The sequence below is a fragment of the Tiliqua scincoides genome, chromosome 6, assembly GCF_035046505.1.
Source record: "Tiliqua scincoides isolate rTilSci1 chromosome 6, rTilSci1.hap2, whole genome shotgun sequence".
Taxonomy (NCBI): Eukaryota; Metazoa; Chordata; class Lepidosauria; order Squamata; family Scincidae; genus Tiliqua; species Tiliqua scincoides.
The window spans coordinates 25,802,773-25,874,861 of NC_089826.1; the positions used below are offsets into that span (position 1 = coordinate 25,802,773).

The window sequence follows — 72,089 nt, forward strand, 5'->3', positions numbered from 1 at the left end:
ACCAACAGAGCATTACACACCCCATCAGTAACCAGTTTGGGACCCAAACACGCTCTGCCCAGCAGCCCAATCCTGTATAGGACAGGGCTGTCAGTCATGTTGTCTGATGTATTAACATGCTGAGAACAGTCAAGATAGACAGCAGGAGGTTACCCATGATTGATCCATAGTTCTGTTATTTTAGCAGGCATGGGAATTCAAGTCAGGTGACTCAAGTCTGAGTTGCAAAAATTAGCATTTTTCGCTGACTTGTTAACACTCGAGTAGTGCGTGTGGAAGACTTGGAAAAACACTCGAGTCAAGGGCCCCTTGACTCAGCACTTGTCCCCATGCACGCAGACTTGAATCTGTCTGTCTGGGGGTGCTTGCTTACTGTTCTCACTGCGTGGAAAACCTCATGGGGCCATCATTCATACTGGGTGAACAGCAGGGAAGTTCCAGTCAGGAGTCAGGGACGGGTTAATGTTTGCTTTTGCATCCAAGTAGGAAGGGGGGAGGCAGGAGCAGGCTTTCTTTTCCTTTGAAGATCATTGGATGAAGGATGGGAGGTTTGATATTTTCTTTGGCTGAGGTAGGGCAGGAAGAGGAGCACAAGGGGCTTCTTGCCTTATGATTGGCTGGAAAAGCACAGGGAAGGGAGGAAGCAGCGAAGCCGGGAGGAGGCGGTTTGTAGCAATCACACTTGCCACCCACATGGCTAGTTTTGGAGTCGAGTCGCAGGGGAGCGGAGACTCGTGAGTCGACTTGAGTCAAGCCACCCTGGTTTTGCCCATCCCTGAATTTTAGCTTCACGTAATCTGGCTTTTGTATGAAGTTAATATAGTATTTGAGAAACACTGCCCTGTCTCTGAACACATTTTCAATGGTTTCAGATCTCCATAACTCACATTACAAGGCTCTAGGACAGGTCTATCCACTGTGATCAAACTAAGCCTTCCCAAGTCAAGAGCAAAACAGCTCAGCAATGTCTTCCTCCCTTCCACAGGCATAATCAGAACAGAACTATGATAGATTACCTGGCAACACTGTGACTGCTCCTCAGTCCAAGGACAGGAATTTTCGAGAAGAAAAAAGAAGTGGGGTCCTATAAGCCAAGAGCATACTAGATTGACTGGTGAGTCATTTATACATTGGAAGGGTATAAGAAACAACAGTCTCAGATCTATTGTCTCAAAAAGGATTGAGCAAGTGCAAGAAGAAACTTGAATATTTTTCACACATTTAGAGACACACGGTTTTTAATCCCGCCTCTCTTTGTTCTTTTTGCATGATGTCTGAGAGTTTCATATAGAAAAGTCTCCAAAAGTATTGTAAAGCTGGGGCACACCACGGAAAATAACACTGCAGATGATTGATTATGAAAATGGGAGACACCACATGATCGCAGGCCAAAATAAGGGAGCAGACGACATAGCTCAGTTTCCATTTCAAACAAATAGACAGTGGAACAATCAGGAAACTGCCAAGGTAAATTAATTCAGCATGGATGGAACACCAACAGAATGAGGCAGATTCAGAGATGGTCACTGCGATATGTTACCATGTCAGTGATGAAAGATGCTGTTCTCCTGCTTCGTGTTTCCATGAGCCTGGCCAGATTTTGCTACTCTAAATTTACAGCAATTCTAGCAAGTTCAGTAGAGGAAGTCTGGTTCTTCTATACCTGAAATCAGAATTGGGCCCAGTGCAAATAACAGATCAATCTATACAAAGCCCTCAAAATATTCTTTCTTCCGAGGATTTGACACATGATTGAGGGTTCCTGATAGTGTCCTCACCTTCATTATAAGAATAAATGAAAAAGAAAAAAAAAATCCTTCTATTAAGAAAAAGTGACATTCATAAAACTAAGGCATTGTCCGTGAAAATATAACCAGCTTCACGGTCAAAATAGGATGTGGTGTTTAAATTCCTTATCTGTCATCTGCAGTGCTAGAATCATATCACAAAAACCCTTTGTCAAACCTGTCTCCCTGCATATTTGTAAGTATATAAATAAATCCAAAGTATTACAAGTATGATTTATTTGGCATTGGCCATTTTGTGGATTTGGCATGGAGTATACTGTGCATGAGGCTAATTTGATGGCTAATGCCTTACAAAGTTGTGCTTACAAACACAATTTGATAGGCTGTCTAAAATTACAGCACAATTTGATGTGTCTGTGTAGCATTCTTGGAACCCATTTAAATCTTTAGTTTGTTTTTGTCTTCTTAATGAGACTGATTACATACCAGTGGATTGCATCACCCGGTACAGGAGGCTAGCACATAACCTCCATGAGGGACCTCCTCCCATGCAGTGGGCAGGACAATGCCCCAGGCGGTGGGTGTGGTGATTCATCATTGCCCTGCCCTGCTGGGTTTTTTTTTGGCTATAACTTTTGATAGAATAGAGATATTTCAACGCAGTTTATTTCATTGCATTCCTCATGAAATGACACATCGAATGATATATAACATGATGGTATTATTCGAAAATACCAAGATTTAAACAATTTTGGTTAGTAGTGATGTCACCCCCCCATGCGTGTCTCCCGGTGCGACCCGCACCCCCCGCACCCTTCCAGTGACACCACTGCTACATACATATATGATTTGTGCTGTTCCTTTTAATTATGATTTGAATTGCTTTTGTTGATATTAACCCTGCATGAATCATATATAAAAGTTTTTGTTTGATACAATAATCCTATTGACAATATATTATTGTATGGATTCTGTCCTTGAGTAAGCACTTGAAATGTATAGGTCACTTATGTCTATCAGGAGGATGTTCCAATGAGTTCAGTGTAACCTATTCTAGGGAAGCACGTATTGAATTACAGGCTTAATTCTACAATACCTAATTTACAGTACCTGTGGTGTTCAGTGTGGAGGTGAGTGTTTTTCTTGTGCAGCTTGTTATTGTAGTCCACCGTTTTTAACTTTTTCTTGTGTTTGAGGTATCAGTAGTGGCACATTGATAGGGTAGCGCATTGGGGAAGCAGCAGGCTCATCTTGTGAGTTGTCCACTGCCTTGGTCAAAAAGAGTCCTCCCCGCTTCTTTTTTCCTGTCCTCTGCCTGCATGCTACCTTTTGAAAAGGCATTGAGCAGTCTGGCAAAGAGCCAGGGCGTGGCAGTTGTTGCCATTGGAGCAGCCACCCTCAAGGCCCAGAACCACTGGAGTGAGTAGCCAGAGCTGCTACTGGAACCAGCCAAAGCTACAACCAATAAGGGAAGGGGGGGAGAAGGAGAGAAACCATGTGGTGGGAAGAGGCCAGGGGGGGGCTCCACTTCAATGTGGCTTTGTTGCTGCAAGTCCAGTCCAGGTGGCAGGACCACCCACGGCAGTACCTGTAGGCGGACGCATGCTCGAGTCCTCCATGATGAGGCCAGGACTGCCCTACAGGCTGAGGCCTTGCTGCTGCACTGCAATGTGGGGACTGCACCCGGTGCGGCTAAGTTCAGGCTTCCAGGCTCCCACTGGCTCACAAGAGCCAGGAGCATGGCAATGGGTGGGAGGGGGTGCCAAGCTAGTGCCAAGCTTCAGAAGCTAGTGCCAAGCCTCAAATGGGGCTAAGGGGTCGACTTGAGAGGAGGCTCACTAGCTACGCTCCTGGACTGGCCAAGGGAAAGTGCTGAGACTGGGGCCAGCAATCTGGGCACACCCAGCCCTCGCTCAGAGGAAGGGAGGGTGCCCACTGCCCAGGCAGAGAAGGACCTGTGGCTGACATGGCAGGCCTAAACCCCTGGGCTGGGAGCCCCAATCCCAGCCAACCTGGTCATCGCTCTGGGGGCAGGGCGACCCACAGGAGCAAGGGAGAATTGATCGGGGGTACCAGCCTCTGTCTCTCATGGCAAACCCCAGAGTGGGCCCATCTCAACTCCTGAAGCCCAAGGCACCCCACTGCCAGCCACCCCATGGGACAATCTGTTGTGCTGGTGCCCGGCACAGTGGCACTACCTATGGGACCCTCCTAGGGACCACATCCGCTCTGGAGGTGTGGGGGAACCCCCAACCCAGAGGAACCCCCAACTGAACAACTTACCACATCCAGGGCACAATAGGACTTCTGACATTTCAGAGTGACACCCCGTGAACTGGCCTGGACTGCAGAACCCTGAATTTGTGAGGAACCAGAGGCAGAACTTTTGTTAGAAGACTCTGTACATGGAATCTCTGTGAAGTAACAGGGCCTCATGAATGTGAACAGCCTTTGCAAGACAACCTTTGCATTAAACAGCCTTTGCAAGTCAACCCATGTCCCTGGATCTCACTTAGCACCCAGGGCAAGGGCAGGACCTGGGGGACCGCAGCATTTACTTATTTATTGGAGAGATTTCTATCCCGACTTTCCCATGCCAAAGCAAACGCCCAAGGCGGCTTACAAAGCTCCATAGTAGAGTACAAATGAGTTTATTACAATTGCAGCTCATAGAACCCTTTTCTCCCAGATAGAATCCTTCACAGCATGGTCACCACATCCGAGCATGCCTTCCAACAGGAGCGGTTTCAGGTTGGCCAGGCTGTAAACAGCTCCCATCCAAAATTCAACCAGGACCATTCCTGCTTAGCATTATTCCAGCAGCCTTCCACTCAACCACCAGACAACACCTGCTGTCCAACACCCCACAAAAAAAATGGAGCACCTCCAAGATATGACAGGCTTGCAAACTGTGGGATGGGGGAAAGGAAACTCTTGAGGTGGTGCAGATTCAAGTACAGCCATTGGGGCCGCTGAGGCTCTCCCCGGGGTAAGGGCAAAAGTTTCCTCTTGCCCCTGGCTGAGCCACAGAAAGCCCCAAACTTGCGCTGGATACATCACAGGCCCTCTGGCCTGCCTGTCCAATGCAAGTTAGGATTGTGCTGCCCATGAATATGGGAGATACGATCCTGCCTGCTGTCCTTATGCCCAGCCTTCACACATTCATTCAATTGTCTGCACATTACAGACATATGAAAGAACATAAGAAAAGCCCAGCTGGATCAGGCCAAAAGCCCAACTAGTCTAGTATCCTGTTTATTACAGTGGCCCACCAGCTCCTCTCCTTCCATTGTTCCCTGCAACTGGTATTTAGAGTCAGACAGTGCTTAACTTGGAAGTAACACACACCTGACATGACTAGTAGCCACTGATAGGCTTGTCCTCCATGACTTTGTCCAATCCCCTTTTAAAGCCATCTAAGCTAGCGTGCATCAGCACATCTCATGACAATGAATTCCATTGGTTCATTATACACAGGTGGAGAAGTAGACTCCGTGTAGACAAACAAATGCAAAGGCCAGGAGTGGCAATAATGAACCCAAGCCTCATTTCTCCCACGTGTTAATGAACTGCTAAAAAGTTCTCAGTGCCACACATTTAATGCAAAAATGCTTGTCGGCTTCTTTGATATTCTCCCAATGCCCTTACAATTCAACTTTCTGTCAACTTTGTTTGACTATTTGTCAACTTTTAATGTTTCCCTTCATGCTAGTTCTTATGAGGAAAAGAGGAAGGAAGGGACTCAGTCATTTTTTGTTGTTGTTTAATGACTGGAGCACGCTTCTCTAGAAATATCAGTTAGACCTGAACTACACTTTATGTAATGAATAGGACTTTAAGGGTTAACCAGACACTTCAGGGCCAAAACTCCCAGCAGGAAAATAGCATGGAGATAAAAGATTCAATTCATGGCTCCACATGGCTGCTATATACACTCAAAGTAAGACCCAAAGTGCACCCTCATATGGTAAATGTTACACGTAGTTAAGATCCCACTGACTGATTCAAGCAGCACCCAATGTAGTGACTTGGACATGATATTTTCTTGACATTAATTGGCAGCTGGAAAAGCACATGGCCAAACGCAAAGGGTTACACCATTAACTTAAAATTCCCTTTAATTCCTAGTAAATGTCTAATGCTTGTACCAAGATCACTTTTGCTTAATTACTTCATAGTGAACTGACATGGAGATTTAGGTCTGCTTTCATTTAATCGAGTCCCTTCATAAATAACTATTTTAAAGCTTCTTTCATGTTATTCTTCAGACTTCTGAGCTCCCATTCATTTTCCAGCAGCTACACAACAGATGGACTTGACTTTGGCATGAATGATGTCAAGCATCCATCTACCAGTAGCTGAAGCCAATAGTCTCCTTCATTCTTTGGCATGCAAATATTGAGTTTCACACAGAAATGAGGAAAATGCCTTCATCCTCCTTTCTGTATGAAATACAATATATTTGCTTGATAAGCCTAGGCCTTCATATTAATCATAAATCAATTATGTTTATCCTTAACCTCAGAAGTGCTGCATTTCTCTTTCTTTCCTCAGTTTGAAATCCAATAGGATATTCACAGTAATTATGCTGCCTTTCATAAGAATCATAAGCTCATATTGTAATCATTACTACTATAGCCAATTCATTTTTCTGCCTTACAGTATTTGAGGCGGTTGTTTCATTGACTTGCAGTAGAAGGTCTTTTCCCCCTCTCTCTGTTACTGAACCAAATCCTTTTATTACCTGGATTTCCCCTTTTTTATTCCTGGTATGGGTTTTCTTTTTTGTTTCTTTTCACACTAACAATTTCTCATGTTTAAGAAAAGGGACTGGGCCTTGTGATATGGCAAAGTCTTGACCGCTTTCAATATCTGATGGCTACACTGGGATCTAGGCAGCATCTGACATACCAATTTGGCTGTCAAGATCTCACAACAAAAACAAAATTATAATAAATAAAATAAGTATACAACAGCATCTCAAAATGAGCCTCAAGCTGTCAATCATCCCCATCTCAAGGGTCTTTTCTAATGCATGCAGACTAGAATTTACGGGTTACGAGTCATAATTACAGGTTGCCAGTCATAGTAGGTATGTGCAAGTTCTTGGTTTTAGAGGCAGGCTACCTCTGATTGCCAGATGCAGGGGAGGGCACCAGGACACAGGTTTTGTCTGTTGTCTTGTGTGCTCCCTGAGGCATTTGGTGGGCAGTTGTGAGATGCAGGAAGCTAGACTAGATGGGCCTTTGGCTGGATCCATCAGGGCTCTTCTTATGTTCTTATGTTCTAAGAATACTGTAAAAAAAACTTCTGTATCAAGCTAACCAGGGCTAGAACCAGGAATCCACAGGTCAGTGTGCTACTCCACACACCCCTGCGCCATGTAGTGCGACACATGACCTAAAGATTGGAATGTTCCCCAGGCAGTAATGTGTTCTTAGGCTGTGGAGTGACTTGTCCCAGTCAGACTGTCCATTGATTCCCCCTGACCTGGAAGGACAAGAAAAGATTTTAGGTCAAACTGGTTCCTTACCTGAGTAACAACTACATATACTCTTTGTTTGGCTCCTGATCCTTGGCTTCTGACCCTCACTTGTTCATCCTGGCCTCTGAATCCTAACTCTGTGGCTGCCATAGGCTAGCTTTGATAGTAACCCACGTTATGTGCCAAGTAAAAGCATGCTCTTCAACTTAATCATACTAATAAAGCAAATGTGGCATACTCACATCCTAGATATGCTTACCAACAATGCTAGCAATTCCCAAGAGATAAATGTGGTCTATACCTCCGAAAATATCTGCAGTTCTTTGCTACATATTCTGCTACCCTTTGATTATCAATAATGGGGTGTGTACAAAGTATAACAATATTATGTCATAACTTCAAATAATGGATTTTCTGCTGCTTTTCATTATACTCATTTTTTATTTGCAGTTCATATGGTGTATCTTTACTACTTTTCATTTAGTTTTTAAATTGCAGTGCCCTGAAGGATATCCATTTCAAAAGATGGCGTGTATATTTTTATAACCATTTGTGAATTGTATCCTTTGGGGTTCAGCTCTCCACTTTTTCTCTCCATTTGCAGACTTAACTGAAGATAGGAAGGATCATTGCCCCCACTTTACAGATGCTATCCTGTGCAGAGCAACTGAGCAACTGGATTTCCCTCTTTAGACCTGCATTAATTCCTCTCTTTACCTTCTATAGAAAATCCAAACATCAAAGAAGAGCCATTATTAGCAAACCATCTGGAGACGAGACAACGTCTACACCCAATTCACCTCTAAAACAAACACAGCAACAATTTATTTCTACTTCACCTTCCTCCTTCCAAATGCACAACAGTGCCATTTGTATTTTCTTTTGCCAAAATCTTACCAAAGGGATCTTTCTAGGAGCTTCCATTTGATTACTGAGGGTTAGGTTTCAGGTTCTGAAGAATTCCCTTTTTCCATGAATCCTATGAAAGAGTCTCTCTTTCCATGTCTTCTGTCTGGCTCAGACATTTTGGAATCTGAACTATGATCTTACAATCATACCCTGCTGCCTTTCCACATTAAACACTGAACAGCCAGAATGAGTGGAAACAGGTGTATGCAGCCAAAAAAGATGACCACATCTTAGACCATTTGAATAGGATCTCTGAAGCCTGTGTGGAATCAGATCTGGCTGCAACTCATAAGCAAACATTTTTTCACTCTGTTGCAAGCCACAGTGGGGCAAAGAAAAATTAACCGGCAAAAAATGTTGATAAAAGTGCATTTGGAAATGAAATGGTCCTGTCATGTTTCTTCCAAAATAGTTTTGGTTTTATTCCATCATCCTTCACAAAACAGGCATTTAATTCTTCTCAACCCCACATTTAATTAGGGCCACAGCTATAACTTTTGTACTTGCAAGTTCCTCTGTGCCCTCTCACTCTCTATTTTCCTCTCTATTTTCCTCTCAGATTTTAAATGTGCAAAATCTTTCCATTCTGAAATAACAACCATGTTAATGCAAACACATAAATACATTTTCCTGAGACACGTCATGCTGTCACATGACAAATAGAACTGGAATTATAGCAGAAAATTCAGGACTGCTTCATATTAACCAGATATTTCTTGTTTCATTTTGCTCCATTTTGGATCATTTTGTTTTACATCTCATTTTGGTTTTGTATGATATGAATTGTTAACACTCACACTGAAAAGTGAAGACCATTCAAAGTCACATACTCTATAGGAGTTTCTTTGTCATCAGCCACATGGTAGCACTAAAGGCAACAAAGGAGTTGTCCAGATATTTAATGTTCATGGAATGGTGTAATGACAACAATTATACTTGTAAGATATTGAGTAATATAGGACACGGTAAGCACAGATGCCAGAGGGAGGGTGTAAAATGTAAAATTACTTGATCATATTTATTTGTATGGAGAAACAGTGACATCTGCTGGCTAATTCAATGCATTTCAGAGGACATTCTAAATGCACATTTTTCTTAAAAAATGCATTTGGGGCTCATTTTGTTTTCAGTAGTCTCAATCCAGTTAGGGGAATGACTGCTATTTGAAAAATCATGCACGCAGGTGCCAATCTCACAATTGATACACACTACCATCTACTTTGACTTCATTTCCTATTTTCCAAAAATAGTAAATGAATTTGCATTCTTTGTGACACATTCTCATATTACTGGATATTTCCTAATTAAGCTAAAGCGTGTAGTAACACATAAATCTAGTTCAGTGCTCTGTATGTTAATATTCATGGCAATCAAGCCCAGCCTTGACTAAATACAGCTTTAGACATATTCAAATAGGCTTGAAAGTGTCATTGGCATCATCATCATGACTTACAACTTCCTGGACTGTACTGCTTAGGTTTTAACATACTGTAATCATTACAGTGATCATCTATGACATTGACACCAAAGCCCCTGTACTGTCAAACCATAAATAACATATGACACACACACTCAAGTTATCTCAGTTTCTTCAAACACATCATGCCTCAACAACATGAGATCTTTTTCTCGCAGCTAATTCTCAGCTAATCACATGATACATACACTATACATGAGATAAGATGAGATTTCTTACAAATTATTTTTTTAAGGAGCTTTTACTTATTTTCTTTTAAGAGAGTAATTATTTTCTTCTGGCCCAGCAGAGGGAGAAAAATTACCTTTTAGGAGAAACCTTGCAGAAAAAAAACTTGTGGCTAATTCAAAACTGCATAATAGATGAGAGATGTGAGAGATGGAGCTGCTTGTCAGCCTGCGTGGCAGAACTGGAGGCCAGAAGTGAGACCAAACCAGGAAGATCCATTCTGAAATGTTGTTGGTTCTTGAAAGAGAGAACCTCTATGATTGTAAAAATCCCCTTGAGGGATTTAGAAACCCCTGCCTATGTAAACCACCTTGAATAAAGTCAGAGGAGTAATCTGATGACCAGAAAGGCGGTATATAAATACCGAGTTGTTGTTGTTGTTGTTATAATATATGCTAGATCTAGAATAGGGCTTGCCCTCAATTACACAGGGCCCTTTTTTGAACCATGAACCTGGGCACTGTGCTGTCACTGAGCTCCTTGCTCACCAGCACTATCCATTGTGTATCCTGTGAGATTCTAAGGAGCCTAAATAATTCTTTTATTGCTCAGTCATTTTCTCTGTGTCATTGGCCACAGTGCACCATTACCGCTGACACCAAGTATCTGCCTGAACCTAAGTACAGGCAGATCATGCTCTGCGTAACATGTCAGCCTTTGCTTCTTCTCCAGACTAAAGAATTTGTTTCCAGCCCAGATTCATCTCTAGTTCCTTGTCCTTCCTTCTGTGACTGCCCTAATCCTGTGCCTCGTTATTCATGAAGATATAAGTTGGACATAAAACAAAGACCAGGATTTCTGGAAAGATCAGAAAGGTCCATCCCAGCAAACCATTTGGTTGCTGAGAATTTGAGAAATTATACCTATCCCATAAATTTATGCTACTAAAAAAGCATAATTTCCAATAGGCCCCGTTAGCCATTACAAGGCTGAAGGGCAGTATACCATCCCTGTATCCCAGAAAGAATGAGAACTATTGCTTGTTTGTATTTCTGTTCTGTAGGCATAAGTCACTTTGGAACTCAAATCTGGAACTAATATTAACAGGTAACAGTAACAGTCTATACCAAGGATGTCAAAAGTAAGGTCAAACACGAGACGGATGCAGCCCCCAGAATCAATTTATCCAGCCCCTGTTATAATTGGGCTCTCCCAGCATGATAATTGGTCACTCCCATATTTTGCAAATATTATTAAGATTTGCACATTTTCTCTTCTGTTATTTGCAGCTAATGAGTTTCTATGTGAGAACCAAGTGCTTATTTCTGACCACCATCTGCTTAATAATGTCACTTCCTGCTTAATGATGTCACTTTCAGCCCTCAGCAGGCGCTGTGAATGCTATTTGGCCCACTACTTGAAATGAGTGACTGCCCTGGTCTATACACTAGTCTAGTAGTAAATAATAATGTGGTCAAAAAATCCCCATGTTCCAGTCTCCAACCTTCTATTTCCTCATTCAAAGAATTCAGCTATTTGGCTACAGAAAAACAGAGTCCAAGACACACCACTTCTGAGATCAGAAATCTAAAAGAATATTTTAGCCATGGCTAAAATAAAGACCGGTAAGACTGGGAAACTGAGGTCTTAGCCTGAAAAGTGTGAGTTCAGGGGGGAAATCTAACAAGCCTTGAGGTTTTATGAAGGCCTCAGAAAAAAGTCATAAACCAGACTGGCACGTATATCTTTTGCTATACGTCTAAAAATGGTTTTATCGTTCAGTACTGTTTGTCTCCCTTTCACTATTTGAAGCACAGGTACCATATGAACACCACTTCCTCAAGTATGATTTCCACATGCATTGAAAAGGATTTCAAATCATTTTGTATCTTTCCATGATGTCTAACATATCCTAATTACATCCAATGTATCTGTCAGGGAAAAGGACTCTTATGAAAGGTCTGGCTGACCAAGGGGAGTAGTTTCTAGTGGTTAGTGCAAATGTATCCCTTCCTGCTCCCCACTGTCCCTTTTCTGGACCCAGCAACTGAACAGGGAAGAAAATTTGGTGGTTTGTACCCTCTACACCAGGGCCTAGGAGAGGGGGGAAACGGGGGTAATTTGTACCCTGGCCTGGGAGGGCCCAGGAACCAAAGGAGGGGGCCCAGAAATTTCCTGGGATCTGACATTTTCCTATCTACTCAGACTTGTTGCCCGCATGGGATGCTGGGGACACCATCATGACTGGGGATGCTGGGGACACTACTGATGCCATATGGGTAAGTAGACCTGGGCTCCAAAGACTTTTTCAGTTGTCTCTACCCTCCCCTCACCTTCCTTCATCCCTCTCTGCCCCTGTTCTGCTCACCCAGTGTCGTCACTAGGGTTCATGTCACCCAGTGCCGGATGCCAGTGTGTCACCCCCCCATGCAGTGGGCGGGGCAACACCCCAGGTGGTGGGCGTGGTGATGTACCATCACTCTGCCCCCACTGGTTTTTTGGCTGTACCTTTCGATAGAACAAAGATAGAACACATTCTGCATGAATTTACACATTGATTGATATAACATGATGGTATTATTCTTCGAAATTATGATTTTAGTGATTTTGGTCACTAGCAGTGTCATTCACACACACCCCCGGGTGTCAGCTTACTAACACCTTATTGCAGCAGTTCTCAAACTTTTAGCACTGGGACCCACTTTTTAGAATGACAATCTGTCCAAGACCCACCAGAAGTGATGTCATGGTGGAAATGACATCATCTGGCAAATTAAAATAAATCAGTATAAATAATTAAAGTAAAACAAATAATTAAATAAGCAGAAGCCAGCCCTATTCCACCAAGTGAATTTCCTCTATGGCCTGCCTGCAATACCTGCCCCCCCCACAACCAGTTTCAGCCCCACCCAATGCCCAGTTCAATTAAGAACTTCTGTTTAAACCAGATCACTGTCAGGATCCAGCTGGCTTTGCAAGTCTCAAAAAGGTTCACCTTATCAGCTGAAGCTTCTGTTTTGATCCTTTTTAATGCCCCCAGGCTGCCCTCTGGAGCACTTGTTTAGCTCCAGGCGCACAGGATCAGGACCATTCTGGTAGCCTTGCACTCTCCTTCACCTGATCGTCCACACCAGCCAAGGCACGTTTGCTTACTTGTGAGTAAACACGACCGTGAGGCTTAGTTTCACTTTCTGTAGGGCTCAATACATTGATCTGCTTGGAGGGAGGGACTTCCTTATCCGCTGGTTTTGGGGGCTGCATTCATTGGATCAGGACCATTCAGTCGCTGGATTCCTCTCAGCCTGCCCTTTCTGATGGACTAAGGCAAGTTTGCCTACTCGCGAGTAAACACGCGATACAGCTCACTTTCGCTTTCCATAGTGATCCATGCATTTTTTGTTCTCCAGTTTTTTGGCCATAACTTTTGATAGAAAGGAGATATTTCGCTCTGGTTTTTTGTATTGCAATCCGCTCGAAATTCCGTATCCAACGGTATATAATATGATGGGGTTACTCCTAACCACCACGATTTTAGCATGTCAGCCCCCAGTGCACATCACCCCCCCCAGTGTGCGTCACCCGGGGCGGCCTGCACCCCCTAGCAATGCCACTGTGCCACCATTCTCCCCCACTGTTTCACCCCTCCCGCTTTGCAAAGGGGCCCAAAAGAAACTTTGTACCCCCTGATAAAATTCCCCTCAGAGACCCTGCTCTGCGCTATCCCAGGCTAAAGAGACCAAGCAGAGGGGGCCTAACTGGGGAAGACCTCCCTCCTATGATAGCACTGAACTCCAGGGGTTCTTATGAAAAATCAATCCCACAATAGCTATGCAGGGTGAAGAGACATGATTTATTGAAGTACCCATTAACATGAACATGGCAGACCAAGAATCAAAATGTAACAAGTTTATTAAAGTCCAAAAGAAGGGGAATTAAACAAAATGGGGAAAAGAAAGGCGGATATTAAAAATACAAGTAGGCTGATGGAAAATGCAAAGTAAAGTTATCATCAGATCGATACAATAAACAATAACAACCAACAGATGGAGCTGGGATGCTACTCAATCTCTCAGCTGTGGACACCCCCCCACCCACCCCAGGTCCTGCCTTAAACCCATGCAAGTTTGCACACTGGCTGGAGTTACTTAGCAGACAAAGCAAAAAAAAAGTTCCCGAATATGATCTGGCTAGACAGTCCCTAACTTATATTACTCAGATTGCTCAAGTAATGTCCCATCATTGCACTTTCAGGTGAGTAAGTGGGTGCTACCCTTTGAACTCCCAACGAATGGGTCTGTCAGATGATTTGCAGAGATCAACCAACATTTCATGTGGACTGGGAAATATATAACTTTGATTTGATGATGTCATCAAGTTACCTGATTGGAGGAATGGAACCCACCTGGTCGCTCCATCCCAGTGGACAGCTATGGCTGCTCAATAACCAAGCCCATGCCAATCTGGGGGGGCGGGGGGCGGAGGACACTAACCATTTCATTCAGCAAGAGAAACCCAACGAATAAACCATGTGCACTCTCTCTTTCATAATTGAGTTTCACACAGACAAAGACTGCCTACAACGTGATGCCTCAGTTGCTTTGAGCTGCTGAATTTACACAGGGAATTCTTGGAAGTTAAAAGTATCCAAAATTACAGAAAACCAGGCCAAAAAAAAAAAAAAAAAATAGGGGGAGAACAGGGCATTCATTACAGTATCTGAAATTTATCCTGAGAAGAGCATACTGATGTAAGGAGGCATCTTTAGTGATTTAGGTATGCACAACTATCCTTTTGAGTTTTGCATTGTCTGGATCTGAATATTCTTACAGGCTACTCCATGGAAACACCAACTCAGAGCTTCAAACTGCTGCTTGGACTGGAAGAAATGCAATGTGATTGGGGCCTCTAGATGGAGCTATTTGACAGCGGTTTCCTTCAACAACTTGAACCAAATATGGTAGGCCCCAATACTTCATATCAGTATGGTTGGCAACCTTCAGTCTCGAAAGACTATGGTATAAGCCTACAGCACCCAGTATTCCCACGCAGTCTCCCATCTAAGTACTAACCAGGCCTGACCCTGCTTAGCTTCCAAGATCAGATGGGATCAGGCATGTGCAACAGTTGCTTATAACAGTTGCTGCTATATCAGTATAAACAAAAATATTTTCCTGCCAGGAAATACAAAAGTCATCCATGTCCATGGAAAGCAATAAAATAGTCTTTGTGATACAGAAAGACACTGAGAAAACCTAGTGACATCATGAGGAAATTGTTTCTCTTCCCAGGTGAGCTACAAAATAACCCACCAGTACCACTAAAGCCGTCTTATCCAGTCCTGAAACCAGGCAGGAAACCACACTGGAAAAATTCTTTAAATCCTATGCACATTTACTGGTTAGGAATCTCAACTTAACAAAGTAGGATTTACTTCAGAGTAAATATGCATATGACTGGCATCCACAGGTTAAAAATTAGACTTCATTGGAACATCCTGGAGTAGGAAGTGCATTTTTTCCTCTTAAGACCTACTGGATCAGATTGTCTGTCTAAACCAGAAAACATCTTGTAAATGACAGTAGCCAGCCAGATGTCTCTGGGAAACCCAAAGCAAAATATATGCAACAGCGTATTCCTGCTGTTTGCCATTTACCTCTCATGCCACTGATAGGTCCAGCCATTCTCTTTATTCTTAGTCTACGTGTTCATAATGATTCCTTCCTACTAATGCGGTCAAGGTCTTCCTCCCCTAGCAGGCATGTGAGCTCTTCATGAGTTCTGCAAGTACCCTGTCAGAATCAGAGGATGAAAACAATCAAAACTGATCTGTACTGAAGACACCCAGCTAAAAACACGCAGTCCATGGGCTTCATTTTGGAGTCGAAGGAGGGTTGATACAAACAATCTTTTCTGCAAATTGCCTTTCAAAATTGTCACAGTAGACTGCAGATGACTGTCCTGGGATAGAAAGAGGAACAATGGTAACCAAATACTATTTACCACTGCAAATAATTTTGTGAATGACATTTTTATAGATTGAATTGTGTAGGCCAGTTCAATTTGACTTTGGCACTAGAAGCTAAGTCAAAGACACCCTTGGTGCCACTTTCTCTTTGTTAATTCTGTGATAGACCAATTCCCCAACACAAACATTGCTCTAAGGTTACATTTGAGTGCTTGGAGAAGGATCATGGCTCAGGAGCAGAGCGCATTTCAGCATGGAAGAGGTTACAGGTTCAATCTCTGTCATCTCCAGGTAAGGCTGTGAAAGACCCGTCTGAGACCCTGGACAGTTTCTGAGCTACCTGAACACTGACAACACTGAACAATCAACAACACTGAGCTGGCTGGACCAAAAGTCTAACTCTACATAAGGTAGCTCCCTATGTTTATGTGTGTAAGATAAACATCCTTTCCAAGTATAATAAAAATGTCTTTAAAACGTGAGATTGGATGATGGCCGGATCCCAAAGGATCTCCTCTATGGTGAACTTGTGCAAGGAAAGTGCCCTACAGGTAGACCACAGCTGCAATACAAGGACATCTGCAAGAGGGATCTGAAGGCCTTAGGAGTGGGCCTCAACAAGTGGGAAACCCTGGCCTCTGAGCGGCCCGCTTGGAGGCAGGCTGTGCAGCATGGCCTTTCCCAGTTTGAAGAGACACTTGGCCAACAGTCTGAGGCTAAGAGACAAAGAAGGAAGGCCCACAGCCAGGGAGACAGACCAGGGACAGACTGCACTTGCTCCCGGTGTGGAAGGGACTGTCACTCCCGAATCGGCCTTTTCAGCCACACTAGACGCTCTTCCAGAACCACCTTTCAGAGCGCGATACCATAGTCTTTCGAGACTGAAGGTTGCCAACGTGCTCTAACTTTTAGTGCCAGGACCCACTTTTTAGAATGAGAATCTGTCAGGACCCACTGGAAGTGATGTTGTGACCTCATCAAGTGACATCATCAAGCAGGAAAATTTTTAACCATCTTCAGTTGCAATCCTACCCACACTTACCCAGGAGTAAGTCCCATTTATTATCATTGTTAAAAAGTATATACATAGTTGCCTTGTTGACCATTTTAGTGCCTTGTCAGTGTGCCATGAGATGAAAAAGGTTGAAAATCACTGGTCTAAGGGAAGGAGAGGGGAGACAGAAGCAGAGGTGACAATGGCAGATCTGTCATTGGCCCAGCAAGAAGGGATCAACCTGGCTACCTTGAGAGCTGCATCCACAGGGATTGAAAGAAAGGCATTGTTATCCACAGACAAAGAATAAAAGGCAACTTGTAACCACCTAGTAATGGGGTAAAAGTGATTTTTCCTCCCATTGGGCTCCATAAGTACTTCCCAACCCTACACTTTAGAGCTGCCCCACTGGGACAACCCTGGACCCAGGAGAGTCATGCCTGTCTTAAATGGACCAAAATACTCTGAAATGCCAATTAGGCCAAAGTTGAATATTTCTTATCAAACTTGTAAATATGAATTCTGCAGACATCAGTCGTATGCCCCTTTGCTTTCCTTTGAGATAGCTGTCTCAAAGTTGAAGGGTCTATAAAAACAGTCTCTACCTCTATGTCAGGCTTACAGAACCGCACAAACCCAGACAGAGTGTTTATGAAGAATTAACATTTGGAAATGTTTCAGGTCGTCCCAGAAGCCCCATCTGTTTCTGTTGCTGGCTTTTACTTGCTTTATTTATGGCAATAATTTTAGACTTATCAGGTTAACCTTCAGATAACCTCCTAAAATGACTTCTAAGCATGGAACTTTTGGGGGCACTATATAAAGATGCAGTTGGATTAATATTGTCCTGATAAGCCTTTGAAAGTTTTTCCATCTACTGGATCAACACAAGCATTTATTTTTTAAAAGCCCTATTTCTCTTGGGAAAAAGAAACCTCGGCTAGTTCCTTTGTTGGTCACATGATGGCAAGATGCCAAAGAAAAGCCATTCTAAGAATTCTCATGAAATTTCAGCTGACAGGTCTTACCTACATGTCAAAAGGCAGAGACTAATTCTATATCACTTTTATGAAAAATGTTACCATTCTGTTTAATGGATTAGAATAAGGAACCCTTGGTTCACCCAGTTCTAGTGAGTGAGAAAAGTAAGGCTGCAAACCTATATACATGGGCCTTTCGGCTGTGAGGGCTACTTATTGCTTATTGGATTGGCTGCCTCCTGGCTGACTTTCGTCTTGCCCAGCAGATCCATGGAGCAAATGGGCAAAAGGACCCAGATGGGAGCATCTCATGTTGCCCACCAGCAATCAGTGGCATAGCTAAGGGAGTGCAGGGGGTAGAAGTTGCAGCGGGCATCAAGCTTTAGGGGGGCAAAAAGCTGAGCTTGACACTAGTGACCAAAATTGTGAAAATCTTGGTATGCTTGAATAATACCATCTTGTTATATATCATTGGAAAGGTAATTTAATGCAGAATGCAATGAAACAAACTGCACTGGAATATGTTTTCTATCGAAAGTTATGGCCAAGAACCAGAAAATGAAAACACAACTGCCTTGTGAAACAAAAAGTAGGTTTGCTTAACTCCAAACTGACCTATGAGACTGTTTGTTCTGAGTGCCAATGAGATGTCATAATGATATAGCATGGAACCAATAACTTTATTTACTTACGGTGATTAAATTTGATTTTGTCATGTGGGGGGACTACACAATGTTCTTTGACCCCAGGTTGTAGATAGATGCCTTAGCTATGCCACTGACTGGGGGGAGACAGCAGAGCAAGGGGGTGGTGAGCAAGGGGGAAGGAAGTAGGATCCTCCCAACTTTCACTTTTTAAAAAGCCTGGGTGTGATGTCTCTTCCAATTGTGACATCACTTCCGGGGCAACATTATGAGCTTGACACTGGGCTACACGATCATTAGCTATGCCACTGCCAGCAATACAGCCAATAGGAATCCTCCATCCTTCCTAAGGGTGTGTACATCCTCCCCTTCTACCAGTTCTCTCCCACAATCCCTTTGGATCATACGCTAACAAGAAGAAGCAGACCGCTAGCTTCCATTCGCAACTGGAAGCCTGTGCTTGGCAGTAAATAGATTCAGAACATATAATAGAAAGTTAATGTGTAGAATTCACTGCTACAAAATGTATTGATGGCTTCAGATTGGGTTAAACAAATTTATCAAGAATGTGGCATTTACCCTCATTGAGTTTCCTTTCATTTGTATGTACAGATGTGACCCTGTATCCACAGGGGGAGAGGTTTCTATTCTGGAACCCAGCCATAGATTCTCAGATATCAGGGGACACCTCCAGAGGCTTTCTGATATCCACAAAGGCTGCACAAGACTACCCACAACCTCTGCAGGTCTCAGAGTGGCCAAAAGGCCAAAAAAATACATTCTGTTCTACGATAAAACCAAAGTGACTTTTTAATGCCTTATAAGACATTGGGAAACTGCGGGAAGCCTTAAAAGGTATTCAAAACATCACTTCCGGTTTTATGATTTGAAAAATGGGTGGGGGGGGGCACACACAGCTGGGTCACATGCATCTGATCCACAGTTTAGTGAAACCACGGATATGGGATCTATGAATAGAGCACCCCTCCTGTATTTTCTCCTTATTTTTGGACCTCTTTAACAGTAAAAGATTTTCAGGCTAAGTGCCATGGTCTAAATAATATACCAGGAAACTAAATGGACCCTAAACAGCGAAACATTCTGCACTCAATTATTCAACACTAAAAACTGAATGCTAAAAAGGCTAAAAAACTAAAACTACACTCAAAGCTAAAACTAAGGATGACAACTGAAAACTCAAGCAAAAGCTAAAAACTAAGAACTAAAAAAAACGGCAACTAAAAACTAAAGACTAGAAATTGAAATCTTATATTTCACTCACAACTTTAGTGGGCTTCTTCAGAGGCTGCAGTTTTTCTATGATTTTCTCAAGCACAGGAAATCAGCGCTCACCTGTTCTTATATAGGTTGGAAGTGATCACCCGCTGTATTAACATCACTATCAGAGCCCAAGCCTAAAAAGTGGACGTTTGCGAGCCCTCAACACCAGCCTAACACCGGAGCTAGCCCAGCGCCAGCTGGTGTTGTGCTAGTGCTGATGGAAAGCTGGTGCTCCGCCGCTTGGTGGTCACCCAAACCGCTGGGCAGCAGAGAAGTAGGTTGGGGTGTGGGGGGAGGTGGGGAGGAGACATTCCAGGACAGGGGAGATGGGGCAAGGGTGCATGCACAATGCATGCACAATGGGGAGAGGGCAGGGAGGAAGCTTGATGGGGGGGAGGGAGTGGTGGAGCTCACCTTCACTGGATCCTGAGCTCTGTATCGGGCCCCAGAGCTGCCGTAGAGTAGCCACACTGTGAGTCTACTCCCCTTTTCCCAAGAAGGCGGCAGCAGCTGCCCAGGGCACACTGGATGCCTCGGCAGTCCCATGCTCCAGGCAGCTCAGGATTGGACTGCTCGTTATCAACCCTAATGATTCCTTACTCTCATGTAGTAACATTCTTCAGAGTTGGTAACCATGCATTGCTTACTCTCATGGTTTCTTTCTTGTTCATGTTATTTTGGTCCTATTGCCTCTCCACACATGCGTGCATGGTAATGGATCGTGCTGGCAATACATTCGTTTGTTCAAAGTCTCCCTTATGCTCTCTCATCACTGAGTGTTCTGCAGTTGCTGATCTCTCAGGTGACAATATCTTTCATGTTCCTTCATCTGTATGTATACTCCTTTCCGTAGTACCAAGATAAACCTTACCACAATGGCACGGAATCCAGTATACCCCTGCCTGTAAATGGGGGTCTCTCTCATCTTGGTTGTAGGATCTGCTGTAGTTTTGTTGTTGGTTCGTAGATAATCTTATATTTACTTTCTGCAGTAGTTTCCCAATGTGATCTGTTACATGTTTAACATAAGAGAGAAAAGCCCTATCTTTTGGTACTGATGGTTGCCCTTCTTTTTGAGGTTTATTCATCTGTCTCTGTCAAGAGGCTCTTTTTTATCTTTTACTCTGAGTAACCATTGGCTTGTAAAGTTTGTTCAAAAGGAACATCCCCACCTGCAGTTTCTTGATGTCCCAGCAGCATCATAAAAGCAGCTGAGGGCACAAGCCTAGCCAGGTCTACTCAGAAGTAAGTCCTATTTTGTTCAATGGGGCTTACTCTCAGGAAAGTGTGGTTAGGACTGCAGCCTGAAACATCTTCCACAGCAAGCCTTGGCTTTTAAAAAAAAATCCAGCACCATTACTGAAGGGCTTCATGGCACCCCAAACAAGTACTGTTTCTATTTGCTGTCTTCATTTCTGGGTTTCCCCAGAGGCAAAATGTGCTGACTGACCCTCCTGCTAAGATTGGCATGTGTCCAACAACTGGGCAACCAAGTTCACCTGAATTGGTAAAAGGGTGGTATGGGAGGCCCACAGTGATCCACATGACATCAGCAAATGCTGGTATTTTAAGGTCACGCACTGATCTGCTCTTAGTTTATATTATTATTATTATTATTATTATTATTATTATTATACTGCTTTTCAACTAAAAGTTCACAAAGCGGTTTACAGAGAAAAATCAAATAACTAGCTAATTAGCACTAGCTAGTCACTGATGTGCTGTGTCTGCACATTAGTGAAAACCTTGTCTACCTATTCATTGGGGAGCAGGAACTGGACCCCCTAACTTTTCCTCCAAGACAATGTACATGCCCTGTATGCAGGAATCTAGCTTCATTTTCAGCTTGTATTTGAAGCTCTGTGCTCTGTTCTGTTTTGGTCAGTCCTGTTCTAATATTTATATGCCTTTTGATCTCCATCAGATCCAACAGTGTTCTTATTACGTGCTCATGGCACCCAGTGTATATCTGCATTCTGCTTTTGTCTACCGACATTCACTGGTAGCAGGCCAGCCCATCCATGAGAAGACTGGAGAGGGATATCTGTCTTCACTGCTCCTCCTCCCATTCTTTAGATTGGAAAAGGAAGAGGGAAATGGAGTGTAAGTGTGAAGGAAAGGAGAATGATGGGCCAGAGTGTCTCCAATGTTCTCATCTCCTCCACACTTTCTCTTCCATTCCATTCCCCTTTCATTTTGGGAAGAACAGAGGCTTACAGATCACCAGCTTTTTTGGGGGGGGGGGCACTGAGCTTCACCCTGAGCTTAACACCCTGCTTCAGGCACCACAAAATCCTGGGACAAACTTGCCTGGTAGTATAGAGGGAGTGCAGAATCATTAACCTTTGTCCTCATGGGTTTTTGAGTGGAGGCATTGCACTTTAAAAGCCACAGTTCCTTCAGTATGTGCAAAATTCATCCTGACCTCTTACCACCTATTGTCCTGTCCATCATGTTTGAACATAGGGAAGTGAGAAGACACAAAAAGTCATTTCCATTTACAATTCAATTTTTATGTATGTTTATTAAGCACCCATGCATTATTCAAAGCAGTAAATACCTGACCTTTTGGTAAAGTAAATCATGAATGTGTGGCATTTATTACAGCTCAGCAAGTACCTTTTTGCTGACAGTGCTTGTCCTAAAGTGTCAGCTTGTATATGGAAGGAAGCACATGATTTCCTAATGATCTGAGATCCTGCAGGATCCTCTGAATAAAAAAGTTGCAAATGTAAGAGAATGCATTTCTTTTGCTAATGCAAGGATAAGTGTACTCTGCTTTAGCGAATCCCCCCAATTTGCGCAATGCTCTTAAAAAACCCAGTCATGCACTTCCTTTACCACCTTTAAAAAAGATTGGTCCTCAAACATTCAGAATAATTTCACATTCTCCATTTCCCCAAAAGGGAGAAAATGCTTATCTGACAATGATTATGATTTCTCAACTCATGTTCTGCTTTTCTGGTCTTCCCACTTATACCTCCTTAGTTAATTGTACATATTTGAGGGCTTTGCCCCAAGGTTTATGTGCAGCAACTCATTTAAAAACTATTTTTAATTATGCTTTTTCTTTAGAAGTTATATACATTCATTCTCAATCTTCCTTTCATAGAAATAATGCAGCAGAAGTTATGTCATACAGAATAAACTTTGTTTGGAAAGCAATTTTCTTGAGAACAATGAATCAGCACTATTCAAATTCTATATAACACTTAAGGGCAAGTTGCACAAGTCTTGCAACATGGGAACCATGTGGTTAAAAATCAGTAAGGGAGGAATCCTAACCAACTTTCCAGCAGCGAAGTAAGGGCAATGCAGCTCTGAGGTAAGGGAACAAACATTCTGTTACCTTGAGGAGGCCCCCATGACTGCCACCCAACTGCAGGATACAGCACAAGCCCCATTGGCACAGCTGTGCCAGTGCTGGAAAATTGGTTAGGATTTGGGCCTAAGGTTTACTGGGTTTTTTGTTTGTTTTTTTCCCCAGTGATGGGTGTTGAATACTCCTGATGGCAAGGGGAATAGGATATGGTGCACACTGGCAATGCCAGTTCTGCCTCCCTACTGGGCCCAATCTGCCCACCCTAATCCAGCCCTCCCCACCCTCCCCACACTCCTGCACCAGACTTACCTGCTCTGACAGGCATCCGTGTGAGCACCAGTGTTAGTGGGAAGACATTGGTGTGGCTAGGCTTTGCATTGTCGCAAATTGCTTTACAGCACTTTTGCCACAGCACAAACTAGCATTCCACTAGCATAACTAACTGTTTGGATTGGGCCAACAATAGCATTAACAACTGGGTCACACAACATTCCAGTAAGCCTAGGTTTGCTGGAGCTTACAAGAGTCATGTAAATGCAGTTCAGCAGAGCTATTGATCACACCCTTTATTTCAAGGTTCACAACTTGACATCACAATGCTTGTAATTGGAACTCTTTTGAAGAAGTCGCTGAGGCAGTGTGTCCAAAGCAAAAGAAAAGCTTTAAAGGAAACTGTTGTACCAAGAAAAAAATTATACTTAAAATGTGTTTTCCTTTGATAGTCTCTTTGGCAGCATTAATGCAAGAGTATTTTGGTTGACAACCCTATGTTTTTAATACTGTTAAATAATTGATAGATGTGGAAAATCATGCTGTACTTGAGGTCAATTTGCAAAATAAAATATTAATCAAATAAATGATTCATTGTGATTCCTCTGACAATTTTAGGATATACAGAATTTCCCATCAAACTGTTTCCCAACGGATGTTTTAGATTAGAAACTGTTTTGCTTCTAAAACATCCAAAATCATAAACATTTTTTCTCAACTATTTTTGAGATTTCATTTGGAAAAAGACAATAGCAATTTGGAAATATGAAATTTCAAGCAGAACTGAAACAGTGACCATAATACAAACTGAAACCAAGCACTTCAACAGTTTAAGGATGCAATCCTAACCACGCTTTCCTGAGAGTAAGCCCCATTGAACAAAATAGGGCTTACTTCTGAGTAGACCTGGTTAGGATTGTGCCCTAAATCTGTCATGCAGAAAACTTTCACACATAAAACAAACATACCAAGCTATTGTGTGCATTAAAAAGCAGCAAGAACTATACATGTAGATAGGGAGAACTGCAGATACAGTCACAACTATGTCTATGGTAGCGCTAACTTTGTAAGAAAACAGTGTGTTGTTTATGACCTGAAACACAAATAACTCTCCCTCTCCCCAACCTTTTAATTTAAATTTCTACTCTCAGATAACATTGCCCAACACACATTTTGGTGCCCGAAAAGTTAGACATATCCTTGGATATATTTAGGTTGCCGATTCAAAAAATGACATCGGTTTTGCCCTATTAGCTCTAGTTTTGGGGAAACAGAATGGCCACCTTATATGCTGACATGCAGAAATATAATTTTATATTGTTGTTTTATGAGTATACAACTAGAATTGATATGGACAAATTGATGCCATGTTTTGAATCCTTGTGCCAAATATACTCAAGATTAGGTCAAATTTCCAAAGCACCAGAACAAAAGTGAACAGAAACTAGATGCCAGCACTACCTATGAGGGTCGCCCAGAAAGTAATGCACCACATTTTTTTTCTCAGCCTACAGTAATGGTATGAATGCGAAACTTTCTAATAACTTTAGAAAATTATTTGAATTTTCAGGAGTGCGCACACAAATTTTTGGTTTCTTCAGACAGATGGTGTAGCTGCAGCAGTGTTTCGAAATGGCGTCTGTAAGTGATGTACGTTACAAGCAGCGTGTCGTCATTGAATTTCTCACTGCGGAGAAAGAAACTGTTGGGAACATTCACAAACGTTTGTGTACAGTTTATGGAGAATCTGCAGTCAACAGAAGTATGGTTAGTCGCTGGGCACAGAGGGTGAGGCCATTAGAAGGCGGTTCGGCAGAGCTCCAAGATTTGCAGCGTTCGGGGCGGCCATCCACGGCTGTCACACCTGACAAGACGCAGCTTGCTGATGTGCTCATTCGCGAGGACCGACGCATAACGACTAGGCAGTTGGCGCTGAAGCTGTCAATCAGCAAAGGAAGTGTGGATGCAATCATCCATGCTCTTGATTACTCAAAAGTGTGTGCATGATGGGTTCCGCGCTATCTTACGGTGGACCACAAATCTCTCAGAAAAAACATTTCTTCTGAGTTGCTGAAACATTTTGAAGATGAGGGGGAAGCGTTCTTGTCCAGGATTGTGACAGGTGATGAAACCTGGGTTCACCATTTTGAGCCCGAAACAAAACGACAGTCGATGGAATGGCGTCATCCTCAATCTCCACAGAAGAAAAAATTCAAAGCAACTGCTTCCACCGGTAAGGTCATGATCACTGTGTTTTGGGACTGTGAGGGCGTCACACTCATTGATGTGATGCCAAGAGGCAGCACCATTAATTCTGAAGCTTATGTGAAGACATTAACCAAACTCAAGAAGCGCTTCCAGCGACTTCGGCGCCATAACAACCCAGGTGAATGTTTGATTCAACATGATAATGCTCGGCCTCACACATGTTTGAGGACTTCGGAACACATCACTAAACAGGGTTGGACTGTGTTACCCTACAGCCCTGACCTAGCTCCCTCAGACTTCCACTTGTTTGGGCCATTACAGGATGCCATTCGCGGAAGACATTTTGAGGATGACGAAGAGGTGATTCGCACAGTGCAGAAATGGCTTCGTGACCAGAACAAGGAGTGGTACCGACAGGGCATACATGCCCTTGTGTCTCGCTGGAGGAAGGCCATAGAACCGGATGGAGATTACGTGGAAAAATAGGGAGTGTAGAAGAAACATCATTCTTTCTTGTGTGTAAGTTTCATTGTGTTCAATAAATAATTGTTGAAGAAAAAAAATGTGCATTACTTTCTGGGCGACCCTGATGTGTAATTCAGTTCCCTTTTTCAGGTTGGTTTTCCTGCCTCTTTAGTCTTGTGCCACATCCCCTTGAGCCCCGCTGGCACTTGACTGCTCCTCTCGCCAACAGAGCACAGGCTTGCCTGCACGAGGTTCCTTCCACCACCACAGAATTCTCCTTCATTCACAAAGGCTTTAGAGATTGCTAGTATCCTGTGACTGGGCCATCTTTAAGCAGCTGAAATGTTTGCAAACATTCCATGAAATGACAGCCATTCAGCTGCACCACTTCCAAATGATGGCATGTGGTGAGCTGAATTGCTCTGATCCTATGAAATCTTTCTCAGCAGTGCAGTGGCGTCACTAGGGTTTGCAACACCTGGTGCAGGAGGCTGGCGTGTCACCCCCATGATGGACCTCCTTCTCTGTAGGGCAGGGCAGGGCAAATGACCCAGGCAATGGGCATGGTGATGCACCTTTGCCCCACCCCGCTGAGTTTTTGGTTATAACTTTTGATAGAATATATTTCAAAGTGGTTTGTTTCATTGCATTCAGCATGAAATTACACACTGAATTATAACATGATGGTATTTATTTGAAAGTACCAAGACTTTAAAAATTTTGGCCAGAAGTTGTGTCACACCCTGTGAATAGCCTGCACCTTCCGCACACCCCAGTGATGCCACTGTAGCAGTGATACAATATTTTCTCTACACACATTATCAGAAATGACCCACTTGCTCATGTGCCTGTAAGCCTAATAAAATAGCATACAAGGTGATGGAGGCCTGGAATGCTACTCTACTTCTCCCCTGCCACAAACAGCAGAAAGGCCAGCTCACCCTGTATGCTGGCCTGCTGGAGCAAGAGAGGCTGGTGGCAGAGGAGTGCTCAATGATGGTAGATGAGATACTGCCCTACAAAGATGCCAGGGAATGGAGGGACTAGGGGCTGTTGCTGGGGCATGTTCTGCTGCCCACTCCCCAAGTGCTGCTTGATGTCCAGGGACCACCAAGGCTAACTGGAGAGTTGGCCCTCAGGATAATACCACATAGGACCAAATTAGATGTGCACACTGAAGCATGCCTTTAACCAGAAGCACTTCTCTTTTTTCTTAAAAACAGGCCGGGGGGGGGGCGGGCAAAACCTATTGGATGTGCAGGAAAGAAAAGGTTCATTATTTTCCCAGATGCAATTTTTAGCCTGAAAATTACCTCAGGACTGCATTGCAACTGCATCAGTGCTAGGAAGTTGAAAAGGACTGGGCCAAAGTCTCCAGAAGATACTTAAAAAAAAAAAAAAACTTGATTGGGGGTGGAGATGGGACACCAGAGCCTAAGCTAGCCTTGGTTGATGGGCAGAATTAGGGTGTTGGTGAAGGAAACAAAAGAGTGGGAGCACTTCAGTGGAGGTATCTTGATTGAGGTAAAGCACTCCCTGTTGTTTGTCCCACGTTGGGGCAAAAGGCACAGCCCAATAATAATAATAATAATAATAATAATAATAATAATAATAATAATAATAATAATAATAATAATTACCCCTGCTAATTGGGTAAGAGGCACTTTTTCAAGTGAGTGCTCCTTTTTTTAGCAGGGGGAGAGTAACTGGCCCACCTCACCCCAGCACTGTCTGTTCGAGTGGCTGTCTGCTGGTGTGGCATCTTTTTAGATTGTGAGCCCTTTTGGGACAGGGAGCCATTAGTTATTTGATTTTACTCTGTAAACCGCTTTGTGAACTTTTAGTTGAAAAGCGGTATATAAATACTGTTAATAATAATAATAATAATAATAATAATAATAATAATAATAATAATAATAATACAGGTATTTATATACTGCCTTTCTTGGTCGTCAGATTTCTCCTCAGACTTTATTCAAGGCGGTTTACATAGGCAGGCTATTTAAATCCCCGTAGGGATTTTTACAATTGAAAGAAGGTTCTATCTTTCAAGAACCACAACATTTCAGATGTTTCTTTCTGATCTGGTTTCACATTCTGGCCTCCACCCTGCCATGCTCAGAGCAGATGGAATAACTCGGCTCAGCTTGTCAGCTGCTTCAAGGTTGCACGGTGCCAGTGGCCTCGAACTGGCAACCTTGTGGATGTTATCTTCAGGCAAACGGAGGCTCTAGACCAGACCTCCTGCCCAATCCTACACTGGCTGCTGGCACCATGGTATAGTGGTGCTGGAACAGCAGTTGCTGTATCCTGCAGGGCCAAAGAGACAGCTGGAGATCTCTCAGGGTAAGGGAACACTGGTTCCCTCACCCCCTGTAGTGTCCCCACTGCCCCTATGGGCTTATTTGAATCTGTGCCAGCAAAATAGCTGGTGCAGATTTGATTAGCCCATGCAGGGTTTTCAGGAGCGGGAGAGGAGATAGGGATTCTCCCCCAGCCCAGTTTCGCCCTCTCCCTGCCTTCCAAGTCTCCTCCCACCCAGAAATGCCTTCCTGCTGCTCAGCAGGATACTCACCACTGTGGGCTTCTGTTACCAACTGGTGCTGGTCTCCCCTCCTGTGCCTCTCCCCTCCCAGCCACCACAATATGCCTGACAGCACGTTTGTCGTTCTTGGTGTAGCACACAGGCTGCTAGCACTGCCCCAGCATAGGACTGGGCTCTCAGTCTTTGAAGCAAAGCAATCAAGGGCACTATGCCTGCTTGATTAGATTCCAGGCAGAGGGGCTGAATTAATTCTACCCTCTGTACACTTCTGTAAATTAGATTGGATTATGAACATGCTCTCTCTCGGAGTAGAGGAACTGCTATGATAGTTCTGCAATTCATCATATGCTACATCAGTATGAATAGTAAAACTGATCAAATGAATTGTTTCATCTCAATTTTATCCAGTGCATCCTGATTGTACCTAGTTCATTCTGTGTATAATGTTCAGAAATCCAATTTTTAGATGTCTTAACACGGCTGAGGAACAAGAAGAAATCACACAATTCTGCAGCTTTAGTTTGAGAATCCATGTCAGGCCTAAAAATGACTGCCATAGGCTATGTGGAGATGGTGGACACATAACCTGAGCATACAGCATTTAGATGTGTCTACAAAATTTAGATATATTAATAGCCTGCATGTGAAGCAAATGAAGCCTAGCAAAGACTTTGAAAAAATTTATTCATGGAAAACCCAGTTTTACACAGGAAAATCATACTGGCTTAGCACTATAAACCCTGCTCTCTCTTCCCTCGGTTTTTCCATTAGCAGAGGTTTAAGGGCCTGATCCAGACCGGTTCGTGCTGGCTAGCGCCCGTGCGTAGTTTTGCAAAATGTGCCGTAAGCCAGCTCTGAGTGGAGGTCAGGTGACCACCGCCCAGAGCTCCAGGTAAGTGCTGGGTGGTGAATGAGTAGGAGTGTGGGGGGAGGCGTTCTGGGGTGGGTGGAGGGTAGGGAGAAGGCGCGGAGGGGGGCAGGACCGGTGGAGCTCAGCTCTGCTGGACCCATAGCCCTGTGTTAGCCTCCTGTCCCAACATGGGGCTGTTTTACTCTGTGCCAGCTAAATAGAACTGAATGGGGCCTATGGACGTTGGGCAGCTGCAGCTATTTTGCCACTGCAGCCTTGGGTGCTGTGCAGCTCAGGACTGGGCTGTAGGAAATGCTACATTTTTACTCCAGATGCTGAGCATTCCTGTAGAGTTTCTGATGCTTGCAGACAGATGTATATGCATCTTATACTAAAAACTAGTAGAAAAAGAACTGTTGCAGTATATATATTAGCTGCTTGCAAGACAACAACCAGCTTATATCGGTATGGCCCCGTTCAGTTCTACTTACCAGTTATCTGTGTAAATGCTTTGCTTATGTTGCAAATACGGATGCCGTGCCTTATCCTTCCAATAGGATTTGGACTGATAGTGGCTATTGGCATTGCCAGCAGAATGTTACCAAGGCTACATAATGATATTGGAAATAGGACACTTGATTTGAGGGTCTCATATTTAATGCAATCACATGAGTATACCTGTATCCAAGTTAGACTAAAATGTTCTCTCTCTCCCATGCTGCCTCCATTAGAACTACAGTAGATTCCCTATCATCCAATTGCTCCCATTCGCATTCATGCTAGATTCTTCACAGATTATTGTTATTAACATTTATGTAGCTCTTCAAAGTGCTTCATTATCTCAGATCATCCTTACAACCCTGTCAGGAATGTTGAGCAGAAGTTCTGTTAGAGCAGAACAGTTACATGTATTTCTGTGTTGGGAGAGGCTTCCTTCTTTTTTTAAAAAAGAACAATACAGTCAACACACTTGCAATTTGAAAACCAATTTCCTAGCACTTTCCTTTGGAACAGATTTTCACTTAAAATGGCTCCCCAGTCCCAGCTGCTGAAGAGAAGACATGATTACCAGTATCATCTAATCACTCATTGTCTCCACCACTGGGACAGCCATTTTCAGCAGAAAACCAATGTATGGATAAAGGGCTAACAAATCTTTCCTTTCCTGCAAGCTAGTCTTCTATTTCAAATCATACAATAAGAAAGCTCCAAAAATAATCACAAAGCACACATAATACTGTGCACCCTCCTTATCTGTGGGTTCGAGAACCCCAGATTCAACATGGGTCCCGACCCACATTAGGAGGGCCTCACTGGACCTCCCAGACGTAACTGGAAAAGTCTTTTGGTCACGGAGGCATCTGATGCCCTGGAAAGCACCACTTATGGCACAGTCCAAGGCATGTCTTACTCTGAAGCAAGTCTCATTATATTCGGTGGGGCTTACTCCCAAGAAAATGTGAGTTCTTTACATTTAATACATGTTTACGAAACTATTTATAACATGTTTAGTTTTAGTAAGTTCACATGAATAGCAAATCTGAACCAGGAAATTCCCGGTACATGACCCAGTTTCTTAACTTTGAATGCAAACTTGTTCTGAAAAGTTACATGATCACAAAGAAATGTTCCTTGCCTGCTTCAGGGGGCTTACCAGTGGTGGCAGCCTCAGCAGTGAAGTTTTTTTTTCTTTCTTTCTTTCTTTCTTTCTTTAAAAGCATTTTTTTTCCAACACACCACATGCAGCAGTGGCTTCAAGCACTGATAGTGTTCTCGACATCTGACCCCTACAGGTTGCCATTTTTTCTTCTGCAATGTGCTGGGAAATGGCTCTATTCTGACACTGTTAGCATTTGAAGCATTGCTGCGGCTGCTGCTACCTGCAGAAGCACAGCAAACAAGATTTAACCAGAAGGGAAAGGCCTCATCAAAAAGTCACCAGTGTCGACCAGGTGAGTGAGTTAAAGTTAAGGCTGTTTTAATTATTACACTATTTTAGCAGAATGGGCACAGCACCATCAGTTCCATGGAAAGTATGCAGAACTGACAAAATGACAACTGCACCAACAAGTCAGTTTAGAAAAATACTCATTCATCACTTGCTCCATGCTCATTGAATTTCCACTGCATGAAAACAGCTCCAGGGCCTCTATTAGTACAATTATTAGATTTGTGAAAGGCACAGACTGATCACAGAATCTCACCCTGAAACACACTGGTTTGGCAAAAATTTGCTGATGAAGTTCCTGTACAATGGACTGCGGTGTAATGTTAACTCCGCTGTGGCACCCCATCTGCAAATTTGTACTGTACTTTCCAGGGAGGCTCAAACTAGCACCAACTTATTTTCCCATGCTTTCCAGCTTGTTATCTGAAGGTGTTTTTAAATGTATGGTATTATCAGCTCTGTCATGCTTTGTTGCAGTTTTAGCGTTCAGGGCTAGTGTAATGTTAAAAAGCAGTATATAAATATTCTTATTATTATTAATAATAATAATACTTGTATTGGTGCACTGGGCAGAATCCTTAAGGCGCTTAAGAAATATCTGGCCAACACAGACATTGACAAGATAACAGTTGAACAATTGCGATAAGCTGCACTACTAGGAACATCTAACATAATAATTATTCTAACAAATGTCTGGCTAATTGGTATCACGTTTCCTGGAGATACCAAAGTCAATTGGGGAGAGTCAGGGGTGGGGCTTGTGATGCAGGGATGTGCAGTGTGTGGGGAGGCAGGTGAGGCAGAGCCTCCCCACTGGAGTCCCTGGAAAAGCACCGCGGCCCAGTGAGGCACCCACAACCCAAGCGCCCTGCACGTCCCTGCTGTGATGTCATGAAGAGCTCCCTTCTTTCCCCACATCAGCTGAACCCTGGCAGGCACATGGGTGCCAAGAGGTGCTGCTTTCCAGGAAGCACGCTTGGACCAGTCTTGCTTTCAGAGCCTGCTTGGACGCAGAGAACAGAGAGCTGCGCCTGTTGAATGCCTGCCTGCCTGGCCTGTTCAAAGCCCCGAGAGGACGAAGGGGGCTTGAGCAGCCCCGGGGGCTCCAGAGACGCCCATGCCACCCCTTCTAGGCAGCCAGGAGCCTCCGCCCAGCCAGCGGCGGCGGCAGCGTCAGTGCCACCCCCGCCCCTTCGACCCGCCCTTCTCCACCGCCTCCCGGTGACGCTCCGCAGGCACACCCTGCCAGGCGGCGGTTGCAGCCGCGCACCGGAGGCTGGTGCGCGCGGAGTGCCCGCTTTGCCCAGGCTGGGGGAGCTGCCCGCGTCTCCTCCCGGGGACCCAGGCAGGAGGGGCTTCGCTTTCCGACCGCAGCGGGGAAGGGGCGCCCATGGGCTCGACGGAGGAGCTGCTGGTGCTGGCGCCGCCGGAGTGCGCCTTCCAGGGCGAGAGGGAGCCCGCCTTGCCCTCCCCGGGTAGGAGAGCCGGAGCCCGGCACAGGCAGCAGCAGGTGAGTGGCTCCCCCTTCCAGCGGTAGGGTGGCTGCTACCCTGTCCCGAGCCTGGCGCCTTTGCGGCGAGGCTCTAGGAAGGGCATGGCACACTACCCACCAGCAGACCATACAGGCTGGCAGGCACGACAGGGAGAGACAGCCGCTCCCCTCCCTCGCATGCCGATGGAGCTGGAGCTCTGGAGGGGAGGTGCTCTCCGAGAGAGGGGGAGAGAGCCTGGCTGTCAGCCTGGAAGAAAGGGAACATCCTCGCAACAAAGGGCTTCCTGCTGCATCTGAGCCACCTGCCCGTCCCCTCCCGCCTCCAAGGATGGAGGATGTGCATGGAGATCAGGTCCGCACAAGATGTTGCTCTCCATGGAAGGGTACAAAATCATGCAGGGGATGGAGAGAGTGGAGAGAGGGTTGCTCTTTTCCCTCTCAGGCAACACCAGAACCAGGGGGCACCCACTCAAATGGAGGGAGAGTTAGGACAGACAAAAAAAAAAAATTTCTTTACCCTGCATGTAATGGGTCTGTGGAACTCCTTGCCACAGGATGTGGTGATGGAGAGAGTGGGTAGAGGGATGTTCTTTTCCCTCTCACACAAGACCAGAACCAGGAGGCACCCACTCAATTTGAGTGTCAGGAGTTCTAGGACAAACAAAAGAAAGTATTTCTTTACCAGCATGTGATGGGTCTGTGGAACTCCTTGCCACAGGATGTGGCTGTGGTGATGGAGAGAGTGGGTAGAGGGATGTTATTTTCCCTCTCACAGAAGGCCAGAACCAGGGGGCACCCACTCAAATTGAGTGTCAGGAGTTCTAGGACAGGCAAAAGAAAATATTTCTATACCCAGCGTGTAATTGGTCTGTGGAACTCCTTGCCACAGGATGTGGTGGTGATGATGGAGAGAGTGGACAGAGGGATGTTCTTTTCCCGCTCACACAACCCCAGAATTAGGGGTAATCCACTCAAATGGAGTGTTGGGAAACAAAAGAAAATATTTCTTTACCCAGCATGTAATTAGTCTGTGGAACTCCTTGCCACAGAATGTGGTGATGGCATCTGGCCTGGGTGCCTTTAAAAGGGGATTGGACAAATTTCTGGAGGAGTAGTTCATCACAGGTTACAAGCCATGATGAGTATAGGCAACCCCCTAGTTTTAGAAGTATGCTACCTCAGAAGGCCAGGTGCAAGGGAGTGGCACCAGGATGCAGTTCTCTTGATGTCTGGTGTGCTCCCTGAGGCATCTAGTGAATCAGTGTGAGATACAGGAGGCTGGACTAGATGGGCCTTTGGTCTGATCCAATGGGGCTCTTATGAAGGTTGGGTGTGGGGAGTGATATCCTCTTGCATGCTTTCCTGGTGATGTACTGGAAGAATATGCACCTTTCATTATCATGTTGTGCACATTTTTTGCACATGTATGTGAACTTTTCGTATGAGAAAACTGAAAACTGAGCCTCCAGACCATCCATTTAGCTATCGCATCCTTCAGAGGTATAGCATCCTATGCTTATAATGTGATTATTCTTACTGGGTTTTTTTTTTCTATCTGAGAGTTCAATCTTATACATGTCTATTCAGAAGTAAGTTCCATTATAGTCAATAGGACTTACTTCCAGGTAGGTGTGGATAGGTTTGCAGCTTTAGTTTTGTATCTGAACTGCAGGGAGCATTGCTTAGGACCAGTGTAGGAATTTTAAGCAATGTAAGTAGTAAATGAATATTTGCGTGACTAAGAATAGCTTGTGTAATGGCTCTCACAAGCACTGAACTAGTAGGCAAGTGACTGAAGTGTGTGTTTTAGAGCCCAATTTTATGTATGTCTATTCAGAAGTAAGCCTAATTAGAGTCAATGGGACTTACTCCCGGGTAAGTATGGTTAGGATTGCAGCCTTAGTTTGCATTAATCCATAAACATTGTGGTTAGAAAATGGCTGAAGATGAAACTCTGTGCTTTCAAAATTGTGTTATTGGTAGAGGTTCTGTTTGAAAAAAAATGTTTTTTTTTACTCAGAAGTAAGCCCATTGTGTTCAGTAAGACTTAGGCTGTAATCCTGCCTGCCTTACTCATGGGGAAACAAATACCTAGTTTTAGGGAGTGGTTCTTTTAATCTGGATTAATTGATAAATAATCAATTTATGGTCTTGTGCCTCTGCCCCCTTTTGCTCATAATAGCGCATGCATGTGTGTACATGCACACACAGACAGACTGGTATAATAGTGGGGATGGTGCAGTCAGTATATTGCAGTTTGGCCAGAACAGGTGCACAGTGTTGTACTCTATAAGAAGTGTGCTGGTCTTCCTTCCTCTAAGGTAGAGGCTCCAGCCTCAATCCTAAAACTTCCTAGCTTTGTTCAAGTTCTGTGGGAATGGGCAGATGAAAATTCCAGGAAAGGAGCCTGTAAGCATAAATGTATTGTTCAAAGGAACAGGGCACAGAGTGACTTCCTTATGGAAAAATATGAAACGAAAAAACATTTTCAACTCAGTAACACACTAGGCAAAGCTTCTCATCCTGTATTCCTATTCACAATATGTAATGGGCAAGCTTTCTGAGCCAAAACATAGTTATTTCTAAGTCAGCTTAAACCAGAGCAGAAGGCATGCTGTCTTTTTGCTGAGCTATATTCATCATCCTTAATCCCCATATCAAGTGTGAAATGAAAAAATGCTTCAGTGCTGGTTATACTTCTTGAACCACTGACTGCCCAATCCTAAACTGCATTGGCCACATAGGGCCTATGCTGCATCCAGTGCAGCACAGGAGGTAGCTGTAGGTCTCCTCAGAGTTAGGGAATTTATTTCCCCTTACCGCAGGTAAAGCCCCAGCCATCCCTATTGGGGTTATTGGATCCGCACCAGCTGTTTAGCTGATGCAAATCCAGGAAGCCCAGTGTAACCCTGGGTGGGCCAGTAGAGGGGTTAGGAAATGGCAGAAGTCTGCTCCACTGATCCTGCCCCCCCCCAGACCAAATACATACCCATTCTTACATAAGAACATAAGAACAGCCCCACTGGATCAGGCCATAGGCCCATCTAGTCCAGCTTCCTGTATCTCACAGCAGCCCACCAAATGCCCCAGGGAGCACACCAGATAACAAGAGACCTCATCCTGGTGCCCTCCCTTGCATCTGGCATTCTGACATAACCCATTTCTAAAATCAGGAGGTTGCGCATACACATCATGGCTTGTACCCCGTAATGGATTTTTCCTCCAGAAACTTGTCCAATCCCCTTTTAAAGGCGTCTAGGCTAGACGCCAGCACCACATCCTTTGGCAAGGAGTTCCACAGACCGACCACACGCTGAGTAAAGAAATATTTTCTTTTGTCTGTCCTAACCCGCCCAACACTCAATTTTAGTGGATGTCCCCTGGTTCTGGTATTATGTGAGAGTGTAAAGAGCATCTCCCTATCCACTCTGTCCATCCCCTGCATAATTTTGTATGTCTCAATCATGTCTGAAGAGGCCCAAACGCCGCAGCCTTTCCTCATAAGGAAGGTGCCCCAGCCCCGTAATCATCTTAGTCACTCTGTTTTGCACCTTTTCCATTTCCACTATGTCTTTTTTGAGATGTGGCGACCAGAACTGGACACAATACTCCCTCCCTGACCCAAAAATTCTTCCCTCCCTGACCCAGAAATACCCCCTTTCCCCCCTCCAGAATGCCCTTCCGCTACTCTCTCTCACTGTCCGGTGCAACCTTATTTGTACTGGCTGGTGCTGCTCCTGGATGCAGCACCAACAGGCTGTTTTGCCAGCACTGCCTGTTGCCCACTCACAAGTAGTCAAAAACATGCTTTACAGTACATTTGCAACATTCAGAGCCAGCACAGGAAAGCCAACTCAGAATTCTGCTACATAGTTCCAGTTTTCCATGTACATGCTGAGAGCATGTAACAACTTCTTCAAGACAAACGCATTCATTGTTCATGCTGTAGCACACAAGGCCAATATGAATGATCAGGCAGACTGGAAAACTTTTTGTATTAAATCACAAGGCTTTTCAGGACAATGATACCTCTCTCAACAATTATTCTCCTCCTGCTACTTGTACTACTAAACTTACACTAAGTGCATAACAACGAATTTGTTTATATGGAGCAATGCCATGGGTAAAGTGTGGACCAGGATTCATATTTTACCACATTTAATTAAATATTAAGATGACATAACTGGCAAGGCAGTGAGTTTCAGCAAAACAGGCTGTTTATAAAATTATAATTATAATTTGAAGATAAGCCTCTTGGACTGACAAGTCTCTGCAATAAAGTCTTTCTAGGAAGAGATAAATGAATTTACTTGTTTATGCGGAACTGCCTCTGAGGTCGTATCTTGGACATATGCTAGACAGAGAAAAATCTTTAGTGTACAGTAATTATAAATACTGCAAGTCCTTACTTAAAGTTGTCAATAAACTGCAACTTTAAGCAAAACGGCTTATAACAAAACCAGTTTACCATAAGCTGTTTGATGTACATGAGCAAGAGTTGCTTTCCTGCAGCATACTTCTGGTCAAAAAAATCACTAAGCTTCTATATAATGATCCCAAACAGGTCTAATATTAAACAATGAAATAAATGTGAGCTTCCAGACCAGAGAGAACCTATGCAGACAAGGGGAAACAATTTTTTTTTCTCAACAATTTTGTTTCAAAACAACTTAAGAACATAAGAACCAGGCCATAGGCCTATAGGCCATAGGCCCATCTAGTCTAGCTTCCTGTATCTCATAGTGGCCCACCAAATGCCCCAGGGAGCACACTAGATAACAAGAGGCCTACATCCTGGTGCCCTCCCTTGCATCTGACATAGCCCATTTCTAAAATCAGGAAGTTGCACATACACATCATGTCTTGTAAACCACAATGGATTTTTCCTCCAGAAATTTGTCCAATCCCCTTTTAAAGGCATCCAGGCCAGACGCCACCACCACATCCTGTGGCAAGGAGTTCCACAGACCAATTACATGCTGGGTAAAGAAATATTTTCTTTTGTTCCCTAACACTCCATTTGAGTGGATTGCCCCTAATTCTGGGGTTGTGTGAGAGGAAAAAGAACATCCTTCTGCCCAAGGAGTTCCACAGACCAACCACATGCTGCATAAAGAAATATTTTCTTTTGTCTGTCCTAACTCTCCCAACACTCAGTTTTAGTGGATGTCCCCTGGTTCTGGGGTTATGTGAGATTGTGAAGAGCATCTCTCTATCCACTCTATCCTTCCCATGCATAATTTTGTATGTCTCAATCATGTCCCCCCTCGGGCGCCTCTTTTCTAGGCTGAAGAGGCCCAAATGCCATAGTCTTTTCTCATAAAGAAGGTGCCCCAGTCCAGTAATCATTTTAGGGCGCAATCCTGACCCCTTATGTCAGTGCTTTCCAGCACTGACATAAGGGCAATGCTGCTCTGAGAGAAGGGAAAAAACATTCCCTTACTTTGAGGAGGCCTCCGTAAGTGTAAGGGGTGTACGCTGCATCCTGTGATAGAGAGATAGTCACAGAGGCCTCCTCAGGGTGTTGGAACATTTGTTCCCTTACCTTGGGGCTGCATTGCAGCTGCACCAGTGTTGGAAAGTTGGATAGGATTGGGCCCTAAGGCTGCAGTGCCATATATGCTTACCTGGAAGAGTGAATAGGGTTGAATTCAGTGGGGCTTACTTTTGAATAGACGTGTAGCATTGCATTGTAAGAAAGGAATATGATTAATTGGGCAGCAGATATTTTAATACAAGTAGGTATAAATAAAATAATAATTAATAACCATTTTACATGGTAAGTACCAACCTAAAAGAGACATCCCCGTTGCTCTTTCACACATAGGAGGGAATGTATCTTCTAAAACTGTGGCTGGTACAACACGTATGCATAATCTAAAAATAAAGAAAGCATGCTTATACCTTTAGAACCTTTGACTCTAAAGAGCTAATCTGTGCAGCAAGGTTCTTGATCCATATAGGACGGCAGCGCTTGGCAGTTTGGATATGAGAGGCTGCAGCAGGTGGCTCAGAAGTTGACATGTGACAGCACAAGTTATCAGCACATTCTTACTGAAGCAATCTGTGGGACGCTTCCTTTCCAGGCTGTAGGGAGAGAGGCATGTACTGTCTTGTGAACAAAAACACAGCACCTAATGTTAGAAGAGGGTTAATATTTGATTCAAAAATGCTTGCACCTAGCTGTTTGATACTGGCGACTGTGTCGCTGCAGGTTTTGCTGTGTGTGTCTGGAACTACCAGAATACATTAATGGGAGGAAGGGAGGCTAGAGGCTTCAAAATTGCTACCAACCCATTTGTATGATGCAGTTTCCAACTCTGAATAGTCTCTTCAAGAGCACTGGGATGTACTAAAGGGGAGGCACCATTGAGCTCAGTGGAACTTGCAGAGTAAATATGTGTAGGATTGCACTGGTAGGAAGCTTATTAGTTTAGGAAGTAACACAGATCCTTAAGCATCTCTCTTTGTTTCACTGGTGATGTGGAAATTGAGTTTTTATGATAACTGTCCAAAAGACTTTTACGGCAGTAAGCTGCATTTTCTCTTGTCCTCTTTCTTGGAACCAAACCATAAGATTTTGGTTTGTTTAGATTTGTGTGTATATGAGATGATATTTCGAGAATCGGTGTGATGTAGGTTGGAGTAGGGCTGGGGAGATCTGGGTTTAAAATGACTCAGCCATGAAGTTTGTTGGGTGATCGTGATCCAGTCAGTCTGTTTTAGACTAACCTATCTCACAGGATTAATGTAGAGATAAATTAAAGTATAATTAAAGCATTATATGCTTTCCTGGTCCCTGAGTTCTTTGGAGGAAGGACGGGATATTTTTTTTATTTTTTGTGAAGTCTTGATCAGCTGTCATTGTATGTATTTTTTGTCACTTAATCAGCTGGTAGAGAAGGGTATGAGTACCGCTGGTGGTAATTGAGATGATTTCTGATGGTACTCACGGAAACTCCAGACCCCTGCTGCCTGGCAGCAAGAAAAGCAACACAATGCAACAAGCTCCAGTAGGAGGCTCAGCTCAGCAAGCAGAGCTCCAACGTGCACTTTTTGTGCACCTGAAAAAGCCCTTCCATCCGCCCTAAGCCTCTTGACATCATCAGTTACTTCTGGTAGTACTTCCAGTAGATAGACCATGCGGAGTGATACAGTGGGGAACAAACACTGAGAAACACTGTGGTAGAGTAAAGCAAGACGTGAAGTGCTATAAGTGAAATTTTGTAAGAAAACTTTCTACAGTAGTCAATTCTTAAGGTTTGAGTTGGTACATTGTACATAAATCATCTCTCTTCTTTTGAAGAAGAGAAGTTAATGTAAGAAAATGGCAGCATAATTATAACAGGATTCCCATTTAGAGCATGAGCCAAGAAAATGATCAGCATCTTTTATAAAACCTCAAAATCAATTAAGCAGATGCTGTCTCCTTGAGTACAAATCTGGTTAGTGCTTTCAGTGCATGGCTTGTCTCAATGATAGAAGAAATTTTAGAAGGCTAAAGTCTGCAATTAATTCTAATAAACAATGTTCATTGGAGTGAGGCGAGTAGTAAAATGTAATACACTTAACATAAGAGACAGGTATGCTGCTTCAATTTGTTTTTGTATGAGAAGATCAGTTGACAACTGGCAAAAAATATGTTGTGTATATGTTTCATGTGGGTTATTTTGTAGTATAATCATAATAGCGTATTGTATAGTGATGTGTGTCCTGCTCCAAGAGGGGCAACTCTGATTCTTCAATAGCTGTTGTCCAATATTTGTTGGATTTTTGCCTTTGATCTTTACCTCCAATTACAGTCTGACACGAAACTTGTTTAAATACAGTTGGATTTGTGGGTTTTAACTTACGGCAGAGAGGCATCCATAATCCTTCTCGCTTAAATAATATTTCTACGTCAGATTTGCTCCTCCTTTTTTCTGTTTTCTGAGGAGCCCTTTAAACATTACTTTGCTGCATGGGAGCAATTTTTCCTTTCTGGGCATCTGTAATAACATTTAAATGATACATATGATTGGCTTCTGCCCACCACTGGATCTTTCCCATGGAAACTGCACTACTAGCAATCAGTCCTGGGGTTGGGACCCACACAATTTGCCTGTGCTCATTGGTCACGTAACTCTTACTCTAGCTGCATGCAGTCCACTGAGGGAAAAATATCTCTCTCTTATGGCAAGTATAGTATTTAAAGGGTTTGTTTATGTAGAGAGAGCGAGCACACACACACCACCAAAAGCACCTGGAGGAATGTAAGAATATGTAGGCACAATGCTGTATACGTGATAGGGCAACTTTTTAACGTATATATTATAGTTATATCCTCTCTTAACTATAGCCCTTTTCAGAAGTTCTTTACCCTGTGAACAACAAAATAGAAATAGGGCAAAAAAGAAGCACAATGACCCAAAGTGGATCGCAATTGTGTTTTTCCAGTGTTCTTAGACATAGGGAGCCTTGCAGAGAGGTCTGCTGCCCCTCCCCCAAAGGCTGGTGCAGACAGAGGTTAAGAACAAAAGCCCCTCTGTCCCTGGCAGCTGCACAATCCTGGTGATCGCACCACCGCCACCCCCCTACCCCATCCCTTAAGGGGCCAGAGACAAGGCTTCTAGGGCTGGTGGGTCACAACCCACTAGTTTGAGAACCCCTACTCTAGGTCTCTGCTTCATCATTTGCAACTACATTTACTTTCTTTACAAAACTCTTAACAGATGCCACATAAAACTATTGTTGCCCAACACTGCAGAGCTTGTAATTTGTGGGCTGCTCTATGAAATCAGCCATGAAGTTCTCTGTTCAAGAGCAGCTGTTGACAGTTGAACATGTTACGTTTTGTTCTGTTTTCTTATCTTAATGGGGGGTGGAGGAACCTGCTGTGTCCTAAAAAGAGGAACAAAACCTCTATCACTTTTGTAGTAAAATGTTCATTGCCACCTTCAAATCATGCGAACATCTGTTAGAAATGGATGGCTTCTAGGGATGACTGGCAGTTTTGTAGCTTTTCAAGAACGGAACAGTCAGCCTGGGAAAGAGAGACAGTGTAAATAGGAAGCAGTGGTTTTTCAGTGGAGATTGTTAATTTAGCCCTAATGAATATATAACACCTGTAAAGCGTTGTGGGACTAACACAAATTTAACAGAACAAATTGTAACCCACCAGAGGGATTTGCATAGGAGAGGTGATTAGGCTGAAAAGAGATCTATTTAAGATCTATATTTTTCCTTTTTTTAAAGTTTACTGTCTCTTTCCCAAGCAATAGTCTTTCAAACATTTGTGTACTTCCATCTGTTGCTTCCAGGACTTAATGGAGTTAGTCAGGTTCCCCTATAAAAACTGCATGTGTTAACTTCAGCAGGTAAGGGGAGTGTGAATAGCCTTCAGGTTAAGCCTCCAGGAACTTGTTAATACAAGCTGTGTTTGATTATCTGAGCTCCTATTGTGGATTTGCTGGAAGTGTTTCAGGTGCTTGGAGGCAAGATACTCTTGACCTTTTACAATTACAGATCCCCAATGGATTGCCCAATATGTCCTGGAGTTTCCGGAGGAAAAATCCATTATGGGGTACAAGCCATGATGTGTATGCGCAACCTCCTGATTTTAGGAATGGGTTAAGTCAGAATGCCAGATGTAGGGGAGAGCACCAGGATGAGGTCTCTTGTTATCTGGTGTGCTCCCTGGGGCATTTGGTGGGCCGCTGTGAGATACAGGAAGCTGGACTAGATGGGCCTATGGCCTGATCCAGTGGGGCTGTTCTTATGTTCTTATGTCCCTATGCTCCCTTCTCCAGATTGTAGAAATCATCACCACCAGTCCTGTTAGGGACCAGTATGACTTCAAAAGATCTCAATAGCTTGGTTTTACTTTACATATGGATAGCTAGGGACAGAACACTTCAATCCATATTGATAATGGTTATAGTTAATAATCTATTCCAGGGGTGTCCAAACTTTTTGGCAGGAGGGCCACATCATCTCTCTGACACTGTGTTGGGGGCCGGGGGGGGGGAAGAATTAATTTACATTTCAAATTTGAATAAATTTACATAAATATATTAGAGATGGAACTTACCTGAATGAATGAAGGTCTTACAATAGCTCAAAGCCTATAAAAGGTCTTGCTCAAAGCAAGGCTAGCCTTTTTTTCACTGCCTACTGCATCGCAGACATGAAACAGCAAGCAGTGGAGGGAGCCCTCATCCCACAGTTTACTCGAGAGGTTGATCCGTCACCCTATGCTGAGAGCAGTTGCATCAGGGCAGCCTGGGCTCCAGCAAACCTCCGAAGGACCAGAGGCTCATTGGAGCCTGGGGGCTCCCCGTTGGCCAGATTGGGAGTCCCCAAGGACCGCAAGTGGCTCCCGGGCCGGGGTTTAAGCATCCCTGATCTATTCTAACAACAATTTTTTAAAAAATTGTTCAGAGATCGAGTCCTGTTCAGTTGATCACCTGTTTTACCATGGCCTCATATAGTAAAATAGTCCATGAAGCTAAAAATGTCACACCGTAGACTCCTTTTTTATTCCTTACCATGTCATGTATTAGCAAGGGCAGTAGTAAGAGCTGATTGACCTCCTAGCATTGCACCAATCAGGGGCAAACCTAGCTGCATAACAAAGGTAATGCAAATTGAAGAATATGCTGTGGTTCTAAGCTTGATTTTTTTGAATGTTAGTTAATCCTCATTTGCTGGCAAATGAAATTAAGAGCCCAATCCTATCCAACTTTCCAGTGCCAGTGCAGCCATGCCAGCAGGGTATACACTGCGTCCAGCGGTGGGGGGGGCAACCACAGAAGCTTCCTTAACGTAAAATAATATTTGTTTCCTAACCTGAGGGCTGCATTATGGCTGCATCAGTGTTGGAAAATTGGATAGAATTGGACCCTAAGAGTGTTAATGTTGTATAACGGAAACAAAATAAAACTATGGGTTTATATTTTGTGTACATATGAAGGCAGAATAAGATAGCAAAGCTTGAACAGTCAGGAATGGCATTTAAGTGGTTGTAAATGGCTTCTTTTATTTCTGTTGAGAGGTAAACAAGCACAGGCACAGGATTAAGCTGGTAATGCTGACCAGAGATAAGAAATAAATTAAAATAAAAGCAGCCACCATGCAAAAACTGTTTTCAGCTCGGCTGTTAGGGCAATAAACATTGAAATATGATGTTGGTCATAGGGCAGAAAAGGGTTGCTACATGTTGTTATGGCAACCTTGGTTTTGAATACTTTGACAAATTTGGACTCACAACCTAGCCAGATTTTTGTGAAACAATCTCCTCAGATAAAACCAAGTTTCCAAAAGCATTTTATGAAATGGGAACATAAACTCACTGTAACTTGCCCTTAGCTGTACTTAGCCCTTAGCGTATTAAGTAACGTTAGACAGAAATAAGTTTAAATGAAGGGCATTTTTAGTGTCAAGTCTTGCACTGGAGACTTGCCCAAGTTCCATCCATGTTAATCTACAGGTTGGAACAGCTCATTATCTGCAGGGGATCCCTGTGGCTACTGAAATCTGCTGTTACCTAGGACCCAGTTTAAATGTCTATAAATAGAAATAAAGGGCACACTTTTGAGTCTCCCAGAATTGGTATATACTGCATTCAGCCACTAGAGGTGCTGAATCTAATGCAATGTAATGAAATAATTTTGTTCAATTACATTCCATTACATTCAGCACCTCTAGTGGCTGAATGTGGTATGTACTGATTTGGGAGACCCGAAAGTGTCTCCCGAAAGTGGTTTTTTTCTTTTTTTGGCCCCAGTTTTTTTTTTCCACTTCCCTGATTGTCTGCTTACATTTATTTTGCCAGAGTGTTTGTCTTTTTGTTCTCCCTGTATGTGTAGGGCCAGGGCCTCTGAAAGGAATTTTATCAGGGGGTACTAAGTTCCCCTTCCAAAGGGGGAAGGGCAAAAACAGTGGGTGGGAAGCAGGAGGCAGGGCTGGGATCCTGCAGTTATGCTGGATCCCAACCCCCGTTCCCAGGGAGTTTGAAGCAGCTTGAAACCGCTCTGCTCTCCTTGGACTTGCACCACCTCCGGAGGTGGCACGGGTCTGAGGAGACCCATAGGGGCCAGGGCGCCTTACCCAGGGGTAAGGGGAAAAGTTTCCCTTTGCCTCTGGCTGAGCCGATTCTGGCTCCATCCTGCACTGGATACAGCGCAAGCCTCTTGGCTTGCCTGTTCCAGTGCAGGGTAGGATTGCACTCTTCTAGAAATTTCCCTCTCTGTTATGGCATGAACATGAATTTTCCCAGATTGTATAAGGGTAATTGTTGTTGCCCATTATTGCAGTACTTTTTAATAAATAAAAGTACTCGTGGTTGAAGCACAAATTATTTTAGCATTGCAGCATTAAAAAAAAAAAAAAAGCAGAACTGGATTAACTTCTATTTTGCTTTCTCATATCATATGGTGAATGGCTAGTACATCTCATATTATAAAAAAGATATTCACCAAATGCATTTATATTTTAAAAATGTTCGCTGTAGATACATTTTTCTGAGTGAAAATAAACATGAACAAAATAAAACTAGAAGGAGCTGAATAATATGAAGACAGGAAACTTGCAAGGACACCAGCATTTTTCTGTTATTGAGTAACCACTTTTATTTAGTGTTCTGTTTTCTAATAACATTGAAATGTAGAGCACACACTTATTCGTGTGTGTGCAGAGATTTCTGAACAAGGCAAGAATAAAAGTACATCATGTTTTTCTCTCTCTGAAATGTGATACTATTTCATAAAGGGGGGAGGGAGAATTAAATAACTTGTGACCTTGAAAGTTGTGTTGTAGGACTGTATAAACATCAGTGGCACACTGCATTCTTTGACACCTTGCAGATTGAAACAGGAACATTCTTGAGTGTCGTCCCACCTGTTTTGCAGCAAGGATCACTGCGTGATCTCTTCTCTTTAACAGTACATGTTGCTGAAATTAGGATTTTACTTCTTAAATTTTAAACATGTTTTAATAGAATGCTTAATCATAATAGGTCAGGCTACAGGAGAAGCTGTTGCAACCATTCAATATAAGAGCGTGCAGTCATCCAATGAAATTGCTTGGCGGGAGATTTAGAACAGCAAAATGAAATACTTCTCCACACAGTGCATAATTAACTTAGGAAACTCACTTCTGCATTAATTCGGGATGGCCACTAGCCTAGCCAGCATTTATACTTACATGCACACCCAAACATACAAGATAAGTAAGTGCAGTCATGCTTCCTTAGGATTCAGAGGTAATATGCCTATAAATAACAGTTCTGGGAGAGGGGCAACCACAAACTCGAGGTATTGGCATCATCTTCCTGTGAGAAAACAGGATTCTGGGCTAGATGGACTCATCTGATCATGCAGTAATCTACTTATATTACTCACTCCAATCAGATACATTATCTCTAATTAGTTGTCTGGATTATTGAGGGGAGACAGTATATGGAAAGGATGCCATGCTATATTTGTGCACTAGAGTCAAGGTGCTTCTGCCCCCTTTGAGATATAATTTCTAGGGACCCAACCTTTCTCTCCTCCCAAGACAAAATGTGGTCACAGTTTACCAGGGTCAGAAATGGGGACACTTCCTGGGTTGAATAGGAACAGTTAGAGCACATGTCATTGGGTTGATCTGCAAAGTGAATTCCCTACCTTGGTTATACATGAGGTTACACATCAGGATGTACCCAAAGTACTTTGTAGTGCAGAATTCAGGAGGCAGTTTTGTATCAGCATGAAGCTGTTTCTCACTCCATGTGTCAGAAATCTGCTAGTTAAGACATACTGAATACAGATGCAAGGGAGTAGCAGGTATCTTGCAGGTATCTTATCTTGTGTGCTCCCTGATGCATGTGGTGGGGCACTGTGAGATACAGGAAGCTGGACTAGACGAGCCTTTGGCCTAATCCAGTTGGGTTGTTTTTATGGAATATTTAAACCTTTCACTGAAATCAGGAAGGATTTTTACCAAGCTCAAGACTGGGTCCAAAGTGCTGAAAGGTAAATATTTTTGTCTGACAGTGAAGAGTTGGAAAAGATGGAACTGTACAATGTTGGGTTCCTCTCCTCTTTTGTCCTTCTCCTTTAAGGACCTACATAATTATACAAATATCTTTGTACATTTTAGTTGAAACAAAACGTTCCTGATTTTTGTGCACAAAGAAATTGTTTCACAATCGTAGAATCTATGTTTTATTTTATATGCCTTCTCAGTGTCTGTAGTGGCATTGTTAACACCTCACTCCCAAAACATCTGAACTAAAATATACCTCCAGGTGAATGATGTATGAATACTGCTGTTCGTCTGCTGATGAAGATAGTTTTCAGTATTTCATTATAATGGAAAATGCAACACTTCAAATATATACTAGATTTCAAAAGGAATATGTTTTGTAGGTCTATAACACGTACCTAGGAGTGAGTCCCATTGAATCAGTACGGCTTCTGAATAGACATGCATAGGATTCCACTGCCAGTCATCATTTGTAGCCTGTTTACTACTAGAACAAATGGAAATTGAATTATTGATTTGCTAGTGAATGTTTACGATCCTGCACACACGTTCATGAGAGTGCCCCATAAAACTTGGACTGATTTCTTAGTTGACGTACATAGAGTTGTTTTCTACCTATCTTGACATCAGTGTAGGGACTATAACCTAGATGTGCTGGGGCCCTGATCTCCATAAAGCAAAGAAAGTTTGCTTTATGAGGAACAGTGCCGTATTCAAAGTACTGGCCTGGTGACTAAAATATTGATGAGTAGCTTTGTGGTGAGCTTTGCCTATTTCTAATGGAAGCATTTGTAAAATCACTTATGTTGCCTACATCATTGTGAAAGATGCTCATTAAGGCATATTATTGTTCATCTCCATCAGAAGCCTGTCCATATAAGCTTTGCACAAGAATGCTCGTTAAAAAGATGGAAGGAATTTCAATAACAAGTTATTCAGCCATTAGAACATTCCTTCTAGGTGTGTCAGGCATGTGTGAGTAACAAGATAGAAAGCGAAAAAGGAAAATGATTTTTTTTTGTTTCTTTCATTCAACCTGGTCTTGCACTATAAGAAAGGCCCCCCAGCATCCAATTTCACACAGTGGCCCACCAGCAGCTTCTGGAAAGCTGACAATGCAGAGAGACAGACAGACAAAGTGTCAGGATGGTGTAGTGCTTCAGTAGTTAGACACGTTCAAATCCCTGCTCAGCTATTAAGCTTCCTGACTGACCTTAGGCCAGTCACTATCTCTGCACCTCAACGACCTTACAGGGTTGTTGTGAGGACAGAAATAGAGAAGGAACCATGTACACCACCCTGGCTTCTTAGAGGAAGGTATAAAAATGTAAATAATAAATATCTCCCATGTGGCACAATTTGGCAGATAACAGCCTTGAGAGGGTTATTCTTTGTGGTCTCTGTGCAGTTCAGAACACAGTGGAGTTCTGCTCGTGCTGAGAGTCAACCTTGGAACTTTCGAGAGCTACTTTCCTTTACTACCAGGTTTAAAGATCTCCACATCAACTGTTGTACCATAGCTCAAAAGCCTCACGTTATTGTTTCATTTGGAACTTTGTTCAGAGTATCTTTCTAGTATGGATGTTAACTGTGGGTCAGACTAGATTGATGCTGGCACATGGAACAAGAGAGGAAAAGATACTTGATTCCCTTCTTAATCTGTGAGTTTGAATCCTTCCACATGGATTTTTAAACATATTGTCCCCAAGCCCATGTAGATCTAGATATCCATGAGTTTGGTCGTTGAGATGGCATCTAGACTGCACTCCAAGAGAGCCTTTCTTTGCCATGACTACTCCTTTCCTTTTTTTTCAGCTTTAAAAGGCCACAGCTTCTTCCCCTTGCTTATGGCGAGTTGGAAAGACTACATTGAAAACAGCTTTTGCTTGATCTTTTGCTATATCTGCTTGGGCTCTGTGGGAGAGGAGAAACGGGGCAGCTAATCATGCTTTATTCCTCTTCCTGCTGGAGACGGAGGGTGGTGATGTCCCTTTATATTACCCTTTGTATACCTACTTGGATGAAAGTCCCAAGTGTTCAATGGGGCTTACTCCCACCAAAGTGTGTATAAGATTATTACCCAAGTCACAGGGAAGGAAGTCTGCAATTTGTCTTGCAAACTACCAGTTGTCCATTTGCATCAATGAGTCTTCTTGTCAAAAGTGTCTGCATTAAACATGTGACTTCCTTCCTCTGCCTCCTGCTGGGTTCCCTTCACAGACAAACCTCTTTTTAAACATGGCTAAAGTCACAGAGGTGTGTGCGTGTTTGTTGGTCCCACTCTTGGGAGCAGCAGCCTGAGGTTGGGGTGGGAGATGTCAGAGGCACTAGACACCTTTGCTACCTGTGCGCAAAGAGTTAAAGCTGCATCAGACAAAATGGTTTCGTCTCCTTTGATTTCCAACCCCCCCCCCCCAACCAGAAAGAATTTTATTGGCAGCCTGGCACCCAGAATTTGTTGAGCCCTGGCTTAAGGGGTTTTTCTGAGTGTTTGATAATGAAACATCAAACATGAAACTACTGCAGGAAATGATGTTCTGTGCACATTTTTTGCTAAGAAGCCCCCCTCCCTGTTTCTTATTGGTTGCCAATGGCATGGCATCAATTGGGATCATTGGACTTATGGGATCATTGGACTTATGGCTGAGCCCCAATATCCCTGAAAGAAAAAGACGTATCATTTGCTGCTAAAGAAGGGCTCCATAGAGCCTCTCCCATATTGATGGGAGCCATCTACTAGTCTTTTGCCCTTTTGCAAGGAAAAGATAGCAGGTTTGAACTGAGGGCAAGGAGCAAAAGAAGCAGGCTACAAACTTTAGTGAGGGTCTGTGTACAACTTGAATTGGACCTAGTTTAGCTAAGGCTTGTATTTTCAAGCCCCCTGTTTTAAATGTTCTTCTCATCTCTAGTTTTCACCTTTTTCTCAGCACTTTATAATTATGAAAAGATGAAAAATGCAGGCATTACTGCATGTGGGGCTGTGAAAAATTGCAGTAACATGTTACTGATTCCTTGGCCCAATAAACCAATAAACTATTTTTTTCTCTCTTCTGACTGCAGGTCCAACCAGAAGAAAGAGACAGCAGCACTGAAGCTATCACAGATGACTATAAAAAAATGGGAACTCTCTTTGGTGAGCTCAACAAGAGCCTCATCAACATCGGTTTCACCAGAATGCATTTTGGAGAACGGATTGTGGAACCCGTAATAATTATGTTCTTCTGGGTTATGCTCTGGTTCCTTGGTTTACAAGCTCTTGGACTAGTTGCTGTCCTGTGCCTTGTTATTATTTATGTGCAGCAGTAAAGTATGGTAGATGGCCATTGAACAACTATATGATATCTTGGTGGATTTATGTACTTAGCCAAACAAGAATGGTCTACTACAAGCTAATGTGCTGAACATTATGTAGCCATAAAACTTGTGCACTCTTTCTTTTCCAGTTGCCATCTTTTCAATTTAAAATAAATAAAATCTAATGTATTTTAAATATATGGGTGAAAGGGGATCTTAGTGCAGGACAGTTGAACTGAAACCTTTATGTTTAAAAAAAAAAGTCAACCGAATCAGTATAATTCCTGTGGATTGCAGTTCTAAGAGGTCTTTTGCATATGAAAACAAAATTTTAAAAATTAGGTCTATTGCTATTTTATATGTGTGCTATGGCTGCTTTCCAATGATCACTTACTTTTGTATTGAGAATGAAAACTTTAAAAGGCCTGTTTGTATGAGCTTTTGTGCTTGATGATTTTATATCATCCTGTATATGCCTTTGCAAATTTCTTCATATTAAATGATTAAAATTCAGTTTCTATATCCTAATTATGTATGTTGATATACAATTTTGTTAAGCGGGTGTGCAACTGTATTGATGCAACTAATGTATATTTATATGTATAAAAATCTCATTTCAGACTTTGTAGGTCCAGCCAATACCCTTGCAGATTTCCTTTTAGATTATGTTCCTGTTGTCTCTTCATACTTTTAAGGAGTTATAATAGTACAGATGGGGAAAAAAACAGAAAATTCCTTCTTTTTTATAATGGGTTTTCAACTTGTCCTATGCCAATTCTGAAACTTTCATATGTATAAACACAGCAGACAACATTCCTAGATGAACTAGCAAAATGCAGTAGCAAATTTCCTTTTTTTAGAAGGTTCAAAATCAAATTCCCTTGGTTTGACACCCTACTTAGCCCATCCTGATTTGAGTCCAGTTTCTCCCAAGCCCACTAAGTAATGGTCTAAAATGCTAACATGAACAACAGTGTCCTGGGCCACCAAGAACCTTGGGCAATCTTGCCTAATACCAAACAGTTTAGTTCCATTTCAGAGATTATTTTTTCTGTTGTGCCATTTATAGTTCAGGTCATGTTATCTAAGCTCATTTTAATACTTACAAAATGTTTCTTGGTAACGTTGTACATGAATGAACATATACTGCATTTATCAAGAATTATGATTCTGGTTATGTTGATACAAAGAATGAAAGATTCTTTAAATGAGAGGGCAGAGGGAATATTTGAGCGGTTGAATTATCACAACTATAGACATTCACTGGAGGTAAAATTTATCTTATGTACTTTTGTTATATACTTGCTGCACAGTGCCACAGGGCACATATAGCCCAAGACTATACTCTCCCCCCCCCCCACACACACACTTTGGTGCAGCTTTGCCAAAAAGGACTATGCTGTATCCAGCGGAGGGAGGGATCAGGTTGCTTCGGAGGGGAAAGAGAATATAAATCCCCTGACCCATCCATAAGTCTCCCTTGCACAATGGGTCTCCTCTGACCTATGCCAACTCTTTGGGGTAAGTCCAAGAAAGGAGATGGGGAGGCTGCAGGAATAGGGGAAAGGACCAGGATAGGGGCTAGGGGTGGCCAACCCTCAGCATGCCATGAGCCACTTTTTATGTATAATGTGCCATTCTACCTTAATGTCACTCTTAGCAATTTCCAGGATAGCTGAATAGAGCCTCCAAGTTCAAAGGCAGTATATCTCCCAAGTGCCAGAAGGTACAGAGCAAGAAATACAGGAGTGCTGTTGCCTATTTGGGGCTGTCCAAAGACACCTGGCTGAGGCCAAAAAGATGGCCTGCATGGACTTTTAGTCTGGTCCTGCAGGACCAATTCTGTAGTCTATATAAGGTTCATTCATTGCCCTGCTGCACAGCCCAGCCCAGCCCACCTTTGTCTGTCTGTCTTTTCATCCTCAGAGATGATCTTAGCCAGGATCTCTTTGTGGATGATTTTCCTGAAGATGGTGTCTCCACTGGGCTGGGCCACCTAGGTTTTGCTGATCTCATTGGCCATCTCTGCGCTGCCCTGCTTGGCCTCCCCAACCACCTTCCACAGCCTGTCCCAGGCCTTCTTGGGTAAGTGAGTGATCCACTAGTTAGTAGAATGCAGCTCTCTAGCATCTGCCCTACTGACTTTCTCTCCTGTCCATCACTCTTTTTCTGTCTTTCTCCGTGTTTTCCAACTGGAGCAAATCAAGTAGAGTAGGTGTGGCCACCCTGAGTATGCCCACTGTAGCATTAGAAACTTGAGAGTATGCTGTGAAAAGAGTAGCAAAGAAGTCAAGCAAATTGTAAACTGCTATGGTGCTTTCTTTGTTGTTTAAAAGTTTTTTCCCCAAAAATATGACAACTTCATGTATGCCACTTAAAGTGCCCATGTGCCACTAATGGCATGTATGTCATGCACACATGTTGATCACCCCTGGGGATAGGATCTGGTGCATAACACTGCCACCGGATCCACCCTCTCCCACAGATTCCCTGCTCCTGTTCCTCCTCCCCTCTGCAAGGGGGTGCCCCTGCCCCCTCCCCACTCTCTCCTTACCTGCTCTGATGTCCACATACAGGTGACAGTTGGGGAGCGCTGCCACACCTTGCAGGTTGGTAGTAATTTTGTGCTCCATTGATAGCCATCTTACAACAGTGGAAGTGTCTTCTGCTGTCGCAAAACCCCCCATAGCACAACTTGCTGCACAGAATTGGACTGATAGCCAGTGTTCCCCTTGAAACAGTTTCATAGCTATAGTATTTTTTCTAAAGGCTTTAGTTAAAAATTACTATAATTTTGATCCTTTTTTGCACCTTTTTTGAATCTCTGATCTCTATTTTATTAAATAAATTGGGCCGCAATCCTATCCAATTTTCTAGCACTGACATAAGGGCAATGCAACTCTTAGGTAAGGGAACAAACATTGCCCTGCCTTGAGGAGGCCTCCATGACTGCCTCCAAACTGCAGGATGCAGCACATGTCCCACTAGCACAGCTATGCCAGGGCTGGGAAGTTGATTAGGATTGCTCCCTTAGTTTTTGTCCTTAACGTTGAAAATAAGTAAACTTGCCTTTTTTTATCCTATACAATTTTCTCTATGCAACAGAAGTTGTTTTAGGGGAAATTTGATCTTGCTGATTTGTCTTTGTTGTAAATGTGTAGCAAAAGCATCATCAATACTCAATACGAGTATATCTAATAAGTGTGCAAGTGGGCTTACATGTGCCAGTCCAGCCATCCCTTGTTGGTACTTTGGCTCTGACTGATATGCTTCTGAAACTGCTTTACTTGCAGTATGTTTTCTATCCATTTCACAGGAGGAAGTCCTGACTGTATGCATAAATGGATACAGGCAGAAAGCTACATACTGCCCCCTGGAATGAACAAGGAAGCCCCATATGCACAAGATCTCCATGTGGGCATTGCAGCACATTTGGAACTTGAGCATTGTTGCTCAAATTTTTATGAATATGTCTTGTGGCACATAAGTGTTGCTCGAGTGCAGGTAGTGTTGGAATGATTGGGAGCTATGCAGGAAGGTAACAGTGTTAAATGTGGTCTTATGTTTGTTGTAAAATGAACAGCACATGTCAAATCTCTGCTTGTATATATGTATATTTATCTGATATTTATAACTTTAAGATAAATTGCCACTTGGACCATTAAAATTATCATTTAAAATAAATTATATCAATCCATATTTTGGGATCTTTTCATCCTAAATTATTCATTCCTCAGTACTGTATGTGTATGGGGGGGGGGGAAGTTGTTCAAAAATAAACTAGTTTGACTTATTGTGTGCAGGAAACTGTGGCCAATTGTGTTTCCCCCATTGTGAGCAATATGCTGTGCTTTTTCACTTTCAGTATTTACTGTGTGAGGGGCATACAGAGAAGGGTAGAAAACCTTAAGTACCAGTTCACCAGACTGAAACATTCTCTTATCTACAGCTAACTTTAAAGCCGATCTTGTCTGAACAGTGTACATTAAATTGTAGAGTTGCACCCCAGGCCAGTTTTCATGGGTTTGTCAGAGATCTGTGTTTTCTTCTTAACTTGGCTTTTTCTTGGGACGGGGGGGTGTTTTGTTGCTTAAAACTATGAGGTAAGGCATTCTTTGGATTAGCTTTCCTGTAAAATGAATTAGCATATCCCCATGGAAAATCAAATCTCTTATGAACTTGCTGTCTGTACAGTGCTGCTTCATTGGCTTTCTTATGAGCTGAGGTTAGCTGAATGATTTTTGTTTGCCCTATCATAGATTTATAACATTTCTTTCGCTACTATGCTACAGTACAAATATTGATTTTGTTTTTTGTTTTTTTACCTTGGCTCCTGTGAAGGGCAGACAATATCCCACCAAGCTGAAAAATGCATGCTGTCATTATGTTTGTTTTATAGTCTATATTCTTTTTGAAATATGTGAAAAATATTTCTGCCTAGATTTCTGCTTCTTAATGTGCTGGCCGCATTTCAGTGATTTAGGGCACAATTCTAACCAGGTCTTGTGTCAGCCTCAGAAGTAAGTCCTGTTTTGTTCAATGGGGCTTACTCTCAGGAAAGTGTGGTTAGGATTGTTAATGCAAGTCTCTGTTCCACTCCTTTACTACCTACAGAATCTGCATATAATTCACACACCACCACTGAAAAAGTTTCAACTCTGTACTGAATGGTAACCTCACAAAATCGCAACCGACTAGGGCTATTGTGAGAATAAATAAACTATAAATTATTTGCAGTCCCAATAACAATCATTTAATACAGCCATCTTAATCTGCAATCTTTAACTGGTTTAATTAGTATGTTAACCAACTAAGTACACAATCCTAACCCACTTTCCCCAGTAGGTCACAGATCCAGGGGGTTCCCTTTCTTAGAAGTGCTTCTGTGGGCTTTAGAGGAAGCATGCTTCACAACCCTTGGAGGATAGTGTGCAGCTGGAAGAGAGGTGTCCTCCATATGAGGTGCACTGCCTGATGGGTAGCATGTCCCCACACTTTAAAGGCACATGCATTACACACCTGAAGCTGCAGGCACCTCGTTATGCAGTGCTAGAACTTCTGAATCATTTTCCTCATTGACCTTTAACACTTTATTGATGTATAATGTTTTGAATTGTCGCACAACCTTTTATCATGCTGCACAACCTTTTCTTTCTAGTATTAGGCATTTAGGGTGATTTGGGGGTAAACTTGGAATGGCTTTACGGAGAGTTAGAATTTTTCCAGTTGAAATTAATGTAATAATTGTACTTATCTGGATTTTCTCTAAAGGGCCATTTTCAGGAATGAATTAAGTACAGATAATAAGGGAAGAGTGTACTTTAATTTCAGTGACATTACCACTGTAATAGTGAATGAGAGGGAATGGTAAAAGCTGCCAATTTGGAAGTTGAAACATTTGGTTAACAAATAGTAGTAAGTTATCCTATTAGTATTGCAGAGGCACCTATAACTGAGCTCAGAAATATACTCGTAGATATATAATTCAGCAACCTTGCCGAATATCAGCAGGTATAGAGCTAGCCAATGCCTGGGTGAGAAACTATTTGGGAATCCTAAGTCTGCTGCCTTGAATTTCATGCAAGAAATATTACAAAAACTGTTATCTGCTTCTAAGTTGCACTGGTGGCTCTAACTGGGCTGAAGTGAGGATATTGCCATCCTCATTCTTTTCAGCTTGATACTGCTGTAGAGAAGAGGCAGCAGCTGGGACTAAATTTTATCTCTGGCCTAATGGAAGAGATGCTCTGCTCTTTCTACAACCAGGTCTTCCTGGTGGCTGAGCTGTCTGTGACAGATCAGGAGAGAGATCTTGGAGTGGTGGTGGACAGCTCAATGAAAGTGTCGACCCAATGTGCGGCGGCAGTAAAGAAGGCCAATTCTATGCTTGGAAAAGGTATTGAGAACAAAACGGCTAATATAATGTTGTTGTACAAATCTATGGTAAGGCCACACCTGGAGTATTGTGTCCAGTTCTGGTCGCTACATCTCAAAAAGGACATAGTGGAAATGGAAAAGGTGCAAAAGAGTGCGACTAAGATGATTACGGGGCTGGGGCACCTTCCTTATGAGGAAAGGCTATGGCGTTTGGGCCCCTTCAGCCTAGAAAAGAGGCGCCTGAGGGGGGGACATGATTGAGACATATAAAATTATGCACAGGAAGGACAGAGTGGATAGAGAGATGCTCTTTACACTCTCACATAACACCGGAACCAGGGACCTCCACTAAGAACATAAGAACAGCCCCACTGGATCAGACCATAGCCCATCTAGTCCAACTTCTTGTATCTCACAGTGGCCCACCAAATGCCCCAGGGAGCACACCAGATAACAAGAGACCTCATTCAGGTGCCCTCCCTTGCATCTGGCATTCTGACATAGCCCATTTCTAAAATCAGGAGGTTGCACATACACATCATGGCTTGTAACCCGTAATGGATTTTTCCTCCAGAAACTTTTCCAATCCCCTTTTAAAGGCATGCATGCCAGATGCCAGCACCACATCCTGTGGCAAGGAGTTCCACAGACCAACCACATGCTGAGTAAAGAAATATTTTCTTTTGTCTGTCCTAACTCTCCCAACACTCAATTTTAGTGGATGTCCCCTGGTTCTGGTGTTATGTGAGAGTGTAAAGAGCATCTCTCTATCCACTCTGTCCATACCCTGCATAATTTTGTATGTCTCAATCATGTCCCCCCTCAGGCGCCTCTTTTCTAGGCTGAAGAGGCCCAAATGCTGTAGCCTTTCCTCATACGGAAGGTGCCCCAGCCCCGTAATCATCTTAGTCACTCTCTTTTGCACCTTTTCCATTTCCACTATGTCTTTTTTGAGATGCGGCGACCAGAACTGGACACAATACTCCAGGTGTGGCCTTACCATCGATTTGTGCAACAGCATTATAATATTAGCCGTTTTGTTCTCAATACCTTTTCTAATGATTCCAAGCATAGAATTGGCCTTCTTCACTGCCGCCGCACATTGAGTCGACACTTTTATCGACCTATCCACCACCACCCCAAGATCTCTCTCCTGATCTGTCACAGACAGCTCAGAACTATATGTTCTGTATCAGCCTATATGTAAAGTTTTGATTTTTTGCCCCAATGTGCATGACCTTACACTTACTGACATTGAAGCACATCTGCCATTTTGCTGCCCATTCTGCCAGCCTGGAGAGATCCTTCTGGAGCTCCTCACAATCACTTCTGGTCTTAACCACTCGGAAAAGTTTGGTGTCGTCTGCAAACTTTGCCACCTCACTGCTCACCCCTGTCTCCAGGTCAGTTATGAAGAGGTTGAAAAGCACCGGTCCCAGAACAGGTCCTTGGGGCACACCACTTTTCACTTCTCTCCAATGTGAAAATTGCCCATTGATACCCACTCTCTTCAACCAGTTCTCAATCCATGAGAGGACCTGTCCTCTAATTCCCTGACTGTGGAGTTTTTTCAGTAGCCTTTGGTAAGGGACCATGTCAAACGCCTTCTAAAAGTCCAGATATATAATGTCTATGGGTTCTCCCGCATCCACATGCCTGTTGACCTTTTCAAAGAATTCTATAAGGTTCGTGAGGCAAGACTTACCCTTACAGAAGCCATGCTGATTCTCCCTCAGAGAGGCCTGCCTCAGCAAGGCCACTAAAAATGAGTGTTGGGAGAGTTAGGACAGACAAAAGAAAATATTTCTTTACTCAGCGTGTGGTCGGTCTGTGAAACTCCTTGCCGCAGGATGTGGTGATGGCATCTGGCCTAGATGCCTTTAAAAGGGGATTGGACAAGTTTCTGGAGGAAAAATCCATTATGGGGTACAAGCCATGATGTGTATGTGCAACCTCCTGATTTTAGAAATGGGCTATGTCAGATGCAAGGGAGGGCACCAGGATGCAGGTCTTTTTTATCTGGTGTGCTCCCTGGGGCATTTGGTGGGCCGCTGTGAGATACAGGAAGCTGGACTAGATGGCCCTATGGCCTGATACAGCAGGGCTGTTCTTATGTTCTTATGTGGCTATTTTCATGAGGACTGAATTGAACCTGTGAGAACAGCAGCAGCTGCCAGATGATTTGATGATTTAATTGTACATAAATCAAATTTAGAGACTGGGCCTGGTCTGAAAGACAGTACAGTATCTGAATGATCCAAATAAAATTTTTAAAATGAGGTATTCAATAAGGAAGTGGTTCCTAAATTGTGCGCTGTGTCACCCAAAGGCACCCACAAATGCAGCACCCAAAGGCACCCACAAATGCAGTGGGATGTCTCCAGCAGTCTCTTCTTACCGCCATCTCCTGGTATCTTTTTATCTGGTATCCAGTTCTCCTGATATCTCCCCATCTTGAATGGTGGGAGATTACTTGTGATTCAAAATGGTGGCATCTGGAACAGTTGGGCATTGGCACTAACATGACAGTGTGCTGTGACCGCAGAGCACCATGACCATGGTAAGTTTGGAAACTGCTGCGGTAAGAGCATATGATTAAGCTGAAAATGATATCCATCTGGCAAACTGATACTTTTGTCCTTAATAGTTCATTGTTTTGGTGGAAGATCATAGAGTGCTCAGTTATAGCAACACTGGAACAAGTGACACAGTCCCATTATGCAGGACAGCAGATTATATTCTGCTGATTTTATTTTGCTTTATTTATTATATATAATAATATAAAATAAAAATAAAATAAAATATATTTTATTATATTCTGCTGAAGCATCTTTGTACTTTGAGTCACCATTTCTTCTGGTTTGTATATTAAAATATGCCAATGATGTTTGATATTTGCCTGATTTGTTTTCAGAAAGAACAGGGATAAAGTGACATATTTAAAGTAACTAACAGCACAATCCTGAGCTGCACAGGGGCCAGTGCAAGTCCCTTGTGCCAGCCCTGGAGAGTTGCAAATGTGCCATAAGGAGGCGGTGAACCTTGTGTCAGCCTGCCTGGGCTCTGGGCTGAGAAGGAGGAGGCAGGAGGGAGGTGTTCCGGGGCGGGGGAGGGCAGCTGGTTAGGGAGGGAGGAGGGCAGGTGGGGAGCGGGAGGCATGGTTATGCTGGATCCCAACTCCATTCCGGGGAGTTCGGAGTGGCCAAGCCGCTCTACTCTGCTCTCCTTGAACTTGCGCCACTGAGTCCGAGGAGCCCCATGGGGTCCCTTTTCTTACTTTTCCCCTTACCTCTGACTGAGCCGCTTTGGGCCCCTATACCATGCTGGATACAGTGCAAGCTTCTTGGCTTGCCTGTTCCAGCTCAGGGTAGGATTACACCCTAAGAGTTCTAAGTGAAATTAAAAAAATTAAATATAAATCTGTTGAAATGTGAAGCTATATGATCTGAGCCAAATAAGCGAACAATGGCACTGAAAATGCTTTTGTGCACCACACCTCAGTTCTTCAAAAACAACTCAGTGTAGTTCTGTCAGCCGTCCATGCTGTAATTTGCAGAAAAAACAGATAATTTGAAATTGAGTCATGTGTTTAGATGTACGAAAGATCCTACTTGTCTTCAGGTTTGGTGAGAAATTTTTAAAAACATACCATGCTTTGACTATCTTTAATGCTTGTAGCTACCCAGCAAGGACAGACAGAAGCAGCAAGATGTGCTATGGGAGTCTTTATTGAAAAAACGTACTGGTATCCACTCTTTGGACCTTCATACAAGTATTATTGAAATATATACAAGAATCTTGGAATCAATGTGACTAGCAGGTCTGGTGGATCTGAGTTCTTTGTGCTATTTATTTGTTTTTACCAAAACAATTGCTTTTAGCCAGACCTAGTTATGATTAACTACATAGCTGCAGCTGAGCTATCGTTCCACACAAACATGGTCTGGCTGCCAAGAACAATGCTGCTCTGATAAGGAACTATGTAATTTGTTCAACCTACGTGGTTCCTCTTCCCAGATTTTATTAAAGACCTGTTGGACCAGATCACAGGGCAAGTGGTATATGGATGCTGCCAGGTTTTTTAATTAGTATACAGTACAGCAGGGCTTTTCAAACTTGGGCATCGCCACGCCCCACCCTGAGGGCCCTGGCCTCTGCCCCCTTAAGGAGTGGGGACAGCAAGGAGACAGGGGGAAGGCAGTGACGCGGTCCCCTGCGGCTTGGCTGCACTTACCAGAGCCTCCTGCAGCCTCCCGGGGATGTGGGGAGCCCTGCGTGACCATCCACAAGGCTCCCTGAAGCTTAAGAAGTGAAAGTGGAGTGATTGCGCTCCACTCCCTGTTTTGTGCAGGCAGGGCGCTATTGCTCCATTTTTGCTTTTGAAGCTTTGAGGAGCCCTGCAGGAGGTTGCGCAGGGCTCCCTGCACCCCCAGGGAGGCTGCAGGAGGCTCTGGTAAGCCTCTGCAGCCCCCTGAGCAACGCAATCCTAGGGATCCTAGGGATTGCGTCGCTGCCTTCCCTCTGGCCCCGCAAGGACTTAAAGCGGCTCAAACTCTCCGAGAGAGTTTGAAAACTGCTGCAGTACAGGCAAAATCTGCAAACAACCATTTTGCTAAAGCTCGAATATCAATTGCCACCTACCCTTTGACCACTCAAATATTCCATATAGTCAAGAATCTACCTTTGAGTAAGGGTCAGCTTCTCTTTTGTATTACATCATGGTGTCACCTTGTAGCAAGAACAAGAGTGCAGGTTCCTTAGAGCCAGCTCAGGAGGGGTCAGGATACCTTTCCAGAGAGTTGTGCCCTTCACACCAAATTAAGCCACACAGTCCAAATGCTACTGGCCATATGTTCCCACTGCAGGCACCTCTGTTCATGGAGGGCCACGATGTTCATGAAGCAAAAACATGCAAGTAATCAGCCTACCGCAGCACTGAATTGCCAGCTTAGATGGTGACTTGGCAGGAATTTTACCCTTCTGGTTGACAGAATCAGCAGGTACAAAGCCATTTTTGTACAAAGCCAGCAGGTACAAAGCAGGTAGAGCCATTTTTTTGCAATTATTATATATTGTCATAGTGTACTAAAACATCACATGGAATAGTATAGTATAGCTGCATCTGTAGTGTAATACATGTGTACAAACAAATACAAATGAAAAATCTGAATGCAATCGTATATTCACTTTGCTGCTCAATAAAGCTTTTTGTCTTAATAGGACAAGGATGTGAAATGGCCAGTGCCATTTTGTAGGGTCATTGAGTAAGGTTCTGTGCATGTATATTGGTTGACCAAATGCAGGCAAACAGGCAAGCGAGAGCTTGACCCTCTTCCTCTTAGCTGAAATACTACTTACCTTCTCACTCCAGGCCACTTCTCAAGAAGCATAGCATCACTGGCAGCCGGTTACGTGGGAAGTTTGAGAGTGCAACACATTCAGATTCTATAGCAGCTGGACAGGCAAGGAACAATTGGCCAGGGGTGGCTTACCTGTGGCACATGTGCTACTTTCAAAATAGCATGTGCAGCACAGCTGATCACCTACCCACCTCTGTTGCCAACCGGCCAATCCCCCTCTCCCCCATGCCCAGTGTAGACTGGCTCCATGTGAAAGCCAAGCCTGAGCTAGTACAGACCAGTTGGCTGCTGTTCATCCACAATCAAGGCATGCTGGGATGCTACATCCCCAGCCTAGCATTTGGAGCAGCAGGGTGGAATGAAGCACAACTGGTTCAGCTGCTGCTGGAGGCAAATGGCACTGGGACCTGCCCTCATCTCAACAGCATGGGGCATCCTGGCTGAGCCACACCCAGCAGTGACATCACCAGAGGCAGGTAGAGTGGCATGTTCAAGATTCTGTTCACAAAAAGTGGCACATGGTATGCTGCAGGTTTGTTACCTCTACTCTAAGCAAAGAACAGAGCACATCTGTTTATACTCCAGAGCAATTTGCTCTTGATTTTTCAACTAAAACAAGTTCCTCAGGGAAGGGTAGTCCACACATGATCTGAGGTTTTCAGTTCTAGGTAGTACAATATTTACATAATGGAATTTGATCAGATATACTAGCATTAAGCATTTTAAAAATAAACAAAGTTGTAACTTTACAGAAATCAGTGATAAAATTCCATACTTTTTCTCACAGCTGTAATTTTCCGAGTAGTTCTATGAAAATAGTTGGCCTTGTACATTCCTTGCTGTAAACATTTTATCTGTTTCACTAATTTTGTAATCTAATCTCTGAAAGCTTTAATTTACTTTTTTGCTTTATATAGGCATATATCAGAAAAAGCCTCTAAAAACATGAAATACACCTGTAATGATGTTAAGAGAAAAATATTTTATGGTACATCTGCACAGAGAGATCATAACCTCCAGATGTACTTGTTTGACTCTCTTGACATTTATGGTTTCTTGGTTATTGCATTCACCTGTTTATATACAGTATGTTCAACAATGCTGTAGCAATTCTAAATGAGCGTACAGAACAACAGAATTAAGGATGAATGGATTGTCTGTCCAGTGTGATGGTCAGACTCTTCTTTCCTGTGTACTTCCCTGGTGCCACCCAGAAGTCATAAACATGCTTTTAAAAGACCCAGGGAGAATTTTTTTCAAAGCAGAAATTATGTAGAACAGGATGCATAAGTGCCCCTAGACTGACCTTTTTCCAAGACCTGATTGTATTGATCCACATAATGAAATCATAAAATGCGTAATGAGACTGGATTGGTCTGCTAGTTGGGCTAGAAAAATAACTAGGAAAGGAGGAAGCAAAGAGTAACAACCAATGTGAAGGGAAATAAAAAGTAATTCTTGCTTTTTAACCAATGCAGACTCAGAGATGACTCCAAGTATGGTAGCCAAGTTCTCAAATGGGGCTAGTTTGCACATACATATTTACTTAAAATATTTGTATCCTATCTTTCTACTCCTAATGAGGAGGTACTCAAGGTAGCTAACAATATAGTAAAATAATATAACAAACAACAAAACAAAATCAATGCAATACAAAGGCTGCAATTTTAACCATGCTTACCTGGCAGTAAGCCCCATTAACTCTAATGGGACTTACTTTTGAGTAGACATGTATAGGATCTGGCTCCAAGTTGCACTAATCAAACCACTGACAAGCAATACCAGTAACAATTTAATACAGAAACAACAAAGTGCACCCAAACATTTATCTCCAAATGCTAAACTTAACAAGTATGTTTTTAGCTCCCCATGGAATAGAAGCAATGAAAGAGCTCAAGTGCACTCAAGGCAAGGAACTCTATTCTGGATGCCACTACAAAGAAGACCATCTCATATCACCACCAAATGCACTTCTGCCATTGACAAAGAGTGCAAGAAGGACTCCTTAGCTCATCTTGAAACAGGCAGTTTCATATCAATGGAGGTGGTCCTTCAGTATTCTGGTGCCCAGCTGATTATAGGTTAAAACCAGTACCTTGAGTTGCACCCATAATTGGACTAGGAACCAGTGCACCTGACCAAGCAGAGGTGTGATGTATTCACCATGCCTGATATTGGTGAACACCCATGTAGTCACTAGGTGAGGTTTCCAAATCTTCAAGGGTAGCCCCATGTAAACCATGTTACGGTAATCCAAACACACTGTAATCAGCATAGGGACAACCATAACCAGGATTCACTGACATAAGAAAGGACACAGTTGGTGTGTCAGCCAAAACTGGACAAAGGTACCTAGACCCAGCAAACACTTGGGTATCCAGGAGTAAACCTGCACAGACTCCAAACCCCCAAACTACAAATGTGCTCCTTAAATAAGAGTGCAAACCACCATTCCCATCAGAACAGGCCGACACCCCATAACTAGGGTTGCAGGTCTCCCAACCAATAGCACCTCTACCTTGTTCAGATTTATTTTCAATTTGTTGCTCTCATCCAGCCTATCATCATCCTAGGACTTGACACTCTTCCCATTACCAAACAGAATGGAGATATGTGCCAACTGCATATTGGAAACAGCCAATCTTCTGATGACTCCCCCAGTGGGTTCATGTAGATATTAAAATAATGAGACAGAATAGAAACCCAATGGCCACAGTTCCAAACAGGAGTCCCCCAATATGTTCTGGAATCTACCTTGTAGGAAGCAGCAAAGCTAGAAAGGTGCCTTCAAGACTCAATTTCATAAGGCATTCCAAAAGGATACCATGTCTGATGGAACTGAAAACCACTGAGACATCTAGCAGAGTCAAGAGACATATTGTCCATCCACTTGCTTGTGGAGATCATCAACCAGGGCAAATGAGGCTGTTTCCATTCCAATCACTGTTTGAAAGCCAGATTGAAATGAATAGTGATAATCAGTTTCATCAGGAATTCCTGGAGTTGGATCACTACTACTCACTCAAGAACTTCATCTAAAAAAATGAAAACTGCACTATGAAGGGAAACATCTAAAGAAATGGAAGTTTTATGAGATTTGCTTATAGGATAATACTTGTAAAAACCCCATTAAAAATTTAAACCACTTTGAGTCTATGAGAAAGGCAGTATATAAATACTGTAATACATAACTTACTCAGGGCCAACTCCTATCCAATTTTCCAGTGCCGGAGCAGCTGTGCCATTGGGGTGTGCACTGCATCTTTTGGTGGGGAGGCAGTCCAAAAGGCCTCCTCAAAGTATGGGAACATTTTTTCTCTTACCTTCGGGTTGCATTGCAGCTGCACCGGTGCTGGAAAGCTGGATAGGACTGGGCCCTCAAAGTGGGGAGTCAGGGGAGGGTTTCTTGTGGGGTTTCAAAGTGGGGAGTCAGACAAGGGTGGACAAATGCCACTTTAAGGCAGGATGGAACCACAGCCTGACTGAGAGATGCATTTATCACCTTCTTTGCCCATGCAGCCAATTGCCCAGGGACAGATCTCAGGGTCAAGTGGGCACTTGGATGGTTTCACATTACTAAGAATGCTGTTACATTCTCAGACCGCATGAAAACATGAAAATAATCCATAATACATTCCAGTGTTGCTGCTTTTGTTTTATTGGAGCATGGTAGATTTTATATCACTGCTTCTATAAAGAATTAAAAACAGTTAAGTTTATTTCCTCATGAGTGATGCTAACTGAAGAGATGTTTCAGACATCCAAACAAAGCACCAAAGAGGAAATGCAAGTGATTCAGAGTATCAACAATAGGGAGGAAGTAAATACCATGTGACTTGGCATAATCACATTGCAAGATGCCACTTAGCAAACAAGTATGATGGGTAGAAAGAAAATGGACTGCTGTTCTCATCTGAATTCACGGAGAGAATACATTTATTTGTATTTATTTTTAAAATATATATACCTCATTACAGAAGACTGATCTCAAAGCAGCTTACAATTATATACAAAAATGCACAATGAAGCATTCTGAAATATCTTAGCAGTCGTTCTGAATATACAGCACTTCTGTATAAGAAAGCATGATATATATTGAATAATTATAAAATAAAGGTTCTTTTTCAACAGTGGTAAGTGGCACTTGCCATTATGATGGCTCCCAATCAGACCTCACTTCTTCCATGCTGCTATAACCACTAGAATTTTCTGCATAGAGGTTTTTAGGATGTCTGAGCCCATCCCAATTGACGTGTTCTTCCTTTCCTGCACTTCTTTTGAATATCCAAAGCAGCAGTTCCCTTGATGAAGCATGATGGCATAAGGCTGTGCATACTAGAACAGTGCATTGATTACAGTAAATAAAGGCCTTCTACAGTCATGGTCATCAGAGATTCCTGGAAATATGTTCTTTTAAATCCATAAAGGTATTGGAAAACAAATGATTGAAGAACCTTATCCAAGCAACACAATGCTGCAAACAGAAGGCTAAGATAGAAATCCATTTAAAGGACTTGCCAACACTGTGTAGATCCAGCTATATAGAGAGGTGTGAATTTTCAGTGATAACAAAATGAAAACACATAATGTGTCGGCATCCTTCAGTCTCGGAAGACTATGGTGTCACGCTCTGAATGGTGGTTCTGGAACAGAGTGTCCTCTCCAGTGCGCGAAGCCTGGGTAAAGTAGGTATGGAGGATAGGCTGTTACCCATGCAGCAAATCCCCCCTCTCCACGTCACTGAAATGGTCCAATGGAAAGGCAGAGGCCAATACGGTTGGTTCCAGCGGCGTCGCAGGAGTTGCCAGAACGTGACTGTGTTCAGCCATGAACTGCCTCAGGGACTCCGGCTCCGGATTTTGCCTCGAGGTTGACTCCTGAAGCCTTTTCCATAACTGGATGTAGCCACAAGGCAGTGGAGGTTTGGGATCAGAGTTTTCCTTCTCTCAGATGAGCTGCCTTCCCAGGCTGACGAGTCCCATCTACCCGGTGGCTGTTTAGTCGCCTCTTACGACAAGTACAGCCAAACTGAGGGCCTATTCTTATCCCCAGCCCCCAGGGGAAAAACACATAATACGCTAAACTGATTGTATAATGTCTGTGACTTCATCTGCTGAGACTATACCACTTATATCACCTACCCAGTACACTTTTAAAACTATTATAACACAGGTCATCACACATTTTGCTGTCTTAAAAGATTCCTGTGTACATTTTGGAGTGCTCATTTCAAAAATGGCATCAGTTTTCACATCTTGTTTCAGAGCAGCTATCATGAGGAAGCTGCTTGAACCATTCACGAACAAGCCATACCTCTGAAACTAGATGCAAGAGCGCAAAACTGATGCCATTTTTTGAATCAGCATCCCAAATTTATAAAAAACCACCATATATTTTGGAAAAAGTTTTTCTGACCCTCAGTTTTGCAGGCCTGTGTAATTTATGAATAAATAACAAAAACATATCACTGCTTTCTGCACTTTTTCCTTGGGAAAAACAAAATCTACAAGAAAAATGTTTAAGAACACCTCTAGCTATATAACTTAGGGCGTAATCTGACCCTGCACTGGAACAGGCAAGTCAGGAGGCTTGTGCTGTATCCAGCGCACGAAAGGGGCCAAAAGCGGCTCAGCCAGCAGCAGGGGGAAACTTTTCCCCTTAACCCTGGGAAAGGCACCTTTTCCCCTATGGGTCTCCTTGGACTTGCGCAACCTCTTGAGGTGGTGCAAGTCCGAGGAGAATGGAGCATCCTGAAGTCACTCCATTCTCCCCAGAAATGGCGGTTGGGATCCAGCATAAGTGCTCGATCCCAGCCCCACCTCTTGCTCCTCACCCGCCCACCCCCAGCCCAGGAATGCCTCCCTCTCGCCTCCTCTCCATCTCCTCCCCACCCACCCCAGACGCTTGTGTCAGCCTAGGCAGGCCAATGCGAGCCTTGGAGAGAAAGCCGGCACAGTGGCTTATGTCAGCCTCCGTGGTCTAGGGACTTGCGCCAGCCCATGGGTGCCTCTGGATTGTGCCCTAAGTTCTAAAATTGTTTAAAACACACACACATGGAAAAAGTAAAAAAAAAAATTACAACAGAAAAGTACACACACATATAAAATACAATGTTGTGCTTGCACACACACAGACACAAGAGAAGCTGTCTTGTTACCATCATCATCCTACTGCTTTCTCTCCTACCACCAATCGCAAGCTCGAGTGGCCAAGTGCACATCAATTTGGTAAAGAATTTGGGCTGTTCAAAATCAAGGTAGTGATTTCTAAGTAGACAGGGGAGTCCTTATGTATACAGACATATAATTAGTATGTGGAAGTCCTTGCCACATGATGTGGTAATGGCATCTGGTCTAGATGCCTTTAAAAGGGGATTGGACAGATTTCTGGAGGAAAAGTTCATTACAAGTTACAAGCCATGATGGGTATGTGCAACCTCCTGATTTTAGAAGTAGGCTACCTCAGAAGGTCAGGTGTAAGGCAGTGGCACAGGATGCAAGTCTCTTGTTGTCTTGTGTGCACCCTGAGGCATCTGGTGGCCATTGTGAGATACAGGGAGCTGGACAAGATGGGCCTTTGGCCTGATCCAGGGCTCATCTTATGTTCTTATGTAGACGTATGTAAATTAAAAGAATTAAAGAATTAAAAAAGGATTTAAAAAATAGACTCAGCCCTGTAATCTTTCAGTCTTATGACCTGCTGAAGCCCCTAACAGCTTGTAGTAAATATTGTGGAGGAAGAATTAAGATACAGATGGAATGAGGTCTTGAGATTAAAACACTCTCGTCCTACCTTCACAAGTAAAAAAAGGTACCTTTTCCCTTTCTCACTCCGCAGAGTCGCTTCCTCTCACTATATAGCAATGAAATTATATGAAGTTCAGCAGCAGAAGGTCTCACAAGGTAGGAAAAGAAAAAGTTTCCCGTTCACCACTCCTGTAACTCCCATATGCACCCCCTGTCTGGTAAGTCTTACTGCAGCAGCACTACAAAGCTGCCCTTACAGGCCAGCTGGGCTTCTCTTAGGGAATACACTGCAACCTTTGGCTACCATTTCCACCTGCCATGCCTAACCACGACATTAGCAGGTGCTCACACAGAAAGGAGGTACAAAGCGAAGGGACAACAACTAGGAAATATTTCAGCACAGCATCAACAACTGAGACAAAGAGCGGGAGGGGCACAAAAGAGCGTAAGCTCACCAAGTTAATCAAAGGAACATGCCTCTCTGCTTTTAACTGTAAGCCCAAAAAAGGTGTCAAACCTCAGCTGAGCTTTCTTCGGCTTCTGATGTCACTCCACCATGCCAGGGTCTGCTGACTTCCTCCTCCCCCATTCCAGTGCCAGTAAAATGTCAGACCGCAACACCTTCAAGCTCTAATAGGATGTTCAGCTCATATAATGTAACCTGCACAAAATGCTGATTTTCCTGCCACCAAGTCACTACGATGTGCTTAGTGGTAAATCTGGAATGATAGCCATTTGCGTCCATATCCGGTTTCAGAATGTAGAGGGTTGTTGCTGGGGGATGGTGACATGAGAGGCAAGCACAATATTAGTATTAGTTTATAACAAAACTTAAAATTGCCCACAAATGAACAAGCAAGGATATATTTATTTATTTATTTGATTTGTAATCCGCCTTTCTCCCCGGAGTGCACCCAAGGCGGCTAACATTTAAAAGTCATAAAATACATAAAACAACAACAAAATAGATTAAAAAAACAACTAGCAGCAATAAAATCAGCAGTAAAAAATAATTGTTAAAAGCAGCCATCAGGCATCAAAGGCTTGCTGAAATAAAAACGTCTTCGGGCCTCGGCATTAAAGGTTAATAATGAAGGAGCTATTCGTAACTGTAAGGGGGAGGGAATTCCACAATACAGGCACCACCACCGAGAAGGCCCTATTACTGGCAATCCCGCTCACCTCTCTAAATGGCGGCACAACCAACAGGGTCCCCTCTGATGACCGAAGAGAACGGGCCAGAATATACCGTAGAATATTCACTTTACCTGCTTTTCTTGGAACATGCAGGGTATAGAAATACTGTATACACGTCGTGCATGTAATGGCTGCAGCAGGAATGCTGGGAGTCCCCCACTGGCCATTAGAAGAAGAAGCAGCAGAGCTGAGTGGCAAAGGAGGGAGGTATGCTCTCCCCACTCTCCTGTCACATGCTATAGTGCAAAAAGAGGATTTGGACTATGGACTCAATAGCATGCCTCCTTCAATTTACAGTAAGAACATAAGAACAGCCCCACTGGATCAGGCCATAGGCCCATCTAGTCCAGCTTCCTGCATCTCACAGCGGCCCACCAAATGCCCCAGGCAGCACACCAGATAACAAGGGACTTCATCCTGGTGCCCTCCCTTGCATCTGACATAGCCCATTTCTAAAATCAGGAGGTTGCACATGCACATCATGGCTTGTAACCCAGAATGGATTTTTCCTCCAGAAACTTGTCCAATCCCCTTTTAAAGGCATCCAAGCCAGATGCTGTCACCACATCCTGTGACAAGGAGTTCCACAGACCAATGAGTAAAGAAATATTTTCTTTTGTTTGTCCTAACCCTCTCAACACTCAATTTTAGTGGATGTCCCCTGGTTCTGGTGTTATGTGAAAGTGTAAAGAGCATCTCTCTAGCCACTTTATCCTTCCCATGCATAATTTTGTATGTCTCAATCATGTCCCCCCTCAGGTGTCTCTTTTCTAGGCTGAAGAGTCCCAAATGCTGTAGCCTTTCCTCATAAGGAAGGTGCCCCAGCCCAGCAATCATCTTAGTCGCTCTCTTTTGCACCCTTTCCATTTCCACTATATCCTTTTTGAGATGTGGCAACCAGAACTGGACACAATACTCCAGGTGTGGCCTTACCATCCATTTGTACAACGGCATTATAATATTAGCTGTTTTGTTCTCAGTACCTTTTCTAATGATCCCCAGCGTGGAATTGGCCTTCTTTACTGCCGCCGCACATTGGGTTGACACTTTCATGACATGAAGTTCTAAACTTGTGTCATGGCTGGGCTGCCCGGGGCAGGGGGTTGTACTGTTTATATAGGTTTGGGACTACATGCTACTTTCTACAGTCCCTAAACCTTCCTTATTCCATTTTTTCTTATGGGATAAAATTCCCCTCTTTAAGTTCAATGAAGCGCATGAATGTATGTATAGTTCCCATTAACCCTCATTTAAAATACTGTATGTCTTAAGGAAGAAAATTCCCCTTTCTAAGTTGCTTTGCTATAAGCCCAAACTTTCCTGTTCCTAACCCTGTCTTGTAAAAGGGACCCTCTGCAGTTTCATTTTTCACTTCCTTACTATCACACAGAGCCAGCATATTTCTGTTGAAATGAGTCAGTTTCATACAGAGTAAAGTGACCCAGTATCATACAGAGTGAAACTGTCATACAGAGCCAGTTCAGTGATATCACAAGATGAGCAAGGTGATAAAAAATATTTTGTAAAATGCTGCTATATTTTGCTGCTAGACCAGGCAGGAGGTCTGGTCTAGAGGGTAGAGCCTCCGTTTGCCTGATGATAACATCTGAAGGTCGCCAGTTTGAGGCCACCAGCACCGTGAATGGTGAGACCTTGAAGCAGCTGACAAGCCCAGCAGAGTTATTCCACCTGCTCTTTGGTGTGAGTGAAGAAGTGTCTTGGCTGCCCTCCATGTGAGAGATGAAGGAGCTGCTTGTCAGCTTGCGTGGGAGGAAACTGGAGGTCAGAATGTGATACCAGATCAGAAAGATCCATCTGAAATTTTGTGGTTCTTGAAAGATAGAACCTTTCTTCAATTGTAAAAATCCCTACAGGGATTTAGAACAGTCTGCCTATGTAAACCACCTTGAATTAAAGTCTGAGGAGAAATCTGACAACCAAGAAAGGTGGTATATAAATACCTGTATTAATTATTAATTATTATTATTATTATGTATATAATCAGCTCATACTGGATCAGGGCCACCAAACACAAGCAGCCTTATGTGCTGATGTGATAATGACAAGCATTTATTCAATTTAAACCATTTTTGTTTTACCAGGTTGTAGATTACACTGTAGCTTTGGAACACTGTAAGCCTTTTCATTCAGGCTGACTTTGGGCATGTTGTGGTTAAACTAATACAGCAGTGGTTCCCAAACTTATCTGGGTCGTGACACCCCCACAACCTCTTCTTCCCTGCTTAACCAGGCGACACCATCTTGGATCTTGCAAAATCTTATGAGATCCAAAACAGCAGAACCCAAATCACACAAGAGTTCATGAGATCCAAGATGAGTGGCACCCAAATCTCATGCGATTTGGGCGCTGCCATCTTGAATTTTGCAAGATTTCACAGAATCCAAGATGGTGGCACCGAGAACAGGTAGGCAGCCACTGGGGACATCCCACAGCGGCACCCTGTGAGTGTGCCATATCACACTATGGGAACTCTGCAATCCAGGGTTGGAATTCAAGCATTTAGCTGTTCAACGGCATTTTAAATGAATATTTAAATATGTACTTTTTAATGGTTTGTGACTTACTCCTAAACTGAGATACAGCATGGATTTAAAGAAGAAAAAAAGCAAACAATATGATAAAACCACCACAATAAAAACAGAAACAGACAAGGTCAAAAAACTAACAGGATCCATTAAGTATGCCAGGGATAAAAGCTCAAAGAAAGGTAACTAGGGAATTGAGAGCCGCCTAAGATATGAAGCCAGCTTCAAATACACCCAGAAACATTTCAAACAGAGGCCCAACCACACATCTAACAATACTAACCAATGAATAATAATAATAATAACTTTA

The 72,089-nt window shown here is 43.2% G+C and overlaps 1 protein-coding gene and 1 long non-coding RNA gene across 2 annotated transcripts; both read left to right on the forward strand.

The window, feature by feature from the left end:
* The first annotated feature begins 32,485 nt into the window (after window positions 1-32,485).
* FAM241A (family with sequence similarity 241 member A) lies at window positions 32,486-50,565 on the forward strand. The gene is made up of 2 exons (XM_066632235.1): window positions 32,486-32,769; window positions 49,819-50,565. The coding sequence occupies exons 1-2, from the start codon at window positions 32,650-32,652 to the stop codon at window positions 50,062-50,064; spliced, it is 366 nt and encodes a 121-aa protein (XP_066488332.1). The 5' UTR covers window positions 32,486-32,649; the 3' UTR covers window positions 50,065-50,565.
* An 848-nt stretch (window positions 50,566-51,413) lies between these two features.
* Window positions 51,414-53,751, forward strand: LOC136655647 (uncharacterized). Its single transcript, XR_010794666.1, has 2 exons — window positions 51,414-52,137; window positions 53,369-53,751. It is a non-coding gene; the product is annotated as an uncharacterized lncRNA (long non-coding RNA).
* Window positions 53,752-72,089: the final 18,338 nt, after the last annotated feature.

Bases quoted from the DNA above. Each gene is read 5' to 3' on its own strand.
- FAM241A (XM_066632235.1), top strand. From the start codon at position 32,650: ATGGGCTCGACGGAGGAGCTGCTGGTGCTGGCGCCGCCGGAGTGCGCC. The intron at 32,770-49,818 runs GTGAGTGGCTCC...TTCTGACTGCAG, and splicing joins CCCGGCACAGGCAGCAGCAG to GTCCAACCAGAAGAAAGAGA.